The sequence below is a fragment of the Pan paniscus genome, chromosome 2 (genome assembly GCF_029289425.2).
Source record: "Pan paniscus chromosome 2, NHGRI_mPanPan1-v2.0_pri, whole genome shotgun sequence".
Lineage (NCBI taxonomy): Eukaryota > Metazoa > Chordata > Mammalia > Primates > Hominidae > Pan > Pan paniscus.
In genome coordinates, this window is record NC_085926.1 from 84,977,488 (window position 1) to 85,049,576 (window position 72,089).

General features: G+C 36.9%; 1 long non-coding RNA gene across 1 annotated transcript; it reads left to right on the forward strand.

The window, feature by feature from the left end:
• The first annotated feature begins 27,969 nt into the window (after positions 1-27,969).
• On the forward strand, positions 27,970-39,600 carry LOC130541407 (uncharacterized). The gene is made up of 4 exons (XR_008955458.1): positions 27,970-27,984; positions 30,821-31,000; positions 38,805-38,838; positions 39,115-39,600. It is a non-coding gene; the product is annotated as an uncharacterized LOC130541407 (long non-coding RNA).
• The last annotated feature ends 32,489 nt before the right edge of the window (positions 39,601-72,089 follow it).

Genomic DNA, 72,089 nt, shown 5'->3' on the forward strand with positions numbered 1-72,089 from the left:
AAAGGCAACTTTTCTAGCAATAACAGGTTCTTTAAATCAAAGCATTTTCTAGACATATAGTGGAATAATAATTCATAAGGTTGCCAGTTACCATGTTCATTTTATTTGATATAATTTATTAATACCCAAAGCTAGCCAGCACACTGCTATTAAGCAGAGCACAGGGAATGTTAAATAACAGAAAGTAATAGAAATTTTATCACGTAGAAAAATAATCTGATAAATTACTATAAATAAATACAAAATAGAAAAAGATAAGAAAAAACTGCATTTGCAATTTAAAGCTATCGGGCAGGTGTGTAATATCACATGCTTGCAGAATCCTATTTATAAATGCACATTTTAATACCAACTCATTGGCCCTATTCATTAAGAGGAAAAGTGCTGATTAGAAACAATTTTCATTTTTTCCATGCACCCCAAGAGTTCTTTCTAAAAAAGTCTTTCTAATTAGATAGTTTAGACTCATTTTTAATGAATTCATAAATTTTTATGAATTCATAAATATTGTTTCTCTGAGATTGTTGCTTAAGCAGTATATACACATGTGTATACATTTACATAATGTATAAATTATAAAGGTGTGTGTGCATGTGTGTGTGTGAGAGGGAGAGAGAGAGAGGAAGAGAGAGAGACCATCGAATAATTTTATTTAAAGAGAAAATCATTAGTGAACAATAACTATAATTAATTTGTATTGTATCCTTGAGGGTTAAATATAACCAGTGTATAATTCTAAAAGCCATAAAATTCAACACTGCATTAAAAATTAATAAGGATGCTTCTCTTTATGCATTTTCTATGTTTTTCTGTGAAAGGAAACTTTCTCTTATATTTTCTTTTCAAAGAGCATATTACCATTTGGAATTCTGGCTTATCCTAAGGCAGATCCCATATAAGTATGTATTTAATTCTGTAATTGAAGCTTTTAAAGTAAGAGTTGGATATGATTTATTTATGTTTCAGAATTATACATTTGTAGTAATGCCAACGATCAGTGGAAGTTCAGGACATCATGAGCCAACCATAGGAGTTGGGGAAGTTAGTTAGGATGCCATAGTTAGAAGCTGAAAAAGGGATGATGAGCCTATAAACAAGAAAGGTAGCTGTGGGAATGAAAGGTAGAAGACAGATTCCAGAGCTATTCAGGAGACGGAATTAACACGATGTGCTGACTGATTGAATGTGAGAGAGGAGATAAATGAGTAAGTTGAGGATCATAATGAGGTTTCCTAGCTTGGGTGACTCACTGAATGGTGATTTCATTAACTGAAAGGAAAGCTAAAGAGGAAAGAGCAATTTTGGAGAGGAAAATAAGGACTTTGGCCTGGATGCATTGAAACTAAAGTCTATGTAAAATATACCTTGTAACCATTTTACAATACATGTTATATTACAACACAGGTTAAATGATTGGGGGTTATTATAAATACAGATTTTTTAAATTCACTGGAATAAAAGATCACTCTTATGAAGGGATTAACTTAGCCCTCTAAAATCATATAGAATGAGCAGAGAAAAGTTCCAAAAACTGAACCCTGCATTACACAAATATTTAAGAGGTAGTTAGTGAAAGGTATATCAGGAAAGAAGGAAAAAAGAGTGGCCAGATAGGAGAAAGCAGAATTAAGGGACTAGATAATTGTACTATTGAGTTTCATGAGTGAAATGATTTCCCCAAAAATTGCTGCCAGAAATTTGGAGAAGACGTCACAGTTAAAAAAAACCACTGTGGACTTTTTGAGCATTTTTTGAAGGAATATTTAAGGTAGACACCAAATTGCAATGGGTAGGGGAATTAACCTGAATGGTGAAGAGCTCATGAGCTCATGGATTTGTCTCCAGTTGTTATCTTGTGTATTAGATCTGTTTAACTATATCATGGGAGTACTTTATTACAGTTCATCTTGAGTTGGCTCCAAGTTGGCACTGTTGTTAGGCAGTGCTTTTTTCATAACTATGGGCCCCATTTTAAACAAATGCTTAAAAGTGATTAATCTCCTGGCTTAAAGACATTTAAGACTGAAATTAAAACCATTTCTGTCACTGTTCCTGGAAATTTGTAAACTTTAATCTCTAAATCTTCTCCTCTATATGAATGGTTTGGTTTTTGTATACCATTTTGATATTTATGGTGGAAGCTATTATTCACTGAAAAGGAAGAATTTTACTTCACTCAGATTTCAATGTATTTAATAGTATCTGATAGAAACCTTAAAAGTACATAAAAAGACAGTGGTACACCTCTTTCAGAAGATAATATTTCAGAATGTCAGATTTCCTACTTTACTACAAATGAGTACATAATAAATAGAACTTTAAGGCACTCTGGTAAGATTATTAGGCAAATCTGGTGTGCACTCCTTTGAGATCATACAATATGTATGAATTACAATTTTGTTGTTGCTACAAAACAAAGATGAAATCTTAAAAGCAACCAGAATATCTTTAAAGATTTAACCTTAGATGTCAGTGTAATAGAATATCTTTCCATTTGCTAAAACATTGCAAGATACCTTGGCAAACTACATTCACCACTTAAAGTCCTGGTGAGGATTCTGCTTTAAAACACTGTATTTACTACTAAATACCCTTCACTCAATTTTAAAATTTCCATCTCTTTCATATACCGTTTTCCCACACATGTTCAGTACAATTCAGATATAACCATGCATATTATGTAGCTTTCCACCAGGAAAGAGATAGTACATTCAAATTTAAATACATTGAAAGAGCTTAGTAAAAGAACCACACACATAGTTGTAGTGAGGAATAGGAAACCCACAAAACACAGTGAAATCTCAGGGGCTAGAATGGCTCCCATAACAACTCTAGGTATTTGGAGGGAGAGAGATAACAGCGACCCGGAAACTAGAGACAGAGGGCCGTGAGGCAAATCTGCTTGCAGAAGATGAGGTAGGTCAGACTACTGCAGCAGAAGTAGTGGCATTTGTAGTAATGCCAAAGATCAGTGGAAGTTCAGGACATCATGAGCCAACCATAGGAGTAGAGAGAAGAAATGTTGATTTAACTATCTCCTTTCCTTCCTTTTATTCCCTGCCAATGATCCTCAATGATGGAACCCAGAAGACAAGAGAGTCTGTTGGTATAGTCAGTACAACATAGAGCCCACCACTGCATAATCATCACTCAAAACACTGTTACATTACATAACTTAACACATGTTATATTATATAAATTCATGCTATATAGAGCATTCTGGAGGGACCTACATCTGGATAGACAGTAACATAGAATAGATCTCGATAGTGTTAAGTATATATATATATACACACACATATACATACATATATATATATGCATATAAAATGAAAGGGCATTCAACATAGTTTTCAGGGAAATAAAAATTTTAAAGAATATAATATTTTAACATACACCATTAGAATGGCTTAAAAAAAACCCAAAAACAGTGAAGGAAAAATAAAAAACTGATATGACCAGATACTGGTGAAGAAATCAAGCAGTCTAAACTGTCATATATTACTTTTCAGAGTGCCAATTGATATATGACTTTGTTATATTCTACCCAAACTGGTACAACCTAAGAACAAACAATATATAGAGAAATGTATTATTTTGTGTAGAAATGGTTTGTACAGGATACTGATAACAATACTATTTACGAAAGTCAAAAGCAGAAACAACCCAAATATCCACCAACAGTAGGATCAGTGAGTAAACTGTGGCATATATATATGATGAAATTAAAACAAACATCCAATAATATGGCTAAACTCACAATGCTTAGTGAAAAAAGTCAAACATGAAAAAAAGTATTTTTTAATTTATATGACATTCATTTATATAACATAGCATATGTTAAGTTATATAAAATTAAAAGTGGTGATAATCTTCCATATCTTGATTTGAGTGGTGACTATGCAGGTATATTCACTTTGCAAATATTCACCAAGCTGAATGATTATAATGTGTTCACTTTTGTGTATGTATTTTATAATAAATGTTTAAAAGAGGATTTTCTTAAAAGGAAATGGTAAGGAAAGTATGGATGAAAGGTCTAATAAAGATACCTAGCACACTATGGCAGTGAGAGATCTTCTCTAACTTCTGGCTTTGCCTAGCGCTACGTGGAAATAATGCTCACCAGTATGGTAAGCAACTTCTGATTTGGACATCAGAGGTCATTATGCAGAAGATAAAAATGTAAGGATTTCATATCCTCAGAATTGGGAAACCTTCCATTTGGCTGTAATTACATCACAAACCATCTGTATTATTAATATCTTTGTGCCTCATTTTCCTCATTTGTAAACTGATGAAATTGAGAGAAATAATTTCTAAGATTTTCTGCCAATTCAATGTCTTTCTTGCCAATTATAATTTAGAAAGATGATAGGTAGATAGATACAGACATAGATAGGTACATACATGCATGCACAGCTAGCAAGCCAGATAGTAGACAGAGACATAGATATACAGATGCATTTATACACACATACATAGAAACCTATATACATATCTACATGTCTAGATACATAGATGACAGATACATAGACACTTATACACATAACAATATACATAGCTAGACGGATGGATAGATAGATAAATAGATAGAGAGACCGATCAAACAGTAATGTGAAACAAGATATTTATGCTCTTTCATGTGTTTATGTATTTGTACATGTACTCAAGACACATCAATATGAAATTATAATCAATAAAAATCCAGCAGCTTCAGTTCTAAAAAAGCAAGCTAACAAGATTAGGAATAAGTAAAAAACCAAAGCAAATAGAATAAAGACAAAAATCAGGTTCTAAATCAACAAATATTTTAAATTAAGTGTCAGAAGAAGCTGGACACATGAATGTATATGACAAAGAGGAGTATATCTGAATGTTACATTTTTGTAGTTTGATGGTCTAATTTTATCCCATCTACAAGACGGATCTTATATCTAAAGGAAAGTAATCAATAATTAAACAGAGAAGTACCTGCTTGCCAGGCAGGTCTCATATTTTAAAATACAAATAAGATTTTCCTCCCAGAAGAAATATATTTTCATGACAGGTAGATAGATAAATTCTGTTGTTTTGTTTTTTTTTTAATACTGCATCTGACAATAATTAAGCCTCTGTTAAGCCTGTTGTTTATTTTTAAGTTCAAATTTACTTAACAGCCATTAAAATCTCAGCATTTGCATTTCCCTGTAGTGAGATTCTTCTGTGGGCTTCACAGTGGTTCACAGTAGGCAGTCAAGCCTAATAATAATGGTATGTTAATACTAGAAGAATCTCTAAGTAGTTGGAAAAATTGAGACATGAAATCATGTTTTAAAAGTAACCTTTATTTTAAATGTATTGCTTTTTATCATTTTAGATTCATAAACAAGTTGATTTTTATTAGTTTTATGTTCTTTTGGGATGCTCCATTTTTCTTTTGAACTAGTTGGAATCAAACTCATCCAGAGCTTAAAAGCAAGTGAAGAGAGTCAACTTTGAGGCAAAATAGAATGTAGAGTGTAAGGATCTGGGCGGTGGAATCCAATAGACATGTTTTTGATCTTATGTAAATGATAAAATAACATTTTTATTAAAAAAAAAGTTTACTAGGCCAGGCGCAATGGCTCACGCCTGTAATCCAGAACTTTGGGCGGCTGAGGCAAGCGGATCACTTGAGGCCAGCAGTTGGAGACCAGTCTGGCCAACATGGTGAAACCCCATCTCTACTAAAAATGCAGAAATTAGCAGAGTGTGGTGGCACGCACCTGTAATCTCAGCTACTTGGAGGCCGAATTGCTTGCACCCAAGAGGGGGAGGCAGAGACTGCAGTGAGCCAAGATCGTGCCACTCCAGCCTGAGCGACAGAGTGAGGCCCTGTCTTAAAAAAAAAAACAAAACCAAAACTAAAAATATGTTGACTTATTATCAAATTATTTACACAGTAATCTAAACAGAATGGGTCCCCCATAAATGAAATTAAGAGGAGTTAAACAAATTTTGGACTGTAAAATATTAGAGTGTAAATTACTTGTATTAAGTAACTGGCAATAAGCACTTTTCGAGCATGTTGTATTAAATGGGAATGCAGCAAATGTATTGAGCCAGTACCTTTAGGGTGTACTCATGATATTGCCTCTGACAATAATTAAACCCAAACACTGAACTAGTTGAGATATAAAGCAAAGTCATTGTCATATGGAGACCAAATAGAATTGCTATTAAATAATATATATTGGGCTGAATCAAGTTCCTAATACCAAGGCACAGAATCAGAAAGCAGCATTAGATATGAAGAGGCTTCCTGAACTCCAGCTCTCCCCTCCTCCTGAGGAGCAACGTCAAACTCTGACTTCCTGCCTGCGGTTTGCTCACCATGACGAGAGAGGAAGCAGTATGTAAATATGTCTTTCTGGCAGTGCACAGTGGCTCACGCCTATAATCTCAGCACTTTGGGATCCTGAGAGAGGCGGATCACAAGGTCAAGAGATCGAGACCATCCTGGCCAACATGGTGAAACCCCGTCTCTACTAAAAATACAAAAATTAGCTCAGCCTGGTGGCGCACGCCTGTAGTCCCAGCTACTCGGGAGGCTGAGGCGGGAGAATCACTTGAACCCAGGATGTAGAGGCTGCAGTGAGCCGAGACTGCACCACTTCATTCCAGCCTGGGTGACAGAGCGAGACAGAGTCTCAAAAAAAAAAAAAAAAAAAAAGGAAAGATTAAAATGTCTTTCCAACTGAAAAAAAAGTCAAGTAAGAAGTGCTCGTAATATTTTTAAAAATATAAAGTTTGAGCATCATAAACTGTGAAAAAGATTTGACAAACAAGAAGTGTGAAATATGATCTGTGATACAAAAAAGCCTCATCACAAGGGATCCTGTTTCTCCAGATGAGGAATGCTTCAGCTCTTGTATGAAAAGCATAGAATCTAAACCAAGACAGAGAGGAGACCTGTCACTTACCAGTAAGTGTCATGTTTTCAACATTCTCTTTGGGAAGAAGGAATTGGAATACAATTGGAATTAAGTGGTTCATTTTATAGGATCCTCCTAAATCGACAGATGCATATATAGCTTTTTTTTTCTGATGTGCAGATTTCTATATTAGACAGATATTCATCATTATTGTGTTGTTGTTTTCAAATTAAGGCTTTCCTTTACAAAGTGTCTTTACAGACAGATACTTATGCTAATAGGAATCAAGTGACCACTTCAGTCAACATCAAGAGCCATAATTGGTCAAACTACGCATCCAGCATCCTTACAGCATAAAACTTTTAGAAATGCATTTCTTTAGAAATCAAAGAAACCTTTACACATATAATAGTTAAAATGTTTCAATAGTCTCGGTTAATACAAATGATTAACACCACACCCCCATTTTTAACAGTAAATGAGATTTTAGTGTCTTAGAAGTTTGTATATACATGCTTATCATTTGAATTTTTCCTACTCAATGGAAAACAAAGTAATTTTCCTTTGTGTAGAATGGGAAAAGATTAAAAATTTCAAAAGTATTGACTGTTATCTCCTAGAAAAGTAGAATATTGATGTGTTGCTATAAATACTACCACAGTTTGCAGAAAGGGTGTATTTAAAATAAAGGGGTGAGAAGTTAAAATTGTGCTATTTATCCATTGCATTTACTATAGATTGAAAGGGATTTGTAAGTCAAAAGAAGCAAAATGAAAGCAAGAAAAGGTCAAAAAAAGTAACCAAGATAGAATGCAGAACAGGTAAATGTGCCCCTAGGGAAACACACAACAGGAAAGGCATAAAGATAATGGCACATATCTCAGTCTAGATATATAGAATGCAGTGCCAGGTTTGGTCTTTAAGGTGTGCGTTAATTCGAATGGAGAATTTTCCATTGTGAATATGCATTTTAGTGCCTCTACTCTAGGTAAATGTTTGTTTGATTGCTGAGCCTAATAGTGGTAGTAACTAAATGAGCCTTATAATAATGGTAGGATCTAAATGGTGTTTGCTCGGCGCAATGCTCATATTACATACAAGTGAACAAGCTTCTGCTAGAGCTCCTATGTCACATCATAGGAAATAGTTTTCATTAAAGCTGGTTTAAGCGTAGCAAAGTGAAGAAAGTAAATTCAACAAGAAGAAAAATGTTTTATGTGAAAACTGGGACTTGGCAAATGGGCGAAGTAAAAGGTTTTAGAGTTATAAAATTCATAATTTTCTACTTGCCCTATTTAAAGTGAATGCAATGCTTCAACTAAGATCTGTTACATGATACTTTATATTAATAGTCTGTTTCCCCAACTCATGTCTATTTGCTCTTCCCAGATATATTTGTGTCATACAAAGGTAGAGAGCAATGCTATAATTACCATCACCAGATAGCTTATTTATTAATTCAGGCAAAGCCCTTTTGCTGCTCAGAATCACTAATATTTTTCCTGGTATTTCTCTGCTACTAGGGACTCAATGCTTCCCCCGATCTATTCATGCAAATTCCATTCATGTTAAATTGAAGTGCTAACAAGTGTGCTTTTTTTGGGTATGTTGTAAACATAGTGTGCTAAACTTATCATATATAAATCTCTCCAGTATATTTCATGCTATTCTAAGCATTGATAATAATAAATCTTATAATGTTTCTGAAGTGATACCCTCAATTGAATGTTGATGAAAACAAAATTTAATAAACTTACATCCACGCGGTGCTTTGTATTTTCAAAGCTGTTTGATTTTCAAAGCCTCTCCACAGCACAAAATGTTGTAGGTCAGCATTCAAGTATAATTATGCCCATCTAATGGAAGGAAAACTGAGCACTTAGAAAAGTTAAGTGAAAAGTTTGACAAGGCGCTTTCATGATTCTGTAGGTAAATTGACACCAATACCCGCCTGTTGTATCTATTGAGGAAATATAATTGAAAGTAAAATCTCTCAACCCAGAAATCTATTCCACAAAGGTAGTAGACAAAGAAAACGCTTTTGCTATTGAGAATGCATTAAAACAGAATGTGATGTGCATCACAGGCAGTCCACTAAGTGATTGCAAAGACAGAAACAAATTTCACCCTCTTAAAGATCCAAGAAGATACAACCAATTACAGACATGTTTTCCAGATAAACAATAACTAGTCTTCAAGTAAGAGGACTTGACAACACCATTTGTCACACATTATTCATACTAACTTTACCTGGTAATTGGGGTGACCATCTCTGTTAGCTACTTGGCTTTATCGAGAAGACAAACTTCTCTTCATGACAGGATGTAGTTCTATCATTTGGAGCAAGATCACCACCAAAGTCAGCCTCCAACCCTCACACAGAAACTGGAAGAAAGGATTAGTATCTTCCTTGATGTTTGCATTTCTGAGATGTTTCATGCACTTAAGAAAGATATTACTAGGTCACAAAGCTGAAAAAAGTCAATATAGTCTTTGAAAATATTTGTATACATTTCAAATAAATTGGAAAATATTTATAATTAAAAGCAATCTAAGAAGATAATGTTGTAAAAGAAAAAGTAGAGGAGGGAAACCTCTTCTCCCATTTTCAACAGGAAGAATTAGGCCTTTGATTTTATATTTGCCTTTGTCTTACACACAGAGCAAACTTCCAACTAGGAAGAACCCAGCCGCATTATATTGCTGCTGCTCTTTGAGTTCCCCTGGCTGCTTCCTACCAATAAGACCAAGCAAGATAGTCAAGCAGATCCATTCTTTGGAGAAAGGTGGGATTTCCGTTGGCTGACTTTGGCTTAAGGATATTCTGATGGTTTTGCCAAATCTTCCTTAGACAGCATGGCTGAGTAGGAGCTTCCACTTAAACTTTTCCTCTCTCTCTTTAAGTGTGGCAAAATTTATATCACTGAAGACTTTTTCAGCCTTAGCTGGCACCCTCTTTATTTACTTTCAGGCATGTAAACAATTAAAATCATTTCATGTTTAATACCATCTTGGCATTTGTTTCTTGGAAGACCTGGATTAATAGCACACTGTGGAAACACAAAATAGTAAAATTGCTGTGGAGTGGTATCATTCAAATTACTAATGCATATACCCTTTGGCCCAGCAATTCCACCTCTGGGGGCTTATCATCTAGACATTCCTGCACACATCAAAAATGATGTGTGGACAAGGTTGCACATCACCAGAGCATTGTTTAGAGTATAACACTGGAAAAAACACAAGGGGATGAATTCAATTAGATACTGTAAATTCACACAATGGAATGATATGTATTTATAAAAATGATTAAGGTAGCTTTCACTGTGCCAATATGGAGCAATCTCCAGAGCATATTGTCCAGGCTGAGGTATAGTGACCATTCACAGGCACACTATAGCCTTGAACTCCTGGGCTCAAGCTATCCTCCTGCCCCAGTCCCCCAGCAGTTGGAACTATAGGTGCACACCATGTCCAGGGTATATTTTTAAGAGATGAAAGCAAGGAGTGGAAGAGTATAAATAGAATATCTAATTTTATGTATCTAAAGGGAGGTAATAAGTATATTTTCATATTGGTTTCATGAAACACTGGAAGACTCTCTTATGCATTAGGAAAGAAATCATTTTAGGGAATAGAAGGGGAGAAATTTGGTAGAGAAGGAAATGGGCACAATCAAGTTTTCTAAATATATATATTTTTACTGAGATTTGACTCATGTAAATATACTATCAAATAAAAAATAAAATTCAATTTAATCAAAATAAATGAGTCTTATTGAAAGCATGTGGGCACCTAAGCATTAAATAGTAGAAATAATTAGTGCTTTATGTGACTTTTGAAATGTTGTCCTTTATCTTTGCCTTTTTCTGTACACTAACTTGTGATCAATGATCTATTTCTGCATTTAATAAACAGTTCTCAAATATCTACTACCTATCAGACACTGTGCTAGACCCTGGGTGAATAGAACAACAAATAGCCTATCCTCATGGAGTTATAACCAGAGAGAAAGACAGAAATTTCAAACTGAGACTAATTCATTTGTAGAGAAATACTAGAGAAAATGAAGTCTACAAGTGGGATTTCACCCAGCTCTGGGGTTCAGTCAGAAGGCGAATCAGTTGCTATAGCAGTAGTAATTTAAATTATTGCTCTGGCCTTGGATATTTCAGAATTCTGAGAGTGGGCGTTATATTAAATTGTATACAAATTATGAGAATTTCTGTATTAGAAATGTTGACATGGAATGAGGCAGAACGTCTTTGAAAACCATGTTAATCAGATTCAAGCTAGGCATTATTTAAAATGTTTATTTCTTAAGCTAAAATCTAAAGAGGGTAGCAGTTCCTTTTTGCACACAGATGTAATAAAAAATGCATTATCAGAACTTGCATAAATTAACTTTCAAATAAATATATACATTCTCATAGATATGTAGCATTTTGGCAATCAATGTAGTAGAACTGACAATCTGTATAAATTAAATATATAAATTTAATTATATTATATAATGTTTTACATTAAAATATATTAAATCTTGAAATATAAAGATTTTCTTTTTCATTTAGGGCATTTTTATATTCTTTTTTTAGCCACATGAAAACAGTCATTTTTAAAGTGAATTTGTATTATTTAAGCCATATTCATTAAAAAATGAGGTACAAAGTACAAAGAATACTAATAAACTTCTACATGTAAACTACTTGGTTTACGAGAAAGATCGGTCTCATGGCTTTTACCATCTTTCTTCTCATCCTCCACCTCTTATGTCTTCACTTTCCCCTTCATGGGTAACATCTATTTTAAATTTTGGATGTATTTTTTATTTGCTTTAGAAAAATGTTATTATTCATTTTAAGTTTTTAAACAACTAATCATTTATTTCCCATGCTTTAATATTTATTAAAACAAAATAAATTGTATATATTTACCTGAAATTTGCTTTTTTAGCTCCACTTAAGGTTCTTAAACTTTAGGTTCTCTCCTCAATGTTATTACAATTAGCTGAGGTCTTCATCTATATTGCTATAGAGTATTATATTGTATGGTTGTAACACAATTTATTTGTTTATTCTACTGCTGATGGACATTTAAGATTTTTCTTGGATATTTTTTCTATTGCAAAAAGTACTCTGATATGGTTTGGATTTGTGCCTCTGCCCAAATCTTATGTCAAATTGGAATCCCCAGGGTTGGAGGTGGGACCTGGTGGGAGATGATTGGATAATGGGAGAGGATTTCCCCCTTTGTGCTGTTCTCATGATAGTGAATGAGTTCTCATGAGATCTGGTTGTTTAAAAATGTGTAGCACCTTCCCCGCTCCTTGTTCCTGCCCCAGCCATATAAAACGTGTTTGCCTCTCGTTTCTTCACCTTCCACCATGATTGTGTTTCCTGAGATCCCCCAAAAAGCTGAGCAGATGCCAGCATCATGCTTTCTGTACAGCGTGTGGAACTGTGAGCCAATGAAACCTCTTTTCTTTATAAATTACCCATACTGAGATATTTCTTTTTATAACAGTGTAAGAATGGGCTGATACATACTTCTGTGAAAATACGTATATCTTGGAATACATATACATGAGGTTCTTCCAGATAAAGATTGAAGATTAGAATTTTTAGTCCTTGTGCTTATATGTTATTAACTTTTAAAGGTAATATCAGTAATTTTCCAAAGTGTTTGTACTTATTTGCAGTCCCGCCTGTGAGCAATACATGAAAGATCTGTCATTTCACATCACCACTATTTGATATTTGAAGGCTATGAATTTTTATAACAATGTGGTTACATGTAAAATGGTGCCACATTATGATTTTAATTTGTATTTTCATATTGCTATTACATTTGAGTGTAATTTTTAGTTTTTTGATAAAAATTCAAATTTCCCCTTCTGTTAACTGCAGTTTGAGTCTTTGTGTTTTATAATTTTTTCTTTCCTTTAGTAGTTGTGAAGCTTTTGTTATACATGCTGAATAATATTCACTTGTCATTTTTATGCACTGAAAATAATTTCTCGCAATTTGAGATTCTTGTTTTTGTTTTATATGGTCCTTGATAAACAATAACTTTTAATTTATATACTCATATAGTAGAGGTTTTCTTTTTTGTTTGTTTTGTGTCAATGTTATTTTTTTTTTTTTGCTGTCTTTAAATTATAAATATATCCCCATGAAATGACTTCTGAAAGTTGTATACTTTCATTTTTTAGATTTTTCTTTATCCCAAACTGGAATTGACTTAGTGTATAATGTTGGGTGTACAATTCCTTTTAGTTGTGTTTTCTTCCTCATCCTTTCAATTCCAAATCGACCAAATAATTTCGTAATAATTAGGTTGGTTTTGGTATAATCTCATCTGGGAGAGGCAGGCTAAAGTTTAAGGAGTCTGACTACTGGATTTAACAGATTTATTTCCTTTAGACCCAGACTTCTGATAGCTGAATGCTATTTTTTTCTCTTTTGTTTTTCATGCTCTCTAGCCTTTATGAATTAATTTATTAATTTTTTTTTTTTTTTTTGAGATAGAGTTTCACTCTTGTCTCCCAGGCTGGAGTGCAGAGGCGCCATCTTGGCTCACTGCAACCTCTGCCTCCTGGGTTCAAGTGATTCTCCTGCCTCAGTTGCCTGAGTAGATGGGATTACAGGCACCAACCACCACGCCTGGCTAATTTTTGTATTTTTAGTAGAGATGGTGTTTCACCATGTTGGCCAGGCTGGGTCCCAAACTCCTGACCTCAGGTGATCCACCCACCTCAGCCTCCCAAATTGTTGGGATTGCAGTTGTAAGCCACCATGCCCAGCCTTAATTTGGTAATTTTTCACTTGATTTGTTTGCTATTATTTGATAAATTATATCCACCATTTTGGTTTCAGTGATTACCCTACAGATTTTAATATACATATTTATCAAAATCTCTGCTAACATTATCTCTACCTTATTCCTGACATTAGCAGGATTAAGAACCTGTAAATCCCAATCACTCCCTCTTAATGTATATGCTATTGTTAACTATTTAGTTCAATATTTTAGACACCAGAATTCATTATCATTATTTTTACTAGTAATAGTGCTTTTTCTAGTCATAGTGGTTTTTTGTTTTTGTTTTTGTTTTTGTTTTTGCACAGATTTTAACTAATTCCTTAGCTTTTTATTTCTTCTGGCATGTCAGACCATATAATCTGGGATTATTTTTATTCTGCTTAATGTTCAATTTTAGGAATGTATGTGTCTATAATCTTGATGGGTCTTATGCTCATTTTATTTTTGATTCTTCGGTGTCATTCTTCTTTGCTTTGTTTCCCCTGTCAATTCCAAAGAAATACATTGTATCGGTAAAGGTGAAATAAGAATTATAAGTGTCCCTCTCCCCCTATTTAAATCAATATGTCTGGATTCTTATCATTGACTGGAAGGCAGAAAATAATTTTAAAACGGGTAGCATTCTTTACTATATGTATAACCAAATATTACAATTGTGTGTATGTACATACATGTACATATATATGTACATTTTTGTATACAGACATTAGTCATCTTCCAAAATTCCATAAAAGGGCCATACGCTATGGTTGCATATTTGTTTAAAAGGTTGTAAGCTTCCTGAAAGCAGTGATAGTAGCACTGAATTTCTCTTATTATCTTACCTGATGCTAAACCGAAAGCAGATGTTCCATAAATGACTTAGGCGAAGAACATGGTTCATTTGTGCGGGAGCCTAAAAGAGAAATAGTGTTTTGTGAAAAGATGATAGCTGAATGCTGTCAATAATTTTGCTTCTCCTGGGAAAAGAATACTGGAATAATTGTTCAAAGTGAAGAAACTGCTTATCACACTGAAAAATATGAGAGGTTTTGCACACACAGGAAGGTGTCCTCATGCCTGAATTATTACTGGGGGAAAAGAATTGAACATGGTTGAGGACAACCATTTCCTGAATTGTGCTCCTCACCTGAAAGTTTCTAGACAGGAAGTGAGCACTGACAGACAGACTGAAGTATTTCATATTTTCTTAGGTGGCATTTTTGTTAAAGGATTTAAATATTCTTTGGAAGTCTATATACACTTGTAGAGCTGTAGAAAAGAAAAAAATAATGACTCTGGAACAAAACTGCCTGGAGTCACATCCCAGCAAAACTCTAGCTAGCCATGTAACTATGAGCAACCGTTTATCCTACGAAGCCACTATTTCCTCATTTGTACAACAGGAATACTCATGAAACCTACCTAACATAATCATTGACAGTATAAATGAGTTAATATAGATAAAATGTTTAGACCAGATCAGATTGGTACAATGTTAACATAATCTTATCTGCTTTCCCACCTGGACACCAAGGAATTGAGAAGTGAGCAAGTGTCTTATTCATATCAGAATGTTCCATATTTGTTTGTTTGTTGTTTATTTTGAGACGGAGTCTTGCTCTGTCGCCCAGGCTGGAGTGCAGTGGCACGATCTCGTCTCTCTGCAAGATCTGCCTCCCGGGTTCGCACCATTCTCCTGCCTCAGCCTCCCAAGTTGCGGGGACTACAGGCGCCCGCCACCATGCCCGGCTAATTTTTTTGTATTTTTAGTAGAGACGGGGTTTCACCGTGTTAGCCAGGATGGTCTCAATCTCCTGACCTCGTGATCCGCCCACCTCGGCCTCCCAGAATGTTCCATATTTCTAAAGGATATGACATAATAATAACAATAGTAATAATGATAATAGAGAAAATGTATTAACGTCTTATTATAGATATCAGTCAGTGTGATTTTATGTTACTTATGTCATTTGCCCCATCATGTTGGGGCTAGTAATATCATTATATTCACCTTACAGATGAAGAAAGCACTGATTAAAGAGGTTTATTAGTTTGTTCAAAACCAAGTAACTTGTAATATTTCAGTCAAATTACAGTACTCTTTAGTAACCAGTTTGTTATGTTACCTTAAAACTGTCAGGAATTTGATTTAAAAAATGCATTAAATAAATAAGGAAACAATGCATTTTCAATAAAACATCATTTATCTTCATAATAAACTTACTTTATAGATATGTTCAGTGATGGTAATGACTTCACATTCATTTTAGCATTGGGAAATGTGTTTTTTCAGTATCTTTACAGGTGCTACAGAGCGATGGTCTCCATAAGGCAAAATAAAATGTGGTACCCTGGTATCTGTTTCTTTAATTGAGCTTTTAAAATATATATCATTTGAATGAAATTATAATGATTTCATTAACCTCTTTTGCCCTTTCTCAAACATGATGACTATAAATGTGATAGGAAATTAAAACTGCCCATTGCTGGAGGAAAGCAATCAAGCCAGATTGACCAATATGCTTACACGCTTGTCTGGAAACTTTTCCCCCTTAAATAGGGAAGCTGAAAGAGGAGGATCATTATAAATATCTATTTGTGTATCTATAAAGAAATTAAATCATGCAAACTCAGCCTCAGAATTTCAATGAATCAATTTTACAGACAGAAATCTTAAAATTTTTATTTCTTAGGGATTTCCACTTTAACAGAAATGGTAAAACATCCTGGCTTATTTTATTCAGAAGGTGATGCATATAGATTCCATAATTTTCAGTGGTAACCTTAAAATGAGTTTCCAATACCAAATATTTTAGTATGGAATGATTTTTAAATCTAGGGGGAAAGGAGTCTATTAAGTACTCACATGTGTGTTGGTCCATTTGCTGGATGCAGTACAAGCCAGCTGCTATCTAAGCTATGAGGCCTTGCATATTTAGTAACTTTGCCACTTTTAAAAATGAGTAAGTGTTAATAGATATGCTGGCATGTATTATAGGTATCACAGACAAAAAAGAAGCAATTAAATAATGTGATATGGCAAAGAAAAAAAATAAAATAACTAAAAAATTAGGGCCCAGAAACACACTGCTTCCAAGTTTATAAACAAAACAATCTCATTCTTTCCATCTCCATCTCCCTGTCTCTTTCTGTCACTTTCTCTTTCTCTCTCTCTAGCACACAGACAGATGCACATGCACATACACATAGAGAGGATCATAACCAATGGTTCTGAAATGATTACAAAGAACCCAAACTTAGTTTGATGCTGGTGCAGAAACCACCATCCTGTGAATCTATTTATAGGTTTAGCCTTTAGGGAAGGATAAGGATCACAGTGAAGGAAACATCATAAAATGAAAAATTTTCTTTCCAAAAGAACATTGAAAATTTTACTTTCCCTGCATTGTATGTGTCTACTTACAATGCCAAAATCCCCCCCTCTCAAATAATTATTCATCTTTGTCATTCCCCTCCAGCGTCATTCCTTCATTTTTAACCCGTTTTAGAAAGATACTCACTTTAAGAAATTATTTCTCAAAACAACTACAGCTACTGGCAAAGAAAGTGGTTAGAAAATGGAAGTATGTTTGTGTGTGTGTGCGTGTTTTCCTTCCCCTATGTCCAATATATTTCCTCAGGTCTCTACTTTGGGACCAAGAAAGAGGAACTCTGATATTCCAATGTAATCCACATTCCAAAGAATTGTAAACCCAGACCAAATTACAATTTCTCTTTTTTAAGACTAAATTATTTTATGTCTCTTAGGGGGAAAAAAGCAACAGGCACACATTTATTTGCATTAATATGTGATTGATTAATACCCCCACACCATTTCTGTTCATTTATACTGGAAAATAAGGTACATGTTGGCCATAGTAGATTTTCTCTTGGTAAAATTCCGAGCACTGCTCCATGTTATAAATAACAATACACAAGCAGATGCAGAACTTGTTTTCTTGCCCTAGTTACCTCCAAGTTCAAGGAGTTCTGCTAGGAAACCTGTTTTCAGTATTGCTGCCTTCAGGACCACTTCTCTGCAAGTGCTTATTCCTCATCTAATTCATTTTTCTACAGAAGGCTTTCTAGCAACTACAAACTCAGTTTCTGACCTCTGCCAGTGATCTTCCAAACTTGTCACCTCCTCAGACTTTTCCACCAGCCTTTCTCCTAGGTCATCTCTACCTGCAGGATCTTGCACTCTCATCCTCAACCCCAGCGTTTTCTTCCCAGAAATACCTTCTGTTCAATCCCCAAGACAACTGCAGAAAAGTCTAGTGGCCAGGAGTCACCAAAAGACCAGAGCCCAGTACCCGGAACATAGCAGCTAATATGCCGAGAGAGAGAGAAAAGTGCCAGTGAGAATATGATTGAAAAGTATGCACACGCATTCTCCTTGAATTTTGGTCTTTGTTTTGTTCTTGTATAAATCAATGTAATAGTGCCCATTGTTCACAGTGTATGAAGAAATGGGCACTCATTTATAACAGCTGAGCAGGAAAAAAATGTTTCAAACTTTTTTCTCAAGCACAATTTAGCATTAGAAATAGAAATACATACTAGAAACCCCCTAACTGTGCAAAATACTAATCTAGACTTCCAGAAATTAATTTGAAGAAATATTTGCAGATATGTTCATATTCACCTCAAGTATACTTAGCGCAGCATTTTCAAAATAATGATATATTGTCAGTGATGTAAATACCCAACAAAGAAAAAATGATCAGATTACTTATGCATATGCCAGACAACACACACATATCCTTTGAAAAAAATATGCAGCCACTAAAATGGCATTATAGAGGATGATTGAATGACCAGGAAATTGTTCATGATCTATAAATTGGCAAAAGGCTCTTAAATTATAATATACCAATATTTGTGTGTGTGTGTGTTTGTGTGTAGAAAACTGCAATAAGGTTCACAAAAACATTAGCACAATTTATCTCTGAGATATTGGAAATTTGATTCTTTTTTGGGTTTTTCTTTATTTCATCTAAACCTATAAATGTGATGGATAATTTTTATAAGTAGATATAATATTACTAAATATATAAATTATTTGTTGAATGAATTAATGAATTAATAAAAGAGTGATAAAATAACTAAATGAAAAATAAATGCATAGGTTTTAAACCCTCTGATCTGTGTATGATATCCCCTTCCTTTTATTCACTTCTAAAAACACAGATGATCTCATTGTTCCACATTTCTCGTGATGTTTGCCATAACGTCAGCAATGGTGTGATATAGAAAATAGATGCCTACTATAAGTTGGGCCTGCTATAAAATATCTCATTGTCATCTCATAAAAATATTTTGAACATTATATGTATATTATACTTCTATAAACATGTTAAAAATTATCTACTGCTGTAAATTTCATACCCTCCAGTTTCATCATTTTTCTTATTACTGACCTATCTATCTATCTATCATCTGTTTGTTTGTTCATTTATTAGAGACAGGGTCTCACTAAGTTGCCCAGGCTTGCCTAGAACTCCTGTGCTCAAATGATCCTCCTGTCCCAGCCTTCCAAGTAGCTGGCATTACAGACTCACACCACTGTGTCCAGCTGACTTATTTTCTTTTTACAATGTAAGTTACTTCTCTTATTAATCCTCCTCCTACAAGATCTGTATTCTAATTCAGTGCCTCCCAATACAATGGTAAAGAACAAGTTTGTTTTATTTATAGATTTATATTCAATTACAGATCAATAATTCCATAAAATATAATAAGAATTAATCATTAGAAAAAGGAGTATTAGGCTGGGCGCACTGGCTTACGCCTGTAATCCCAGCACTTTGGGAAGCCAAGGCAGGCAGATCACTTGAGGTCGGGAGTTCGAGACCAACTTGACCAACCTGGAGAAACCTCGTCTCTACTAAAAATACAAAATTAGCCAGGCGTGGTGGCACATGCCTGTAATCCGAGCTACTTGGGAGGCTGAGGCAGGAGAATTGCTTGAACCCAGGAGCTGGAGGGTGTGGTGAGCAGAGATCGTGCCAATGCACTCCAGCCTGGGCGACAAGAGCGAAACTCCGTCTCAAAAAAAAAAAGAAAAAGAAAAAGAAAAAGGAATATTAAAAAAGACATACCAAATACAAACCCAAACTTTTTCTATTGCATTTAAAACCACAAAATTCATCCCCGTAAATATCATATGAAACATTAGGAAAAAGAAAACAATTATAAAGTTTATAAACTTTGTTCATTGAAAGAATCATTATTATACTCATAATGCGATTCCTATTTTTACTAAACCAAGAGTTATAAGTCTGCATATTGTTCACATTTTGAACAAGCACCTATAGATTCATATATAATATCTTTTTTTCTTCAACTTCTAAGTTCAGGGGTACAATTGCAGAATGTGCAGGTTTTGTTACATAGGTAAATGTGTGCCTTGGTGGTTTGCTGCACAGATCATCCCATCACCTACGTATTAAGCCCAGCATCCATTAGCTATTCTTCTTGATGCTCTCCCATCACCCACATGCCCAACAGTCCCGTGTGTGTTGTTCACCCCCATATGTCCATAATGTTCTCATGTTTCAGTTTCCACTTATAAGTGAGAACATGTGGTGTTTGGTTTTCCATTCCTGTGTTATTTTGCTGAGGATAATGGCTTCCAGCTCCAACCATGTCCCTGCAAAGGACATGATCTAGTTCCTTTTTATCACTGCATAGTATTCCATGGTGTATATGTACCACATTTTCTTTATCTAGTCTATCATTGATGGGCATTTGGGTTGATTCCATGTCTTTGCTATTGTGAATAGAGCTGCATGTGCATTTATGTGTATAATAGAACAATTTCCATTCCTTTGGGTATATACCCAGTTATGGGATTGCTGGGTCAAATGGTATTTCTGCTTCTACATCTTTAAGGAATTGCCACACTGTCTTCCACAATGGTTGAACGAACTTACACTCCTACCAACAGTGTAAACGCATTCCTTTTTCTCCGCAACCTTGCCAGCATCTGTTGTTTCTGGACTTTTTAGTAATCGCCTTTCTGACTGTCATGAGACAGTATCACATTGTGGTTTTGATTTGCATTTCTCTAATGATCAGTGATGTTGACCTTTTTTCATGTGTTCGTTGGTCACATGCATATCTTCTTTTGAGAAGTGTCTCTTCATGTCCTTTGCCCACTTTTTAATGGGGTTGTTTGGTTTTTTTTTCTTGCAAATTTGTTTAAGTTCCTTGTAGACTCTGGATATTAGACCTTTGTCAGATGGATAGATTTCAAAAATTTCCTCCCATTCCATAGGCCCTCTGTTCACTCTGATGATAGCTTTTTTTGCTGTGCAGAAGCTCTTTAGTTTAATTAGATCCCATTTGTCAATTTCTACTTTTGTTGCAATTGCTTTTGGCATTTTCCTCATGAAATCTTTGCCCATGTCTATGTCCTGAATGGTATTGCCTAGATTTTCAAGTTTTAAATGTAACAAATGAGTTTACTTTTTCTCATTTACTTAATCGATCTAAGTTTGGTTGACTGATTTCTAAATACTTACTCTCAATTTCTTATCTAGTTGATGAACCTGTAACAAACAGCAGACAAGCATGGTCCCACTAACCTCACTTTGAGTAGCCTTGTTTTAGCATTTCTGCTTTTTTGTGGATTCTTTGCTCCCACCATGTCACTTTCTTTCTATACCTTTCTCTCTCAATAAAGTGCCCAAGTCATGTTCTTCTACCATGGTTGCTTGTCCATTTCTTCCCTCCACTGCCGCTACAATTGTCTCTATCTCATATTTGTAGTATAAATGACATTTATTTACCAAGGCACAGAATAAACTGTACTCATGGGCTATTTATGGGGAAGGGAATTAACTGTCTTTCTCTCAAGGACAACAACCCGAAATGTATGTGCTATGTTCAAGAGGGCATGGCAAATGTAGGCCCTCTGAAAATATGCAGAGTACTGGGTGAGCAGCAGTATTCCTTGTCTGTTGTGTTCCACTGTTTTTGTTCTAAGCACTCTGTCTGCATTAAAGAGAACCTCAAACAAGAGTTTGTAGACAGGCACAAGATCCAGCCCTCAAAAAATAAGAAGCCATCCATGCCTGGATAAATGAGCAGACACCCAGCTAAGCAGGATCTAGGCTCATCACAGAACTGGAGAGAAAATTACAGCTGGGATTGAGGCCTAAATAAAGACTCATCAATCTAGGAAAGGTTAGAGGAAAGAGCTGCAGCTTTGTGGGCACACACAACCCCAGAGTATCACTCAGGTGTGATTACTGGGTTAATACACTCCCAGAGTTGCTTTTCCCCGGGGAATAGGTAGGCTAAGTCTGCAAGTAGGCAAAGCTGGTGAGGTGGAGGATTATAGCTATTTTGTTTCTTAGAAATGTTGATACATTTCTTGGAAACTCAGTGTTTTCATCTGCAAAATGAAAATTAAACTATCTTTCCAGTCTGAAGGATTAGTGTAAACACCAAGCAACACATGTGATATGGTTTGGCCTGTGTCCCCACCCAAATCTCGTCTTGTAGCTCCCATAATTCCCATGCATTCTGGGAGGGACCTGGTGGGAGATGATTGAATTATAGGGGTGGGTCTTTCCTGTGCTGTTCTCATGATAGTGATTGGGTCTCACGAGATCTGATAGTTTTAAAAACGGTTGTTTCTTTGCACCAGCCCTCTCTTTTTGCCTGCCACCATCCACGTAAGACGTGACTTGCACCTCCTTGCCTTCTGCTGTGATTGTAAGGCCTACCCAGCCATGTGGAACTGGAAGTCCAATTAAACCTCTTTCCTTTTTAAATTGTCCAGGCTTGGGTGTGTCTTTATCAGCAGCATGAAAATGGGCTAATTCAATATGTGAAAGAAGATGTATGCAGTTCACTAACATATATATGTATATTTACATGCATGCGTATGCATACATGTAAGCATATGCCATTATTATGACTATAATTTGTATAACCTGAGCCATCTGACTCCCAAGCCTTTTATATTCAGTGAATATGTGTTTATTGGTCTCTTCAGTACCTATTTCTCTTGGGTAGAACTTTATATGTGTTTTAGCCAGAAGTTTGCTTCATTCCAAAAAGACATCTTTACCTTGACCCAGTTCCACTACTTCCTTTAGATGTTTAAAAACCTTTTTTAACATCTTCATCCTCAAGATCATCAATTTCTATTTTATACATATAGATCGCCTTTGATATTTCTAAGTGTGATACCTTTCCTAGTTTTCCTTTTTAAGTCTTAGGCTTTATACTCTGCACTGTCATGTACTTCACTATATCCTTTTCATAATTTGCCCTTTTCTTACTTCAAAAATATTTTATCTTCAGTAAAGCACCCCCACTCCCTCATTCCTTCACATGAGCTGGTAAAATTTGAAGTTTATTTCCCAAAGCAGTGTATTGTTACAGTTCACTTTGAAACATGGAAACACAATAGTAAATTGTGTAGTTCTTCCTCAGTCAGGTATATGAGCCCTCTTTTAACTCCTTCCTACTTTTCCAATGGAATCTGAAAAATCCAGTGCCAGAAGTGCCACATACCTGTGAGGTGAGCGTATAGAAATAAGGTACAAAAGCTGTCTCTGGAAGCCGTACAGTCAGCCTAGTGTTATTTTCCAATACCAGCTTTCCCCTTAGTTTCTTCACTTATTTTTCTTTTCCTTTTCCATATTTTATTTTATTTTGCATAATTGTCTCCTTTATAAAGTGCACTCCAATAATTCTCCTTGAGCTCGTTTCTGAATTCCACATGTCATAGTGCCACTTTTGCATCTGGTGCCCATGTTTATGATTTTGCTGCTTTGATCTGTTTAATTGTTCTTCTTCAGGTCTCTGGAGAACATTAGTTATATTTATGTACATCCTTGTGCTCTTCCTGTAATTCAAAGAGTGGTGTCATCTGCATGAAATAAAATTGATTTCACACTCAGTGTTAGCATCCTGTTTTCATTTTTGTATTTTACTTCCCTGAAAGTTTCTAAGAATCTCCTTATAAAATGTATTTAGCCAGGCATGGTGGCATGTGCGTGTGGTCCCAGGTACTGAGGCTGAGGCAGGAGGATGGCTTGAGCCCAGGAGTTTGAAGGAAGCCTGGGCAACATAGAACTTGTCTCTAAAAAAGAAAATAAATAAAATAAAATAAATAAGTAAATAAATTATTTCTGTTTATGATGGCTCACACCAGTAATCTCAACAGTTTGGGAGGCCAAGGTGGGAGGATCACTTAAGGACAGGAGTTGAGAATAGTCAGGGCAACATATTAAGACCCTGTCTCTAAAAATTAATTAATTAAAAAAATTTTAAATTAAAAAGTAAAAAATAAAATAAAATAAAAAATAAGTCAGGGCACAGTGGCTCACACCTGTAATCCCAGCATTTTGGGAGGTTGAGATAGGCGGATTATTTGAGGTTACAAGTTTGAGACCAGCCTGGCCAATATGGTGAAACCCCGTTTCTTCTAAAAATACAAAAATTAGCCAGGCATGATGGCTCATGCCTGTAGTCCCAGCTACTCAGGAGCCTGAGGCAGCAGAATCACTGAACCCAGGAGGCAGAGGTTGCAGTGAGCCAAGATCGCGCCACTGCACTCCAGCCTGGGTGACAGAGAGAGACTCCATCTCAAAACTAAATAAATAAATAAATAAATAAAGCCAGGTATTGTGGCATGCATCTGTAGTCCCAGCTTCTCGACAGGCTGAGGCATGAGGATTGCTTGAGTCTGGGGGTTCGCACCACTGCCTTCCAGCCTGAGTGACAAAGAAAGACCCTATCTCAAAATAATAATAATAAAAAAATAACTTCTTAGAAAGAGTTTTCAGATCATACACACACAGAGAAGCTGGAAAAGCAGTTTTGTCTTACTTCTCCGGCACCTCGAAGTATACAGTCTTCACACACTCTCTCCCACCACTGAGTATGGGCTGCGGATGGTGGTGTTGGGAAATGTCTTCACATATTTCAACAATGTTCAGACAGATGGTCTTGAAGAGAAACTGTTTGTGTTGTTGTTTTTCTGATCAAACATTTGCTTCATTGAAATAAAATTAATGTTCTTCCCACTTTCCTACTTCAGCATGCTGTCTCTTTAGCCTCCCTAAGCCAACAGATTTTTTCCCTCCTGCCACAACACCTATCACATGTCTTCTATGCTACGCTTCAACAAATCTTGAAATCAATGTCTACTTTCATAGATTTCCAACTTTTAAAACACATCTTTCAATTCTTAAAAAATAACCAACTAGAGATTCCATTGTAATGAGTATTTTCAAATATTGTCATAATTAATATCTAAGAATGTGCTTAATTTGACTGCAATATGTCATTAAACACTTTCTTCTTTGAGTTCCTAACTACTAGAGCTGTGATCGTTTCCAATAAATCACTTCCTTATTCTTTTGTTGGCACCCTGCATCAGTTCAGATTCCTTCTCCTTTCTTGTTTCTCAAGTTATTTTATAAATATCACTTTCATTATTCAGACAACACAAGCGTTGCCATTGTTTTTCTTCAGTGCCAACTTAACCTGCGCCTTTTTTGCTCTTTATTCTAATTTCCTTGTGGAACCTCAGGTGTCTGTGGGAAGTGCTTTTACTTTTGTCTGGCGTCCTCTCTTCTCTCATCACCCTGACTATCTTTACAGACCTGTTATTTCTGTATAGATTTCTACATCCAAGTCTTCACCATGGTTTTCTGTCTGTGTACTCCTTTAAACATTTCTGCAGCTATTTTGCTCTTTAAATCTGTTGGCTTGCTTCCTTCCCTGGGGAATTTTCTTTATATCATTTTTTAAACATGAACCACCACTTTGTGACATCTGGAAAGGTGAGAAGGGATTCTCTACCCTTGATCATCTTTCTTATATTTTTTAATTTCCTCTTGTTCTCATAGGGACATTCTTAACCTCCAAAAAGCTCTACCAAATTTTGCAGTTTTGAGAAATTAATTTCAGCTATTACCATAGCAGGTTCAGGAAAGCCAACATTATACAACCTTTATTTTTCCTTGTATGAAAGTACTATCAGTGCCTCTGACACACTTTTCCTAGGATTTTTTCATAAATATTTACAACTATGAGCCTGTATATTTAAATTAGTATCTTTCAATCTGGTAACACAGAAAGGGTTACACATTTGACTATATTGGCAAGTATTTGCAAATTAGGCAGACCTCATATCCTAGCCACTTATAAACTGCATGATTCTGTATCTCATTTTTCTCGTGGAGAAATAGAGATAATATTAACTTGGTTTTTGCTAATTGTTGTTAGCTCTGTAGTTCCTATCACATTTCAGACCTATTTATTGCATGTGATATTTTTCACAAGATGCTTAAATCTCTGACTTTTAATTTCCTTATCTGTAAAATAAAAATAATAATACTTCCCCTTACAGAGGATGTTGTATATTTTAGCAACAATGATTATAAAGCATCTGATATTCAATAAATAATGGTATTGTCAATGTTGATGACTATAATTATCATGATTCATCTTTCAATGTTTATTCTGAGAGCTAAAATGATCTCTTAATTTTTTTTTTAAAACATGCTGAGAAGCTATTATATGCTTAAATATATTTGTATTTGTTTTAAATGAGAGCTGAGGTTACTTTAATTTCCCATGTTTATTTCTCTCTCTATTTCTCCTTTCCAGTTACACATTGTACAGTTTGAATGCCATATCCGGAATCTCCATAGTATCCACGCCAACAAGCCAGTGCTCAGAGCCCTGAATACAGACATTTACACACGGTAGATCTTCCCCTATAGATTCAGTATTGAGGTTTTGAACTAATATGTACAGTTTTTAAAATTCCAATTTCCACCAACATTATTTTTCCTTTATGTAACATTTACTGAGTGTCCAAATTATGCCAGGCAATATGCTGGCTTCTAGGAGTACAAAGGTGAAGATAATGTCCTTGCCCAAAATGATTTTACAAAGTGGTGGGAGGTACCACCACATAAAACAGAGATTTACAGTACAAAGTGATTTTATCATATCTGTCAAGGTTCTTTGATCTCCTAGTTTTCAGTCTACCTTTTATTCTTCCCAAATCTATCTTTTAACTTTTTTTCAAATCCTATGTTAATTCTTGCTTTCTTCTAGGATTTGGATTAAAATTACAAGAAGCCATAGTCTTCCCCTACTCACTTTAATTTTCTAACAGAAATCTTTACTCATGTCCCTGTGAGTCCTTCAAACAACAAAAAAGAAACTCTTCACACAAAAAAAGAGTAGAGTATAATACAATAAATTATTCTATACACATTACATAGATCCAACAATTATAATTATTTAATCATATATGCTTCATACAAATCCCAGGCATTATTTTACTCCTAAATACATTATTTGTATTTCTCACAAATAAATACATTCTCCTAACTCTAATACCATTACCCACCTACAAAAAATTTTACAATTAATTTTTCCAGTCATCTATTATCCATTAAAACATCCATTCCATACTTATGAAACAAATGCCATGTTATGTTCATGAATCTCTGGGTCAGAAATTTGGGCAGTGCTCCACTAAGTGATTCTTTTGCTCTCTATGGTTACTCAATGGTACTCACCTGGTGATGAGCCAGTCTAGATTATTCAAGACTGACTTATATGCACCCTGCTTTAGGTGGGATAATCTGGGCTGTTGAATGGAGTGTCTACGTTTATACTCACCAGCATGACAGTCTCGAGTAGTTGAACTTCCTAGATAGAGCTTGGCCTCTCATGAGTGAGTAACCCAAGATTACTAGGCAAAGAATGTATGACTTTTAATGACCTAACTTCAGAAGTCATTGAAAGCAGCCACAAGTCTGTCTACATGCAAGGAGAAGAGTTAGTATGGAAGGAATGTGAAATAAATTTGAGGACATGTCTTGAAAAAGCAGCAGTCTTCAATATCATATAATACTAATTTCATGTTTTAAAATTTCTCAATTTTCTCAAAAATATCTCTTTATACTTGATGTTCGAATCAGGCTCCATATAAGTTCTACATATTGCATTTCGTTGTTACTTTTCTTTAGTCTTTTTTAAGCCTTTAAATTATAAAGGCTGATTAGATTTACATTAGCATTCTGGCAGAATCATTTTTGAAGTGGTCTTCTAGGTAGCATGTTGCATCACAATGAGACACATAGTGTCTGGCTGTCACATTATTAGTGATTGACCAGTTATTTCAGGAAGTGGCAGCTTGTTCCCTCCATTGTGAACTCATTGTTGGTTGGTTGGTGTTGGTTTACATCTTGAAATCAGTAAATAATCCTTGGGCTGAAACTTATGATCTTTGAGAGTAAGCACCCCCTATCAACTTTTTAAAAAAATATTTTTCTTAAGTAGTTTATTATTCTTGCTTAATATAATCATTAAGTAGTGGTGGCAAAATGGTGACTTTCTGTGTTTCCAATATATGTATTAATATTAACTTGAATTCACATATAAAAAAGAATTTTTTATCAAACAAGATTATTCTGTCAGTTAAAATACACTTCTTAGAGAAAAAAAGAGGAAAACATTTAATGTTTTTTCTTCATTACTGATCTTCTGAGTAAAGTAACTAATGTACTCACTATCCTCAATAATGATAAAAAGATTTACCGTTTTCAGTTTTTTATATTTTTGAAAATTATTTTTAGCTACGTGGATATAAAATATGTAATTAATAGTTACCACTTATGATTATTAAAATTAATTACAATTATTATTTTTGATTCTTAAATGATTACATCTTTGGCATCAAGATCCCCTTAGAGTTGTCACTGTGATTTTTTGGCATAACAACATTAGCTTGTGATAGCTTTCTTGACTTCTAGCACAGCAAACTATTCCACAATCTTTTTGTACATATCCTGCCCTAGACCCAGAACAAGTTATTTTTCCAAGCAGCCCTAATTACTTTTAGTAAGAAATAATATTTAGAGAACATGATGTGTACAGGTGAGTGCTCAGAGATACTGAGTTGTCATTGCTTCTAGGCATTTTCAGTGGACAGAGATGGGGAAAAGTTTTTAACAACAACAGCAACAAACTATGAGTTTATACTTAACATTAAATTCAATATTATAGTTTTTCCTTAACTTTTTTAAATTTTATAATTTTAACTCCTTTCTCCTACAAGAAAAATTTTAAAAATACAAACTTTTATTTGCTTTATTCTACAACACATAAAATAACATTTAAATAACCATAGTGGTGTCCTAACCAGAGCAATAAAGCTGAATAAAGGTTTGCCTTAGGTTTCCTTTGTACCTATCCCCTTTAAGGATGTACTGCCACAATACTATGTTCTGAATCATGTTGAAATTATTAATTTTTGCCTGTGTGGTTAATCACCAACTTGATATGTTCATTTGTTTTAGTTTGATCTGAATTTTTAAGACTTGCACTTTTATGTAATTTATTTTTAATATATACAAATCTTGCGTGTCTTAAGTCAGAATTAATAACAACATATGCTCAGAAACATCTCACTTTCATTCTTATCCTCTCCCTCTGTTCCCTGCCACCTGTATAAACAAACGTTTTTATTAGTTTTCATTTTGGCCTTCCAGTTTTGTTTTGTTTTGTTTTGTCTTTCACAAATATAAGCACAAATGTTACTATACTATATTCAATACTTTGCTTCTTATTTTTGTTTCCCCTGTGGGCACCAGACAAAGCTGTATATTTATTTATTCGTGAAATTTCTTTACTGTCCTCTTTCAGAAGAAGGAATAATTAATGGTTAAAATTCTAAAATAAAAGTAAATGATAAGTTGAACAGAGAAGTTACTTTGTTGTTACTGAGAATAACGAGTGATGGAGATACCTGGGTAGGATGTTCTGGAAAGATACCTATGGGATTATGATATGAATCAGGTGAGAGGAGGGATGAGATAAATCCAGCTGTGTAGAAAGCAGACAGGGGCATATGTTTGACACATTCTAGAAACTGAGGGCAGGCCAGTGAATTTGAAATTTGTAGCATGGAAGCAAAGAGTTATAGTAGGACGTTGGAGAAATAGACAACTTGCAGACCAACAAAATTAATTTTTAAAAATTTAAATATGATGGAAAGCCACAGAATGGGTTAGGATGGAGAAGTAACAGAATTTCATCCTTAGCTAGTTTGCTTTGTCAGCACAGTGCTACAAAATCACTTTTGTCCTCCTCTGAATGCTTTAACTTCTTTGAAGCTTTCTGTAATACAAAGGCATTTGATCTCCCCTTTTATGTGTTACTACTTATGATTTTTACCATTTTCTCTTGTAATTTTTTGTTCATTTGACTGTTATTACTTGCACCTATGAGTACTTTGAGGGGATAGTGTAGTATTTATCTTTGAATCTACAATGGATAACAGATGCATAACACATGTGGTACTCCAAGGAATTTTTAAAAATAAATAAATCAAAAGATGATACTAAAATAAATTTTCCTCACAGACACTTTTTTTTTTTTTTTTTGAGATGGAGTTTTGCTCTTGTTGCCCAGGCTGGAATGCAATGGCCCGATCTCGGCTCACTGCAACCTCCGCCTCCTGGGATCAAGTGATTCTCCTGCCTCAGCATCCTGAGTAGCTGGGATTACAGGCATGTGCCATCACATCTGGCTAATTTTGTATTTTTGGTAGAGACAGGGTTTCTCTATGTTGGTCAGGCTGGTCTCAAACTCCCGAACAGAGTTGATCCACCCGCCTTGGCCTCCCAGAGTGCTGAGATTACAGGCATGAGCCACCTTGCCTGGCATAGACACTTAATTTTTAAAATTGCATTCAAAATTTTTCTTTTAAAAATTTTATTCTCAAAAATATTTGTAGAAGGTAATTTAGTTCTTTTGGAAACTCTAACCTACATTTTTACCACCAAATTCAAATCAGTTTTATACAAAATCTACCCACCCTCATGAAGTCATCTTGAAAACCATTATTCCTTTTGCTTCTATATCATTTTGTGGGAGAATTCTTATTCAGTTTTACCTGGTTTTAAAGTTATAAGGGAGTATGGGGTGTGTGTGTGTTTACATGTGTCACATTTTTTACTAAGTAAAGTCCCAGAAGACGAGAACCACTTCTCCTTTAACAAATTGTATTTTATAATGCATGACACATGCATATAGCAAATTAAGCTTTGAGTAATTTTATTTCACAGAATGAATTTCAAAAACCAGATGAGTTTTGCTGGGTGTTTCAAGATGGCCAAACAGGAACAGCTCCAGTCTACAGCTCCCAGCGTGATCAATGCAGAAGAAAGGTGATTTCTGCATTTCCAACTGGGATACTTGGTTCATCTCATTGGGACTGGTTGGACAGTGGGTGCAGCCCACAGAGGGTGAGCCGAAGCAGGGCAGGGAAGCACAAGGGGTCAGGGGATTTCCCTTTCCTAGCAAAGGGAAGCTGTGACAGACTACCTGGAAAAACGGGGCACTCTCGCCCAAATACGGTGCTTTTCCCAAAGTCTTAGCAACCAACAGACGAGGTGATTCTCTCCAGTTCCTGGCTTAGCAGTTTCCGCACTCACGGAGTCTTGCTCACTGCTAGTACAGCAGTCTGAGTTCAATCTGCGAGGTGGCAGCCTGGCAGGGGGAGGAGCATATGCCATTGCCAAGGCTTGAGTAGGTAAACAAAGCAGCTGGAAGGTGGAACTGGGCAGAGCCCACTGCAGCTCAACAAGGCCAACTACCTCTACACTCCACCTCTGCGGGCAGGGCATAGCAGAACAGAAAAGCAGGCAACTTCTGCAGACTTAAACGTCCCTGTCTGACAGCTCTGAAGAGAGTAGTCATTCTCCCAGCAGGGCGTTTGAGCTCTGAGGACAGACAGACTGCTGCCTCAAGTGGGTCCCTGAGCCCCGTGCAGCCAAACTGGGAGACACCTGCCAGGTGGAGCAGACAGACACCTCATATAGGCAGCTGCCTCTCTGGGACAAAGCTTCCAGAGGAAGGATCAGGCAGCAATATTTGCTGTTCTGCAATATTTGCTGTTGGGCAGCCTCCACTGGTGATACCCTGGCAAACAGGGTCTGGAGTGGAACTCCAGTAAACTCCAACAGACCTGCAGCTGAGGGACCTGCAGCTGAGGGACCTGACTGTTAGAAGGAAAACTAACAAACAGAAAGGAATAGCATCAACATCAACAAAAAGGACATCTACAACAAAACACCTTTGTGACAGTGTAGGTCATCAACATCAAAGACCAAAGGTAGACAAAAACCACAAAGATGGGGAGAAACCAGAGCAGAAAAGCTGAAAATTCTAAAAATCAGAGCACTTATTCTCCTCCAAAGGATTGCAGCTCCTCACCAGCAACGGAACAAAGCTGGACAGAGAATGACTTTGAAGAGTTGACAGAAGTAGGCTTCAGAAGGTCAGTAATAACAAACTTCTCTGAGCCAAAGGAGGATGTTTGAACCCATTGCAAGGAAGCTAAAAACCTTGAAAAAAGATTAGATGAACGGCTAAGTACTATAAACAGTGTAGAGAAGACCTTAAATTACCTGATGGATCTGAAAACAATGACACGAGAACTTCGTGACACATGCACAAGCTGCAATAGCCAATTCGATCAAGTGAAAGAAAGGGTATCAGTGATTGAAGATCAAATTTATGAAATAAAGTGAGAAAACAAGGTTAGAGGAGAAAAGTGAAAAGAAACAAACAAAGCCTCCAAGAAGTATGGGACTATGGGAAAAGACCAAATCTACGTTTGAGTGGTGTACATGAAAACAATGGGGAGAATGGAAACAAGTTGGAAAACACTCTTCAGGATATTGTCCAGAAGAACTTCCCTAACCTAGCTACATTCCCTAACCTAGGCCAACATTCAAATTCAGGAAATACACGGAACACCACAAAGATACTCCTCGAGAAGGTCAATGCCAAGACACATGATTGTCAGATTCACCAAGGTGGAAATGAAGGAAAAAGTGTTAAGAGCAACCAGAGAGAAAGGTTGAGTTACCCACAAAGGGAAGCCCATCAGACTAACAGGGGCTCTATCAGGAGAAACCCTACAAGCCAGAAGAGAGGGGGGGCCAATATTCAACATCCTTAAAGAAAAGAATTTTCAACCCATAATTTCATATCCAGCCAGACTAAGCTTCATAAGTGAAGGAAAATAAAATCCTTTAAAGGTAAGCAAATACTGAGAGATTCTGTCACCAACAGGCCTGCCTTAAAAGGGCTCCAGAAGGAAGCACTAAACATGGAAAGAAACAACCAGTACCAGCCACTGCAAAAACATGCCAAATTGTAAAGACCACCAATGCTAGGAAGAAACTGCATCAATTAACAGGCAAAATAACCAGCAAACATCATAATGATAGTATAAAATTCACACATAATATTATTAACCTTAAATGTAAATGGGCTAAATGCCCCAATTAAAAGACACAGACTGGGAAATTGGATAAGGAGTCAAGACCCATCAGTGTGCTATATTCAGGAGAACAATCTCACGTGCAAAGATGCACATAGCCTCAAAATAAAGAGATGGAGGAAGATTTACCAAGCAAATGGAAAGCAAAAAAAGCAGAGGTTGCAATCCTAGTCTCTGATAAAACAGACTTTAGACCAACAAAGATCAAAAGAGACAAAGAAGGCCATTACATAATGGTAAAGTGATTAATTCAACAAGAAGAGCTAACTATCCTAAATATATATGAACCCAATACAGGAGCACCCAGATTCATAAAGCAAGTCCTTAGAGACCTACAAAGAGACTGAGACTCCCACACAATAATAATGGGAGACTTTAACACCCCACTGTCCATATTAGACAGATAAACAAGACAAAAGGTTAACAAGGATATCCAGGACCTGAACTCAGCTCTGCAACAGGCAGACCTAACAGACATCTACAGAACTCTCCACCACAAATCAACAGAATATTCATTCTTCTCAGCACCACATCACACTTATTCTAAAACTGACCACACAATTGGAAGTAAAGCACTCCTCAGCAAATATAAAAGAACAGAAATCACAACAAACTGTCTCTCAGACCACAGTGCAATCAAATTAGAACTCAGGATTAATAAAATCTCTCAAAACCACACAACTACACGGAAACTGAACAAGTTGCTCCTAAAAGAATACTGAGTAAATAATGAAATGAAGGCAGAAATAAGGATGTTCTTTGAAACCAATGAGAACAAAGACACAACGTACCAAAATATCTGGGACACATTTAAAGCAGAGTGTCAAGGGAAATTTATAGCACTAAATGCCCACAAGAGAAAGCAGGAAGGATCTAAAATTGACAACTTAACATCACAATTAAAAGAAGTATAGAAGCAAGAGCAAACAAATTCAAAAGCTAGCAGAAGGCAAGAAATAACTAAGATCAGAGCAGAACTAAAAGAGATAGAGATATAAAAATCCTTCAAAAAATCAAGGAAACCAGGAGCTGGTTTTTTGAAAAGATCAACAAAATAGATAGAGTGCTAGCAAGACTAATAAAGAAGAAAAGAGGGAAGAATCAACAGACACAATAAAAAATGATAAAGAGGATATCACCACTAATCCCACAGAAATACAAACTACCATGAGAGAATACTATAAACACTTCCATGCAAATAAACTAGAAAATCTAGAAGAAATGGAGAAATTCCTGGACACATACACCCTCCCAAGACTAAACCAGGAAGAAGTTGAGTCTCTGAATAGACCAATAACAGGCTCTGAAATAGAGGCAATAATTAATAGCCTAACAACCAAAAAAAGTCCAGGAACAGACAGATTAACAGCCGAATTCTACCAGAGGTATAAAGAGGAGCTGGTACCATGCCTTCTGAAACAATTCCAATTAATAGAAAAAGAGGGAATCCTCCCTAACTTATGTTACGAGGCCAACATCATCCTGATACCAAAGCCTGGCAGAGACACAACAAAAAAGAGAATTTTGGACCAATATCCCTGATGAACATCAGTGCGAAAACCCTTAATAAAATACTGGCAAACCAAATCCAGCAGTGCATCAAAAAGCTTATCCAATACGATCAAGTTGGCTTCATCCCTCGGATGCAAGGCTGGTTCAACATACACAAATCAATAAATGTAATCCATCACATAAACAGAACCAATGACAGAAATCACATGATAATCTCAATAGATGCAGAAAGGTCTTTGACAAAATTCAACAGCCCTTCATGTTAAAAACTCTCAATAAACTAGGTATTGATAGAATGTATCTCAAAATAAGAAGAGCTATTTATGACAAACCCACAGCCAATATCATATTGAATGGGCAACAAGTGGAAGCATTCCCTTTGAAAACCGGCACAAGACAAGGATGCCCTCTCTCACCACTCCTATTCAACATAGTGTTGGAAGTTCTAGCCAGGGCAATCAGGCAAGAGAAAGAAACAAAGGTATTCAATTAGGAAAACAGGAAGTCAAATTGTCCCTGTTTGCAGATGACATGATTGTATCTTTAGAAAACCCCATCATCTCAGCCCAAAATCTCCTTAAGCTGATAAGCAACTTCAGCAAAGTCTCAGGATACAAAATCAAGTGCAAAAATCACAAGCATTCCTATACATGAATAACAGACAAACAGAGAGCCAAATCATGAGTAAACTCCCATTCACAATTGCTTCAAAGAGAATAAAATACCTAGGAATCCAACTTACAAGGAATGTGAAAGACCTCTTCAAGGAGAACTACAAAACACTGCTCTATGAAATAAAAGAGGACACAAACAAATGGAAGAATATTCCATGCTCATGGCTAGGAAGAATCAATATCGTGAAAATGGCCATACTGCCCAATGTAATTTATATATCCAATGCCATCCCCATCAAGCCACCAATGACTTTCTTCGCAGAATTGGAAAAAACTACTTTAAAGTTCATATGGAACCAAAAAGTAGCCTGCATTGCCAAGACAATCCTAAGCCAAAAGAACAAAGCTGGAGGCATCACACTACCTGACTTTAAACTATACTACAATGCTACAGTAACCAAAACTGTATGGTACTGGTACCAAAACAGATATATAGAACAATAGAACAGAACAGCGGCCTCAGAAATAACACCACACATCTACAACCATCTGATCTTTGACAAACCTGACAAAAACAAGAAATGGGGAAAGGATTCCCTATTTAATAAGTGGTGCTGGGAAAACTGGCTAGCTATATGTAGAAAGCTGAAACTGGATCCCTTCCTTACACCTTATACAAAAATTAAGTCAAGATGGATTAAAGACTAAAATGTTAGACCTAAAACCATAAAAACCCTAGAAGAACACCTAGGCAATACCATTCAGGACATAGGCATGGGGAAGGACTTCATGTCTAGAACACAAAAAGCCATGGCAACAAAAGCCAAAATAGACAAATGGGATCTAATTAAACTAAAGAGCTTCTGCACAGTAGAAGAAACTATCATCACAGTGAATAGGCAACCAACAGAATGGGAGAAAAATTTTGCAATCTACCCATCTGACAAATGGCTAATATCCAGAATCCACAAAGAACTCAAAGAAATTTTTACAAGAAAAAAACAACCCCATCAAATAGTGGGCAAATGATATGAACAGACACTTCTCAAAAGAAGACATCTATGATGCCAACAGACACATGAAAAAATGCTCATCACAACTGGTCATCAGAGAAATGCAAATCAAATCCACAATGAGATACCATCTCATGCCAGTTAGAATGACAATCATTAAAAAGTCAGGAAACAGCAGATGCTAGAGAGGATGTGGAGAAATAGGAATGCTTTTACACTGTCGGTGGGATTGTAAATTAGTTCAACCATTGTGGAAGACAGTGTGGCCATTCCTCAAAGAACTAGAACTATAATTACCATTTGACTGAGTAATCCCATTATTGGGTATACCCCAGGGATTATAAATGATGCTACTAGAAAGACACATGCACATGTATGTTTATTGCAGCACTATTCACAACAGCAAAGACTTGGAACCAACCCAAATGTCCGTGAATGATAGACTGGATTAAGAAAATGTGGCACATATACACCATGGAATACTATGCAGCCATAAAAAAGGATAAGTGCATGTCCTATGTAGGGACATGGATGAAGCTGGAAACCATCATTCTCAGTAAACTATCACAAGGACAGAAAACCAAACACCGCATGTTCTCACTCATAGGTGGGAATTGAACAATGAGATCACTTGCACACAGGGCGGGGAACATCACTCACCAGGGCCTGTTGGGGGATGGGGCCCTGGGGGAGGGATAGCATTAGGAGAAATCCCTAATGTAAATGATGAGTTGATGGGTGCAGCAAACCAACATGGCACATGTATACCTATGTATCAAACTTGCACATTGTGCACATGTACCCTAGATCTTAAGGTATAACAAATAAAATAAATAAATAAATAATCAAATGAGTTAATTCCGTTCTTTACCCTCAGTCTTCCTTGATTTCTTCCATCCTGTTTTATTAATCAAACTAACCCTATCATCTGACCAAAGCAGCCTTAATATTCTCTTTAGCTTGTCTGAACTTTGTAGAGGGGTTTTTTTTTTGTTCCTGATTATAGGTCCCTGATCTGCTTTTTAAGAGCATCTACTTCACAAAACTTGTAATTATTAATTCTACCTCTGCTTCTTTGAAATGTAAATCTTCTCCCAGACTCTTGACAATTTTACAATGCAGGAATGTCTTTCTGAAGGACTTTCTTCAAGCCATTCCTTTGAAATGCAATGATCAAGAAAGATAATACCCATCTCCTAGTCTCAGTAGGAGGGTAAGAACCTAATTTCAATAAAGTATAATTAGCAAACACAGCCTAAACACATTGATCAACCTCCCATTAAAATTTTCCAGTATTTTTCTACCAGATCACCTATTGCTTAAAACCCTCCTGTCTTTTGTTTCCACAGAGTTGAGTTCAATCTCTCCCCTCTATTGCAATAGTCTTGAATAAAATCTTCCTTGCCTCTGAACTCTCTCTGATAAAATTTGTATTTGATACATCCCTCTTGTAAATTTCCATTGCGGGTGACTATTTTCCTCTTGTTGGCTGATATGGGAATAGGCAGATATATTGAGGGACTACAGATTGGATCTAGTGTATTGAATCTAGTGTATTTTTTAAATTGGATCTAGTGTATTCAAACTCCAAAAGATAGTCCATTTATTATTTAGTCCTTTCTGCGTATGTGGTCAAACAGGTTTTGAATGATTTGTGCCCGTATCACGGGCATAGTGGCTCTTTCTTATCTTCTACTTAGACTTTTGACAGCTTTACAGAAGTCCATATGGCCACCAGATTTTGCCAACAAATTTGTGCTGCACCATGGGTAGCATGGTTTACCTTTTCTCTTCTACTTATCTATTTAATGCTTTAAATCTGGGTCATCTACTGTGGTAAAGTGGTTGCCATATGGACTCCCTTCTGGAGGTACCACATTTAAAAAATAATTTTATATAAAATTAAGGAAGGGACAGAAATTTTCTTATCTTCATTTAGCAGACGAGGCTGCAGTAAAGATAACCTAAGCGACTTGGTCAAGGTAGAGCAAAGATTAGCCTCCTGTGTCCTATTCTGGATCTTTAAACAAAGTAATTTTCTGTCCCCTCTGATAGAGTTGCTACAGAGGAGAGAGCTCCTTCAGCATAACATGCTTTCAGGAGAAAATTTGTTCAAACTCCCTTCAGGAAAAACAAATTTCCCAGACTGATGGTAAATACTATAACGGCATTGATGTAATTGACTGATTTTTTAATTCTAATATATAAACTTTAAAATACTGAAAATCAGGGTACTTTTGAAATGAATCCATCATTTGTTTAATCTTTAATAAAGACTAATAAATACACAGTGGAAGAAAAATAACACAAAATTGTCTGAAAACTACAGAGGTCTCTATTGCTCTTACTTTGTTTTTAATTGCAAACAGAACAGGAATAAACAAATGCAAATTTGGACATTAGAACATGTCCAACTATAGAAACATGAAATAAATAAATGAACTCCGTACAAAAAACAGGCTGAAAATGGTTTACATAATAAATGATATGCTAAAGAAATAAGGACAAAAATCATTCTGTAGCTCTGTATTAGTGAGAGTTAATTTTCTCTGTAAGATCAGAGGAAGAAAACAGTGGATCTTCAAAGTTAACATCCCTTCTTTTTTAATTTTCTCTTTAGATTATCCTCAGTACTTGGATAATGTCCATATATGGTGAGTTTGTTAAATAATATGCTTTCCTCATCTCTGGAAAAACTACATAATGAATCTTTATTCTGATACTGCTGCCATTAGGTGTATTATCTTTCTTGTGCTTAACCTATAGATGCACACTTTTCCACCCCTTTTGTTTTGTTTTCTTGTGGATTCTCCTTTACATATATTTTGAATAGGTAATACAGTCATAAATATGGTGGATGATTGCTTCGGATACTAATCATTTCCTCCTCCACATGATTGAGAGTAGAACTACATTTCTCCTCCCAAGAGGTGCTGATTTTGGCCATGTAACTTTATTTTATGTTATGGTGAGTAGATTAAATCTCTGAAATTTTAGGCTTTGTCATGTCACTTGCTTTAATCAAATAAATATTTACTGGTTTGACACAAGCAAACACCTGAAGCATACTGGCACGATGAGGTATTGATTCATGTTTCTGGCATCACCATAGGCAGATAATGTACTGGCTAGCCTGGCTGTCTACGAAAAATAAAAAAAAACACGGGGAATATACTTAAACCCAACCTGAATCTTGGACTCAAGCCTAACTCTGCCCAGCTTAGATCAATTGAACTGCAGCCAAACCAGAGGTACCTGAAATAGAATAAATGATCATTGATTTAAGCCATTAAATTTAGGAGTGGTTTGTTAATCAGCATTATGTGTAGCTAACCACTAGATAACAGTGTACACGTTCAAAATATATAGTAAAAGAAATTATTATTCTTCCTCCTTTTCTAACCAACCACATTTTTGCCCAGAATGAAATATATTTTATATATATATATATAAAATCAATTGCTTAAATATTCTTCAAAACATGCATACACAAGTAAATATATATTTACAAACAGACATAAATCCATCTCAAAAAAGATCATATATCACACATACAATTCTGTTTCATTTTTTTCACTTAATTTGCCTTCACAATACTTCTATATTGGTATGAAAATATCTGCCTCATTCTTTGTAATGCCTCAATTACATTCCCTTTATAAAACTGTCATAACATGTTAAAGTAGCCTTCATTTTTAGACATTATAGATTATTCCTGAACTTTTCATTCTCCTCCATTTTGAAGAATCTTCATGCTATTATGAGTACTTGATTTGAAAGTTTTATCTCCTATTATTACTTTTTCAATAGCAGTTAAAGTTAGAACATGTTTATCATTTAGCAAGGGCTGCTTAACTACACTATCTCATTTAATCTTCACACTAATCTTGTCAGACAAATATAACCATAACATCACAATTTCACTGAAGTTGAAAAAGTTAAGAGTTCACCCCACTCACAGATGATATGACTGAGCTTTCAAATTCAGGCTCTCCATTTTACAATATTGATTGACCCATTATAGATGTGTTGAAAATGCACGGGTTTCAATGCTTGCTAACCCAAATTGTATTATTTCATGTCAAATAAAGGAACACTCTCTTTCTACAGATGGGGCAGAAGTAGAGATTAAATAGAGAAATAATAAAATATTATGCATTCATTTACTCAATACCTACTTATTGCACATTTAGTACCTACAAGGCACTGTACTATGCAATGTAGCTAGCCTAGAATACATATTTGAAAATAAACACAAATTTTATGTTTATTCGTGTGTAAAATGTAACAGAATATGGCACCCCAAAATACACTACTTTGGTGTAAGATTTATTTTGAGCTACAGGCAATTAAGATGAAGCTGATACAGAAAAAAAAATTTCTGCCTTCCCCTTTGTGCCAAAAGCAATACATAAATTTGTAAAGGTATCTTCTCATCACTCTCTACCAGGGAAGATGAAGTTAATCCCTAGAGGCAACTCTAGATGCTTATCAGCCAAAAGATGGCATACAGAGGATTATATAGAGGAATCTATTTAACAAACCTTACTAACCAGCCCTTGTCTAACATTGGCTCTCCAAAATATTTACCTTCCCACAATTTGCCACATCTAGAAGTTCCAAGTCATCTTCTTTTTCTTGTCATTTTTGTACAAATTATTGTTCTCTGCTAAAATGCTATATAAGCTCAAGTTCTAACCATGCCATGAAGTTACTCATCACTGAATGTCCTCATGTATATGCACAATGTATGTGTTAATAAACTTTTGTCTGTTTTTCTCCTGTTATTATCTTTTTGGCCAATCTAATTTAAAAAAATTTTAATTGATACATGATTGTACATACTTATGGAGTACAATGACATTTTGATACATGTATACAATGTGTAATGAGCAAACTAGGGTATGTAGGATATCCATCACCTCAAGCATTTACCATATATTTGGGTTGAGAAAAATTCAAAATTTCTCTTCTAGCCATATTGAAATATAAAATAAATTGTTGTTAACTATAGTCACAGTACTGTACTTTTGAACACTAGAACATATTCCCTCTGTCTGGTTGTATGTCTGTGCACATTATGTACCCGCTCTTCATTCTCCCTGGCCCTACTCAGCCACTGGAAGCTCTTCTACTCCACTTCCATGGGATCAAATATTTAGCTCCTATATACATGAGTGAGAATATATGATATTTGTTTTTCTGTACCTGGGTTAACTCACTTAATAATATGACTTCCAGTTCCATTCATATTGTGGCAAATGATTGGATTTTATTCTTTTTAATGGCTGAATAGTATGTAATTGTGCACATATGCCACATTTTATTTATCCATTTAACTGATAATGGACATAAGTTGATTCTATACCTTGGCTATTGTGAATAATGCTGCAATAAATATGGAGGTACAGGTAACCTTTTGATTTACTAATTCTGTTCCTTTGGAGAAATACCCAGTACTGAGATTGCTGGATGATATAATTGTTTACTTTTAGTTTTTTGAGAAACCTCCAAACTTTTCTTCATAATATCTGTACTAATTCTCATTCTCACCAATAATGTATGAGTTCCCTTTACTTGATATTCTTGGCAACATTTGCTATTGTCTGTCTTTTTGGTAATAGTCATTTTAACTGGAGAGAGGTGATATCTCATTAGGGTTTTGATTTGCATTTCCATGATGGTTAGTGATACTGAGCATTTTTTTATATATATTTTGGCCATTTGTACATCTGAAAAATGTGTATTCACATGGGCTTTGTCCAATTTTTGGAATTTTTTTCTATTCAGTTGTCTCTATTCTTTGTATATTTTGGATATTAGTCCCTTATTGAATGGATAGCTTGCAAATACTTTCACCCATTCAACAAGTTGTCTCTTTCCTCTGCTGACTGTCACTTTTGATATGAAGAACCTTTTTAATTTGCTTATTTTTTTTAGTTGACTCTGTTTTTGAGATCTTACTAAAAAACATCTTCACCCAGATCAATGTTCTGAAGTGTTTTTCCACAGTTTTCTTCCAGTAGTTTCATGGTTTGAGGTCTGATATTTTGAGTTGATTTTTGCATATAGTGAGAGATAAGGGACTATTGTGGGATCTGGCCAGCAGCCCACAATGCAACGGGGCTCTTTCTTTGTTCCCAGGTGGATCAGCAGGTCGAGAAATAAAAGACACACACAAAATAGTGAAAGCTGGGTCCAGGGGTGTCATCGTCTTCTGGTCCCATGATGCCGCCAATGCACTGGATATGCCAGCATTTATTATTAAGTTTAGTGAGGGCGGGGGTAAGTTAGTGAGGGATTTAGGGTTGTTTGATTATGAGGTGAGATGGTCACATGGGGATGAAGTAATTCTTTAACATAACATCTGTATGCAGAAGTACAGTATACAGAGATAAGAATTTACAATATAGCGTGTGCATCAGTAATTTATAACAGAGCCTTAAAACAGAATTAAACTAAAGAGCTTCTGCACAGCAAAAGAAACTACCATCAGAGCGAATAGGCAACCTACAACATGGGAGAAAATTTTCGCAACCTACTCATCTGACAAAGGGCTAATATCCAGAATCTACAGTGAACTCAAACAAATTTACAAGAAAAAAACAAACAACCCCATCAAAAAGTGGGCGAAGGACATGAACAGGCACTTCTCAAAAGAAGACATTTATGCAGCCAAAAAACACATGAAAAAATGCTCATCATCACTGGCCATCAGAGAAATGCAAATCAAAACCACTATGAGATATCATCTCACCCCAGTTAGAATGGCAATCATTAAAAAGTCAGGAAACAACAGGTGCTGGAGAGGATGTGGAGAAATAGGAACACTTTTACACTGTTGGTGGGACTGTAAACTAGTTCAACCATTGTGGAAGTCAGTGTGGCGATTCCTCAGGGATCTAGAACTAGAAATACCATTTGACCCAGCCATCCCATTACTGGGTATATACCCAAATGACTATAAATCGTGCTGCTATAAAGACACATGCACACGTATGTTTATTGCGGCATTATTCACAATAGCAAAGACTTGGAACCAACCCAAATGTCCAACAATGATAGACTGGATTAAGAAAATGTGGCACATATACACCATGGAATACTATGCAGCCATAAAAAATGATGAGTTCATATCCTTTGTAGGGACATGGATGAAATTGGAAACCATCATTCTCAGTAAACTATCGCAAGAACAAAAAACCAAACACCGCATATTCTCACTCATAGGTGGGAATTGAACAATGAGATCACATGGACACAGGAAGGGGAATATCATACTCTGGGGACTGTGGTGGGGAGGGGGGAGGGGGGAGGGATAGCATTGGGAGATATACCTAATGCTAGATGACGAGTTAGTGGGTGCAGCGCACCAGCATGGCACATGTATACATATGTAACTAACCTGCACAATGTGCACATGTACCCTAAAACTTAAAGTATAATAAAAAATAAATAAAATAAAAAAATAAAAAAAATAAAAAAATAAAACAAGTTTCCAAATGATAAAAAAGTAAAATTAAAAAAAAATAATAAATAAATAAATAAATATAGGAAAAAAAAAAAAAAAAAAAAAAAAAAAACAGAAACACAGTCTTTCCATAACCTATGATTAGCAAGATATTAATCAGCAGTAACAGTGCAGCAAAAGCTGGTTACAAACAATCCGTAGAAACAGGACATAAAGCTAGACAACTGGTTAGACCAGAAATTCTCAGAAGGGTGTCTGCCTTAACCCTAAAGAGGCCTAGAAGAGCTGTGGCAAGATGATGGCATTTATAGCCCTATCTTATCCATATGAACAGGCACCCCTCATGCATCCATTTATAGGCTCTCCACAAGGGTCTCATTCCATTCCCAGAGCTATGAATATCTGCTTTTCTGGGATAGGAATCTTGGTGATGTGAAACCTCCCTGACTGCACCTTCGTTCATAGGCTCTTTTCAGGGGAAAGCACATCATACGCTGTTGGCTCATTCTGGCAGTCCAACCTGGCATTGTCTTTACACAATCTTGCATACAATTTTGTACTTACAATAATCAGGAGCATTTCATCTTCCACTCTGTAGCAATAGTTTCAGGGGGGTCTCCCTACAAGGGACTTGTTTTATTCTTCTGCATATGGATATCCAATTTTCCCTGTACGATTTATTGAAGACACAGTCCTTTTCCCAATGTATATTCTTGGCTCCTTTGCTGAAATGCATTGTCTGTAAATGTGTGGATTTATTTCTGGGTGCTCTTTCTAATCCATTGGTCTATGTATCTGTTTTTTTGTTTTGTTTTGTTTAGTTTTTTTGTTTGTTTGTTTGTTTTTTGGCCAGCACTATACTATTTTGGTTACCATGGCTTTGTAATATGAAGTTACATAGTGTTATGCCTCCAATGTTGTTCATTTTCAGCAGAATTACTTTGGCTACTAAGGGTATTTTATGGTATCATATGTATTGCAGGATTGTTTTTTCTAATTCTGTGAAAATAACTGCAGTTTGGTGGTTTTCTGTAGTGGTAACTTTTGACACCTTTCTCTTTCTCATTTGTGTGTCTGCTCTACCAATGAGTTTTATATTTTCTCCTTTTTTCATGATGGTAGATTTGTGGTTTGGCTTCCAGATGTAGGAAATCCTTATGAATTTCTTGTATGGTTGTTTTAGAGGTGAAGAATTCCCTCTTTTTTATTATTGTCTGGTAAAGATTTTATTTCTCCTTTATTTTTGAAGGATAGCTTTTCTGTGTATGGTATTCTTGATTGACAATTTTTTTTTTCTTTCAGCACTTTGAAATACAGCATTCCACTTTCTCCTGCACTGTAAGTTTTCTGCTGATAAATCTGTTGGTACTTTAATAGCAATTTTCTTATAGGTGACTTGACATTTTGCTGTTTTTAATTCTATAGCTGGATGTCTATAATCTCTTAAAAGATTTGGGAAGTTTTCAGCTATTATTTTATGAAATAGGTTTGCTATGCTTTTGCCAATCTCTTCTCCTTCTGGAATTCCCTAAATTCAAATATTTGGTCATTTTATGGTATCTCACAAGTCACATAGGCTTTTGTTATTATTTTTTTCCTGAATGCTTTTGTTTGTTTCTTTGTTTTTCTGCTGAGTTATTTCAAATTCAGAAGTTCTTTCTCCTGCTTGATCTGGTTCATTGTTGAAGCTCTGGATTATATTTTTATTTCATTCATTGAATTCTTCAGTTCCAGGATTTCTGTGTGGTTATTATTTTATCACATCTATCTCTTTCTTGAATTACTTATTCAGATAATCAAGTGTTTCCCTGACGTCTTTGTATTATGTATTTGTTTTTTTCTTATATCTGACTGTCTTTGTTTTTTTATTTTTTAAATTGTTTATTATACTTTAAGTTCTAGGGTACATGTGCACAATGTGGATGTTTGTTACATAGGTATACATGTGCCACTTTGGTTTGCTGCACCCATCAACTTGTCATTTACATTAGGTATTTCTCCTAATGTTATCCTTCCCCCAGGCCTCCACCCCTGACTGGCCCTGGTGTGTGATATTCCCCACCCTGTGTCCATGTGTTCTCATTGTTCAACACCCACTTATGAGTGAGAACGTATGAGGTTTGGTTTTCTGTCCTTGTGATAGTTTGCTTAGAATGATAGTTTCCAGCTTCATCCATGTCCCTGCAAAGGACATGAACTCATCCTTTTTTATGGCTGCATGGTATTCCATGGTGTATTTGTACCACATTTTCTTAATCCAGTCTATCATCGATGGACATTTGGGTTGGTTCCAAGTCTTTGCTATTGTGAATAGTGCTGCAATAAACTTATGTGTGCATGTGTCTTTATTGTAGAATGATTTATAATCCTTTGGGTATATGCACAGTAATGGGATTGGTGGGTCAAATGGTATTTCTAGTTCTAGATCCTGAGGAACCACCGCACCATCTTCCACAATGGTTGAACTAGTTTACACTCACATGAACAGTGTAAAACCGCTCCTGTTTCTCCACATCCTCTCCAACATCTGTTGTTTCCTGACTTTTTAATGATTGCCATTCTAACTGGAATGAGATGGTATCTCATTGTGGTTTTGATTTGCATTTCTCTGATGACCAGTAATGATGAACATTTTTGCATATGTCTGTTGTCTGCATAAATATCTTCTTTTGAGAAATGTCTGTTCATATCCTTTGCCACTTTTTGATGGAATTGTTTTTTGTTTGTTTGTTTGTTTGTTTTTTGTAAATTTGTTTGAGTTCTTTGTAGATTCTGGATATTAGCCGTTTGTCAGATGGGTAGATTGCAAAAATTTTCCCCCATTCTGTAGGTTGCCTGTTCACTCTGATGATAGTTTATTTTGCTGTGCAGAAGCTCTTTAGTTTACTTAGATCCCATTTGTCTATTTTGGCTTTTGTTGCTATTGCTTTTGGTGTTTTAGACATGAAGTTCTTCCCCATGCCTATGTCCTGAATGGTATTGCCTAGGTTTTCTTCTAGAGTTTTTATGGTTTTAGGTCTAACATTTAAGTCTTTAATCCATCTTGACTTACTTTTTGTATACCGTGTAAGGAAGGGATCCAGTGTCAGCTTTCTACATATAGTTGGCCAGTTCTCCCAGAACCATTTATTTAATACGGAATCCTTTCCCCATTTCTTGCTTTTGTCAGGTTTGTCAAAGATCAGATGGTTGTAGATGCGTGGTGTTATTTCTGAGGCCTCTGTTCTGTTCTATTGTTCTATATATCTGTTTTGGTACCAGTACTGTGCTGTTTGGGTTACTGTAGGCTTGCAGTATAGTTTGAAGTCAGGTAGTGTGATGCCTCCAGCTTTGTTCTTTTGGCTTAGGATTGTCTTGGCAATGTGGGTTCTTTTTTGGTTCCATATGAACTTTAAAGTGTTTTTTTCCAATTCTGTGAAGAAAGTCATTGGTAGCTTGATGGGGATAGCATTGAATCTAAAAATTACTTTGGGCAGTATGGCCATTTTCAGGATATTGATTCTTCCTATCCATAAGCATGAAATTTTATTTAATTTGGTTGTGTCCTCTTTTATTTCATTGAGCAGTAGTTTGTAGTTCTCCTTTAAGAGGTCCTTCAAATCCCTTGTAAGTTGGATTCCTGGGTATTTTATTCTCTTTGTAGTAATTGTGAATGGGAGTTCCCTCATGATTTTGCTCTTTGTTTGTCTGTTATTGGTGTATAGGAATGCTTCTGAATTTTGAACATTGATTTTGTATCCCGAGACTTTGCTGAAATTGCTTATCAGCTTAAGGAGATTTTGGGCTGAAACGTTAGGGTTTCTAAATATATAATCATGTCATCTGCCAACAGAGACATTTTGACTTCCTCTTTTCCTAATTGAATGCACTTTATTTCTGTCTCTTGTCTGATTGCCCTAGCCAGAAGTTCCAATACTATGGTGAATAAGAGTGGTGAGAGAGGGCATCCTTGTCTTGTGCCAGTTTTCAAAGGGAATGCTTCCAGTTTTTGCCCATTCCGTATGATATTGGCTGTGGGTTTGTCATAAATAGCTCTTATTATTTTGAGATACATTCCATCAATACCTAGTTTATTGAGAGTTTTTAGTATGAAGGGGTGTTGAATTTTATCAAAGGCCTTTCTGCATCTATTGAGATTATCATGTGGTTTTTGTCATTGGGCCTGTTTATGTGATGGATTACATTTATTGATTTGTGTATGTTGAACCAGCCTTGCATCCCAGGGATGAAGTCGACTTGATCGTGGTGGATAAGCTTTTTCATGTGCTGCTGGATTCGGTTTGCCAGTATTTTATTGAGGATTTTCACATCAATGTTCATCACTGATATTGGCCTCAAATTATCTTTTATTGTTTTGTCTGTGCCAGGCTTTGGTATCAGGATAACGTTGGCCTCATAACATGAGTTAGGGAGGATTCCCTCTGTTTCTGTTCATTGAAATCGTTTCAGAAGGAATGATACCAGCTCCTCTTTGTAGCTCTGGTAGAATTCAGCTGTGAATCTGTCTGGTCCTGGACTTTTTTTTATTGGTAGGCTATTAATTATTGCCTGAATTTAAGAGCCTCTTATTGGTCTATTCAGAGATTCAACTTCTTCCTGGTTTAGCCTTGGTAGGTGTACATGTCCAGGGATTTATCCATTTCTTCTAGATTTTCTAGTTTATCTGCATAGAGGTGTTTATAGTATTCTCTCATGGGAGTTTCTATTTCTGTGGGATCAGTGGTGGTATCCCTTTATAATTTTTTATTGTGTCTATTTGATTCTTCTCTTTTTTCTTCTCTATTAGTCTTGCTAGCACTCTATCTATTTTGTTGATCTTTTCAAAAAACCAGCTCCTGGATTCATTGATTTTTTGAAGGGTTTTTTTTTTTCTCTATATCCTTCAGTTCTGCTCTGATCTTAGTTATTTCTTGCCTTCTGTTAGCTTTTGAATTTGTTTGCTCTTGCTTCTCTAGTTCTTTTATTGTGATGTTAGGTTGTCAATTTTAGATCTTTCCTGCTTTCTCTTGTGGGCATTTAGTGCTATAAATTTCCCTTGTCACACTGCTTTAAATGTGTCCCAGAGATTTTGGTACCTTTTGTCTTTGTTCTCATTGGTTTCAAAGAACATCTTTATTTCTGCCTTCATTTTGTTATGTAACCAGTAGTCATTCAGGAGCAGGTTGGTCAGTTTCCATGTAGTTGTGTGGTTTTGAGTGAGTTTATTATTCCTGAGTTCTAATTTGATTGCACTGTGGTCTGAGAGACAATTTGTTGTGATTTCTGTTCTTTTACATTTGCTGAGGAGTGTTTTACTACCAATTATGTGGTCAATTTTAGAATAAGTGTGATGTGGTGCTGAGAAGAATGCATATTCTGTTGATTTGGGGTGTAGATTTCTGTAGATGTCTATTAGGTCTTCTTCGTCGAGAAGCTGAGTTCAAGTCCTGGATATCATTGTTAACCTTCTCTCTTGTTGATCTGTCTAATATTGACAGTGGGGTGTTAAAGTCTCCCATTATTGTGTTGGAGCCTAAATCTCTTTGTAGGTCTCTAGGGACTTGCTTTATGAATCTGGGTGCTTCTGTATTCTTGGGTGTAAATATATTTAAGATAGTTAGCTCTTCTTGTTGAATTGATGCTTTTATCATCATGTAGCAGCCTTCTGTGTCTCTTTTCATCTTTGTTGGTTTAAAGTCTGTTTTATCAGAGACTAGGATTGCAGCCCCTGAGTTTCTTTTTTTTTTCTTTCCATTTGCTCGGTAGATCTTCCTCCATCTCTTTATTTTGAGTTTATATGCGTCTTTGCCCATAAGATGCATCTCCTGCCTATAGCACATTGATGGGTCTTAACTCTTTATCCAATTTGCCAGTCTGTGTTTTTTAATCGGGGCATTTAGCCCATTTACATTAAGGTTAACATTGTTATGTTTGAATTTGATCCTCATTATGATGTTAGCCGGTTATTTTGCCCATTAATTGATGCAGTTTCTTCATAGTGTTGATGCTCTATACAATTTGGCATTTTTTTGCAGTGGCCGGTACCAGTTTTTTCTTTTTCAGGTTTAGTGCTTCCTTCAGGAGCTCTTGTAAGGCAGGCCTGGTGGTGACAAAATTTCTCGGCGTTTGCTTGTCTGTAAAAGATTTTATTTCTCCTTCACTTATGAAGCTTAGTTTGGCTGGATATGAGATTCTGGGTTGAAAATTCTTTTCTTTAAGAATGTTGAATATTGGCCCCCACTCTCTTCTGGCTTGTAGGGTTTCCACTGTTAGTCTGATGGGCTTCCCTTTGTGGGTAACCCGACCTTTCTCTCTGGCCGCCCTTAACATTTTTTCCTTCATTTCAACCTTGGTGAATCTGATAATTATGTGTCTTGGGGTTGCCCTTCTTCAGGAGTACCTTTGTGGTGTTCTCTGTATTTCCTGAATTTGAATGTTGGCCTGCCTTGCTAGGTTAGGGGAGTTCTCCTGGATAGTATCCTGAAGAGTGTTTTCTAACTTGGTTCCATTCTCCCCATCACTTTCTGTTATACCGATCAAACATATATTTGGTCTTTTCACGTAGTCCCATATTTCTTGGAGGCTTTGTTTGTTTCTTTTCACTCTTTTTTCTCTAATCTTGTCTTCTCATTTTATTTCATTAATTTGATCTTCAATCATTGTCATCCTTTCTTCTACTTGATCAAATTGGCTATTGAAGCTTGTGCACGCATCACGAAGTTCTCATGCCATGGTTTTCAGCTCCATTAGGTCATTTAAGGTCTTCTCTACCCTGTTTATTCTATTTAGCCATTCTTCTAACCTTTTCTTCAAGGTTTTTGGCTTCCTTGCCATGGGTTTGAACATGCTCCTTTAGCTCGGAGAAATGCGTTATTATCGACCTTCTGAAGCCTACTTCCGTCAACTCGTCAAACTCATTCGCCATCCAGTCTTGTTCCCTTGCTGACCGGGAGCTGCAATCCTTTGGAGAAGAGGTGCTCTGTTTTTTGGAATTTTCAGCTTTTCTGCTCTGGTTTCTCACCATCTTTGTGGTTTTATCTACCTTTGGTCTTTGATGTTGGTGACCTACAGATGGGGTTTTGGTGTGGATGTCCTTTTTGTTGATGTTGATGCTATTCCTTTCTGTTTGTTAGTTTTCCTTCTAACAGTCAGACCCCTCAGCTGCAGGTTTATTGGAGTTTGCTGGAGGTATATGCCGGACCCTATTTGCCTGGGTATCACCAGCAGAGGCTGCAGATGAGCAAATATTGCTGCCTGATCCTTCCTCTGGAAGCTTCGTCCCAGAGGTGCATCTGTCTGTTTGAGGTGTCTGTCGACCCCTACTGGGAGGTGTTTCCCAGTCAGTCTATATGGGGGTCATGGACCTACTTGAGGAGGTAGTCTGTCCACTCTCGGAGCTCGAACGCAGTGCTGAGAGAACCACTGCTCTCTTCAGAGCTGTCAGACAGGGACGTTTAAGTCTGCAGAAGCTGTCGGCTGCCTTTTGTTTTACTATGCCCTGCCCCCAGAGGTGGAATCTGTAGAGGCAGTAGGCCTTGCTGAGCTGCAATTGGCTCTGCCCAGTTCATGCTTCCAGGCCTCTTTGTTTACACCTTGAGCTACTCAAGCCTCAGCAATGGCAGACACCCCTTCCTCCATCCAGCTGCAACACGGGGCAGGTGGATCTCAGACTTCTGCACTAGCAGTGAGCAAGGCTCCGTGGGCATGGGACCCACTGAGCCAGGCATGGGAGGGTATCTCCTGGTCTGCTGGTTGCTAAGACTGTGGGAATGGCACAGTATTTGGTCAGGCATGAACTGCTTCTCCAGATACAGTCAGTTACGGCTTCCCTTGGCTAGGAAAGGGAAATCTCCTGACCCCTTGCACTTCCCAGCTGAGGCAATGCCCCGCCCTGCTTCAACTCACCCTCCTCACCCTCCGTGGGTTGCACCCACTGTCCAACCAGTCCCAGTGAGATGAACCAGGTACCTCAGTTGGAAATGCAGAAATCACCCATCTTCTGCGTCGATCTCACTGGGAGCTGCAAACTGGAGCTGTTCATATTCGGCCATCTTGGAAGTGACTTCCTCACTGACTATCTTTAATAGCATTGTTTTGAATTCTTTTACAACTGTTTCATAGATTTCCTTTGCATGAGAAACTTGCTAGAGAATGATTGTTTTCCTTTTGAGGCATCATATTTTCTTTCTTTTTCATTTTTTTTGTGTTTTTATATTCATATCTACACATCTGTTGTACCAATCACTTCTTCCAATTTTATGGATTGGCTTTCCTTGAGAAAGACTTTTTCCTGTTGATGTGTTTTGATTGGGTAGGATGCTTTGGCTTTGATTCTGGGTGGAAATAGTAGTGTAGTCTCCTTATGATTTCTTTGGCTGTAATCAGTGTCAGTGTGTTTGTGAGCTCTTCAGTGGCTTAGGTTTCAGTTATTAGAAGGCTCTGGTGAAGATTTGCTGGGGATGGGTACACTAAGTAGGCTGGTCCTTGGGCATCTGTGGTGGAGGTGGAAGCCTCTCTTGCTGGTCCTTGGGCTCTTGTGCTGCATACATAAGCACCAGTGATGGTGGTTTGGGCAGGCTGATCTTTGGGCCCCCCAGGTCACTTGCTTAAGTGTGGGCAGTGGCAGTGGTGGGATAAGTGGTCAGGTGGGTTCTCAAGTCACTGGATGGCATGGGTTGCATGGGCAAAGGGAGTTATGGTTTGCAGGCCAACCCTTGGGCCCTTGAGTGGTATATGCATGCAGAGTGGTGGCAGTGGCAAGCTAAGCAAAACCAATTCCCAGGCTACCAGATGACACCTTCACATGGATGCCAGTGAAGGTGACAGAAGCAATCTGGATAGGCCCCTCCTCACTCAGAGGGCACCTGTGGGTGCCAGCAGTCACCAGTAAGGAAGACCTGTGTTCAGGGTCCTACAGTGGTATACACAGCACCAGAGGCAGTGATATAGGGTAGTTTGATCCCCAGGCTCCTGGACAACACACACAGGCACTGGCAGGGGTTGCACTAGGCAAAATTGAGCCTGTCCTCAGTTACTCTGGTCTTGTGCATGGGTACAGGCTGAATCTGGTAGGATGGGTCAATCCCCAGACCCCCAGACAGTGCATTTTTGCCTGGGGATAGTGGCGGGTGAGGCAGACCTCTCCTTAGACCCCCAGACAATAAGCACGGGTAACTTTGGGGGCAGGTATGGTGGGTCATTCCCCAGGCCCCCAGATGGTGCAAGTAGGTGCGCTGATGGCAGTGGGCAGGGCCACCCTGTCCTCAGGTCCCCAGGCCATGCACATGGGCACAGCACAAAAGTGGTGGTGGGCAGCAGTGGTGCTGGGGAGAACAGTCCTCTAGCCAGCCCCCTTGATGACATTGGCAGTGGTGGTGGGCTGGTTGGGTCAATACTAGGCTGCAGGAAGATGTCCAGATGGACCAGCATCCAGACCCCCCAAAGTTACATGCAGGTAGATGGCCCCACTGCTGGGGGTTGGCTGCTATCAGTGGCAATGGCTCATGGAAGGCAGTTCTCAGGCTCTGAGTAGCATGTTCTCCAGCTCCCTTTGTCTTAGGGCAACCTCTTTGGTGTGGTGTGCCACCTGTTCCTCACTGCATGGGCTACAGTGCTAGGGATCTGGTCAATGGGTCAAATCACTGGATCCAATCAACATTATGATAGATCAGCCCTTTGCATGGATGTGAGGAAATGCCAGTGAAGCTCCAGAGATATGGAGATGCAGAGGCTTCTCGGAGCCAGTGCAGGATGTAATCTGCTGGGGTCAGGGCTTTCAAATTGGCACCATGCTACAACTGCTTGGATCTTGGGGTGGTGGGGAGTGGAACCCAGTATGAACTGCCTCTCTGAAACAACGCCTTTGAGTGGATTCCAGGCAATTCCCAAGGTTAGTCTCAGGGCTCGCAAAGGACAAGAAGCTCTCTTGTGGCTAGGATTGCAAGAGTCAGCAGTGGCAATGTTGACAACTGGGGATCTTTTGCTTATTTTTTTCCTTACACCAGGGAGTTTTTCCTAGTTCCATGCTGGTTCCAAATGGGTTGGCTGCTTTGCTTCTCTTTATTTCCATCCCTGAGAGGTTCTTCATCATTCCTTTGCTGAATTCCAGAGTTCTCTTTTAGAGACTACATTTATGTATGATTATCCAGCCAGGCAATACTTTTGGTCTTCCTTCTGGAGGAGGCGAGTGCTGTGCACATATTCAGCCATATTGCTGCTCCCTCAACCTGTCAATCAAATGTGCAAGACCCAGACATTGAACCAAAGATAGGTAGAGGAAAAATTTTGTTTCCTCCCTTAAATGTATCCATTCCATCTCTTTGCTGTTAGTTCCAAAAGTGATGTTCAATGTAAGTTTAAATTGAAAAGAAAAGCCATTAGATCATTTGGCTAATGGACTTGGAAACTTCAGTAAAGCAAAAGAACATAGTTTCCCACAGTGATGAAAGATTCATAAAACGGTTGTAACTTTCAGAGAGAGGGAGAAGACACTTTTTTAAAAATAAATCACATGGGATGTCATAAATAATAATAACGAGTTATCATTTGTTGAGTGCCGACTCTGTCCCAAGTGATGTATATGAATTTATTAAATATTAATAATGTTATGATACTGTTTTTATAATTGTGATTTTACAGTTAATAAAAATGAAGTTCAGAAACCTTGTTTGTATTTTCCAAGGTTACTCAATAAAGGAAAGAACCCAGATTTGATCCTTTATCTGGCAGACTCAAAGTCCTTGCTTTTAATTATTTATAAAACACTTGCTCTGGAACAAGGCAGAAAATGGAAAGTTGAAGATGTTAAAATGAAACATAATGATCCCTTCACTTTTTTCAAAAAAAAATGAGGGTAGATTATTTAGATTTTCTGCTTTTTGGTGTATAAGGATGCTGTGGAATGTGAAAAAACAACCAGGCTCTAGGTGTGTCAATATGGTGGAGTAGAAATATATACAGTGAATCATCTATTTCCCTGAATATGTAAAACTGGTTTCTAGGGGCTGAGCAAAAATTCTACCTTTTTTTTTCTTTCCGCTGCACTTACATGGATTCAACAAAAACCATGTAAAATATTTATTTAGTGATGTATGTATTTGTAGTCAAACACACAAACACACACAAAAGTGCAATATTGTGGAGGTCCAGATACTAAAAATTCAGCTGAGTTAAATATGATAAGTTAAAATACAGTATTTTTGCCCAAAACGTTAACAGCAGAGAATGCCAAAAATTTCAGTTACTAATCAAGGAAAATAGGAGTCCTGCAATTTTGTAAAATAATGAAACTTTCAAAAAAAATTCCAAAACCTTGTTTATTTTCCAAATAAACAACTTTTGTTTGCTTTCAAGTTTTAAATATTGCCAAGTCACATCAACTGGAAGAAAGATTTAGATCCAAGCACGTTTACATGATCTTTGCATAAATAATTAACAAAACAGAAGATAAGCTAACAAAACACGAAGGCTAGATATAGTGTATGGGATAAATTGATATTTAATCTCAATACAGTTTGAAGGTATTCTAAAATATATGCAAACACATTAAGCTAAGTAAGCTTAGAACACAATTAAAAATTTGTCTAAATCTATTTCCCCCAGAGTGGAGATTTTATAGCAATTGTTTAATTATATAAGTGTTCATAATTCACTAATATTTCCAAAGTATAAAAGAATAGTATATTGTTTTTAACACCTAAAAAGTTTGAAAAATCTATAAAACAAGGTATGGAAAAATTTTCATTAAAAAACTAAATATTTGACAATTATACATTAAATTTCCTAGAATTTAATATACTTGCAGGCTTTATTTATTTGTTTAAAGTAATATCAAACTTTCATTCTTGGATTTCCTCTCCAAGACTTGGGGATAAATATAATTTTTTCAAGCCAATAAACCTGAATTGAATACATATACACTAACTGAGAGGTTCAGGAAAATTTAAACGTTAAAAAATAAATATAAAGGAAGGAAAAACATTTTAAAAATTGACTCTAGCATATGTAATCCAAGTGTAAACTAAATAAATCCTGCTCATTAAGATCTATAAAATGTTTTCTGAAATATCTATGCCACTATTTATGGAAAGTCTAATGTTTTTCCTATACTTTAAATATATACTTTCCTATACTTATAAATTCATAGTTAACATAGCCTCTCATTTTCATCATTGTTTCAGAGAAATTCCTTCTTCCAAATCTGTTCACTTTATGGGTTGGCTCACATGCATGAATATGCAATGCTTTTTCCATACCATATCAATCCAGATATGGTACTCAGTCCTGATTTGCATACCTCAATAAATTACCTATGTACTTGCATACATGAACTTTGTGTGTATGGACAGCTTCACTGAGTTTTGGTGGAGAGAAATGGGGCTAATATCATACCAATCCAAACTTAAATGGAAGGTCAGACATAAAATTCAATCAGTCCCTCTCTCTTACTGCTGCCTTTGACACATGGCATCTTAGCAATTTCACCACACCCCCAACAGAGCATTTCTGTTACAGAACTTTTAGCACTTAATGTTCTCCAACTCTTGCTAACAACCTTTTCCAATAGCACTAATATCATTTCTGGTAGTAAAGAACAAAATGTTTGGCAATACCATGTTAAAACATTAATTAGCATTAAATCCAATCACTGGAAATTTCTTCCTTTCAATATTTCTTTTAAACTCAGAAGGAAATTATCAATTTGTGGTTATTATGTCTTACACATTTTCTAACATTAGCTAATAACTTTTTAACAACAAAAATACAAGCCTCAGATAAGGGCTCTAGAAGGCAAATGTATCCAATATAATGACGCTTTTTGTTGTTTCTGTTTGAATATCTTTTTATTTGTGGTAATTAAAATTTTATTTTAAAATAAAAGTACTTTAATGAAAATGAGTCCATTTACAAAATACTAGGTAAAAATAATAAAGGAATGATGAATTCATGGCAAAACATTGTAAAAATTTATAAAATGTTAACATTTAAGGAACACTTTCCTAGAAAAGAGACAGTTAGCTATTTTAGAGAAATTCTGCTGCCAACTGTTAAGTCAATTTTTTAATCCAGGTCCACTTATATGTGATTTAAAATTAAGGTTTCTTTTGGATTTTTAAAAGTCAAATACCTGAGAAAACACAATGGAGTACATGACACTCATGGTTTGATAAAGTGAAATGTGTGATTTCATTGGGAATGGTGAAACCTCAACTCTTGCTAATTCTACAAACCCTTCATCCCAAGATTCCATTTGAAATAGCATTACACTATAATGTATTTGATACCTTCAACAACAAATTGTAAAATCAATGGAACTATGTGCAGTCAAAATTTGAGAGAGGTAAACCAAAGGTATTAAGAACAGTAATTATTTCAATCTTAGCATATGATATAGCCCACAAAACCTAGAAATGAGTCATTAGTGAATAAATGACTTAAAATAAAAATTGTCTTAATGGGATCTTCCCCAGAAATTGGAATTTAAAACAAAGTCCTTGATTTTCCACTAAAAATATGTTGTAGTGTTCACTGAGAGAATATACAGATTCACAGTCAGTGAAAGTGAGATGGTTTTGATAATAAAGGAAAAAACTATTTATTTATTTATTTATTTATTCATTCATTTATACTAAATGAGATCGTGGCAGCAAGACATACAGTAAGTTTGAGCATCTTGCAAAGAAGATAAACCATTTTAAGTAGAGAAATTATTTGTTCTAGACCTCAAATTACTTGGCTATAAATCATGGGAGAGATGGTTTGGGCCTAGAGAACTGTAAGGGCTGCTAATACTACTGGCCTCTTAACCCCCAAAAAAAAAGAAAAGAAATAAATGCAATTGTTTATATGGACTCTTTGGCTTGCCAGATTTAATGGAACTTGACCATATGATGGGTCCATCATAAGGAGGCAGATGCAAAATGTCCTTCAAAAATGAATTGACTTTCTAAATAGAACCATCTAATATGGCACATTTTAAAACTGGCAAAAACAATGATTTGAGTATTGATATAAATGGTGTTAACTAGAGATCAAGGATGTAAAAAACAATTTTACTTTGCGAGTAGACAGTCTTGTTCCTCAGAGTACCTAGTATTTCCAAGTAACTAAATCTAGATATCTTCATATCAATTTGATTAAATCAAATTATGTATTTCTGCAAATTCAAGATTCACAGCACAGTTCCAGTGCAGTCTGCAAACACCTTTAAATTTTGGTTGTTGTTGTTCAACCGCTGCATGAGGTCCTGCATATGTGGAAACAGTAGAAGGTAGCTAGGGATAGTGGAGGGGCCATTAACATAATTTGATCCTGCTAAAGATGAAGAATCAGAGAGTAAAGCTCAATTTTGTGTTCCTATTGTCTTTCGCTGCTGATGTTCTCCTAACCTGTCTCTTGGCACAAGTAATTCTCAGTGGTAGGTCTGATGGTGGTACATTTGCCTCTTTTATCACATAGAATGAATGGTAACATGGAAATATTGTTGTACTTCTCTTGTCATAGTTGGACATTTTTGCCCTTCCAGTTAGACTCTTGATGCTTGCCTGACTTTCATTCTTCAAGTTATTCATGAGTGTACTTCTAAGGACATTAGAAACTTGTACATACTTTTCATGATTCACTAGGCCATGGGACTCTTGGTGAGCTCAAGGGCTCCTCTTGTTTCCGAGTGCCTTATGCCACCAGCAATCTACTCTAATGTTTACACTCACAAGAGACCTGAAGTAGCAGTTAAAGCAAAAAAAAAAAAAAAAAAAAAAAGGCTTAGGATGTGTTTGCAAATTGGACTAGAAATGATTTGTGAATGTTGAATTTAGCTGACATAAATAATTAAATTAATATGAATTGATAATAAATTTACTTGAAAATATCTAGATTAAGTTATCTGTGACAAGATTAGTAGGGGTTTAAAAACATGAAAATAAGCTCAGTTGCAAGAAATATTCTTTTTAAATTCTTAATTTCTTGTTAATAGCATCTATGTTGAAATCTCAGCACTTATTTCTGGCATAATTTTTGAGGCTGCTGCAATCAAACTTCAGTCTGGAAATGACATGTTATTGTTGCCTTTCCTAATTGTCCCCAAACTTCTTTAGTTATGGGGCACTAAAATTTTTTTAATTTTTTCTTTCTGTCCCCAATTCAATTCTTATCAGTAAGGTGAAGTTAATCTTTTGTCAAAAATTTGCCATCTTATATCTTATACTTGTTTCCTTGTCTCTAATTTTGTGCTTCCCCATTTTTAGTTCTTTTCATATTTGAGGCCAATACAAACATAAATTTTACTAGAATCTATTAAAACATTCAAATTTCCTCCAATTTACATCCAAATCTTTGGCTTTTTCTCTCATAAACTGAATTTAGCATTCTTCTCTAGTCCCTGGCAAATGATTCTGGCCTTCCAGTTGTAATGAATAGTGATGGAAGAAATGTGTTGAACAATACAGTAAAAACTGCACTACTGTAAATTAATAACTATGTCCATCATCCTGTCACAGGTTGACACAATGATAATTTCCATATTTGGGTGAGTAAATATTTGTGTTGAGCAGGAAAGTCCTAGCTAATTTCTCCATTTTTTAAAGATGGAGTTGTTTCTAGCACTATCAAAAGCAGAGATATTGTAAAAAACAGGAAGATGTAAATGTCAGTTGCTGGCAATACATATGTATATGGAGTCCCAAGACATGAACTTTGGTGATCCTCAATACTATCTATCTGTGGTTCAACACAGGTAAAAATTCAATTCACCCAGACCCATCATATTGGTCATACCATTGAATTGGTCATACTATTCATCTCTTTCTTTAAACTCTGAAAGGATAGCCTGAGTGAAGATTTGCAGACTAAGGGGGGCTTATGAACAAAATTTCACTCTTGCTTTCTTTCCTGCTGTCTGATGAATAAGTTTTGTTTAGTGAATGAGATTAGGTTTCAAATTTGGTTAATAAATGTGCCAAATGAAGGATAAAATGTATGGGCTATAAACTGCTTGAGCAATGGTAATGGGCCTCAGGGAAGCCAAGTAAAAGAGACCTGCTCCTAACTACCTATCTTTGCATCCATCAACCAAGCAACAGTATAGGATAGAATATAGCTTAAACTATGAGGCTAGTGAGGTTCCCCACTTTCCCCCAGCTCAAATTCTTTGATACCTTTAGAAATCTGAGTCTATATCTTTTTTTTCTTTTTCTTTCTGAGATGTAGTTTCGTTTTTGTTGCCCAGGCCGGAGTGCAATGACACGATCTTGGCTCACTGCAACCTCCACCTCCCAGGTTCAAGCAATTCTCCTGCCTCAGCCTCCCAAGTAGCTGGGATTACAGGCACCCACCAGCATGCTTAGCTAATTTCTTGTATTATTAGTTGAGATAGGGTTTCACCATTTTTGCCAGGCTGGTCTTGAATTCCTGACCTCAGGTGATCCACCTGCCTTGGCCTCCCAAAGTGCTGGGATTACAGGCGTTAAGCCACAGTGCCCGACCCAGAAATCTGAGTTTAAATCTTTTCAGAACAAATATATTTGAGGTTTCTTCCAGTTCTAACACCTACAATTGTATGTGTTGAATTGAGAAATTTTATTCTCAGTAAAAGATTCAAGATTATAAAAATGTACTATTGTACATCTTATTATTATTAACAGTGAAAATATCTGACAAATCATCTAAATAATCTATTTATTACTCACGATTTTTCTCTAAAAATTTCAATACTTTAAGTAAACTTTAACATTCTTTGTAATGGAAATAAACAATATTAAGTGAAAAATATAAAACATTATGTTTTATATTGTTAGAATTGATATGGTTTGGCTGTATCACACCCAAATCTCAACTTGAATTGTATCTCCCAGAATTTCCACGTGTTGTGGGAGGTACCAAGTGGGACATAACTGAATCATGGGGGCCGGCCTTTCCCATGCTATTCTTGTGATAGTGAAAAAGTCTCACTAGATCTGATGCTTTATCAGGGGTTTCTGCTTTTGCTTTCTTCTCATTCTCTCTTGCTGCGTCCATGTAAGAAGTGCCTTTAGCCTTCCATCATGATTGTGAGACCTTCTCCAGCAACGTGGAACTGTAAGTGCAATTAAATCTCTTTCTTTTTTAAATTGTCCAGTCCTGGGTATGTCTTTTTTTGTTATTATTATACTTTAAGTTCTAGGTTACGTGTGCACAACATGCAGGTTTGTTACATATGTATACATGTGCCATGTTGGTGTGCTGCACCCATTAACTCATCATTTACATTAGGTATATCTCCTAATGCTTTCCCTCCCACCTTCCCCCACCCCACAATAGGCTCCGGTGTGTGATGTTCCCCTTCCTGTGTCCATGTGTTCTCATTGTTCAATTCCCACCTATGAGTGAGAACATGCAGTGTTTGGTTTTCTGTCCTTGCGATAGTTTGCTGTGAATGATGGTTTCCAGCATCATGCATGTCCCTACAAAGCATGGCTTCAGAGGGTGCAAGACCCAAGCCTCGGCAGCTTCCCTGTGGTGCTGAGCCTGTGAGTGTGCAGAAGTCAAGAATTGAGGTTTGGGAACTTCCTCCTAGATTTCAGAAGATGTATGGAAGCACCTAGATGCCCAAATAAAAGTTTGCTGCAGGGGCAGGGCCCTCATGTGGAACCCCTGCTAGGGCAGCAGAAGGGAAATGTGTCAGAGCCCCCACACAGAGTCCCTAATGGGGCACTGCCTAGTGGATCTGTGAGAAGAGGGCAACCATCCTCCAGAACCCAGATTGGTAGAGCCACCCACAGCTTGCACTGTGCACCTGGAAAAGCCACAGACACTCAATGCCCAGCCATGAAAGCAGCTGAGAGAGAGGCTGAACTCTGCAAAGCCACAGGGGTGGAGTTGCCCAAGACCATGGGAATCCACCTCTTGCATCAGCAGCGTGACCTGGATGCGAGACATGGAGTCAAAGGACATCATTCTGGAACTCTAAAATTTGACTGCCCTGCTGTATTTCATACTTGCATGAGGCCTGTAGCCCCTTTGTTTTGGCCAATTTTCCCATTTGGAATGGCTGTATTTGTGAAATGCCTGTACCCATATTGTATCTAGGAAGTAACTAACTTGCTTTTGATTTTACAGACTCATAGGCAGAAGGGACTTGCATTGTCTCAGATGAGACTTTGGGGAACTGTCAGGAAGGCATGATTGGCATTGAAATGTGAGGACATGAGATTTGGGAGGGGCCGTGGTGGAATGATATGGTTTGGTTCTGTCCCTGCCCAAATCTCAACATGTATCGTATCTCCCAGAATTCCCATGTGTTGTGGGAGGGTCGCAGTGGGAGGTTATTGAGTCATGGGGGCCGGTCTTTCCCATGCTATTCTTGTGATAGTGAATAAGTCTCACAAGATCTGATGGGTTTATTATCAGTTTCCACTTTGCCTCTTTCTCATTCTTTCTTGCCACTGCCATGTAAGAAGTGCTTTTCATCCTCCACCATGATTGTGAGACCTTCCCCAGCCATGTGGAACTATAAGTCCAATTAAACCTCTTTCTTTTGTAAATTGCCCAGTCTCAGGTATGTCTTTATAAGCAGAATGAAAATGGACAAATACGAGACTATTATCCCATGTTTATTAAAACTACTATTTCAAATATTCAACCCTTGATTAATAAAACTAATATTATGTTTCAGTCACTATGCTAAGCACCTTAGATCAGTTAACACATTTAATCATAGAAACAAAACCATGAAATAAGCATTATTATTGTCATTCTTATCTTGTAGGTGAATAAATCTCTAGAGGAAATAAATTAATTAAAATGTCCAAAATCACAGTTAATCTCTACTAAAGAATTTTATGATCATGCACTATAGTTTTAAAAGGACATTGGTTAAGATGTTAAATCATACATGAAAATATAAGTTGTTCCAGATAATACTTACATAAAAAGATTGAATGCCCTCTTCTGTATACATGACATGAAATATTTGTAGTAAAATAACACATATGTGATATCTTTGGAATTTTTTATGTATGTGTGGAGTGTGTATGTATGTGCATGTAGATCCTTTGACCTAAAATGTATCCTTTATTAACAGATTCCAAATAAAAATATTTAGAGATTCAGGATTTCATGCAGGGATAAAAATATTAACCACAGTACTATTATAATGAAACCAAATTAGAAACCAAATAATGTTTCTTGCCAACAGACTGTAAGGGAAATTATGATATATTCATAGGAAGCCCCTGGGAAAAATTTTGCAAGGATTTTTAATGATATTGTTAACTGTTTCTAGAGCAAAGTTAAGTAAAATATGCTGGATTTAAATATTTATAATCAATATATTCATTCATTTAGTGACTATTTCACTCATCAAAATGTATCAGGCAGTATTCCAGTAGAAGAGGAAGATGTAGTGCTGACTAAGACAAATGAAAGCCCTGTCCTCATGGGCATCTATTTTTCTATCTACCTATCTATTGACCTAACTGCTTACCTATCCACTTGTATCAGTCAGCTCTTACTGAATAACAAACCATTCCAAAACTCAGTGCTGTAAATCAATTATGTGCCATCAGATTCTTGCTTTTATATCAGAGGGTCATCCAGAGAAATATGCAGTAGAAATAAATTAATAAAAATGTCAAAAGTCACAAAGTTAATCTGTTTTTAAAAAGACAGAATTTTATAACCATGTGCTATACTTTTGAAAGGTCATAGGCTAAGATATTAAATGATAAATGAAAACATTTGTTTCTCTTGATAGTATCTATGTGGATAGATTTGATGCCATCTCAAATATGCTGGGCATAGGGAGGAGCAGGGGTAAAAAGAAAAAAAAAATCTGCTGGGCAGCTGGAGATACAGCAATAGAAGGCTCTAGAAATCAGGATAAATCTGGAAGTCTGAAGAAGGAAGAAAATGACTGAAAATCTGAAGTAACCAGAAGAAACTTATTCCTTCCTCATGTGTATAACCCCAGCTAAACTTCCTTACCCTGAAAGTGACAGATGAGGCCAGGTGTGGTGGCTCATGTCTGTAATCCCAGCACTTTTTGGGAGGCCAAGGCAGGAGGATCACGAGGTCAGGAGTTCAAGACCAGCCTGGCCAACAGGGTGAAACCCCATCTCTACTGAAAAAAAAAAAAAAAAATTAGCCCAGTGTGGTGGCATGTGCCTGTAATCCCAGCTATTTGGGAGGCTGAGGAAAGAGAATTGCTTGAACCCGGGAGGCAGAGGTTGCAGTGAGCTGAGATCGTGCCACTGCCCAACAGTCTGGGCGACAGAGCAAGACTCTGTCTCAAATAAATAAATAAACAGAGTGGCTTGTAGTTTTTCTGAAATTCCCCAAACCAGTCTCATTGTGTCTACTCAGAATATACCAGCACTAGCTGGTCAAAGCCTCTTTCTCAGAATTTTATTTCCTCCTCTTAATAAGCTCCCTCTTTTAGACCTAAGGCATCATTATGAAATTAATTGTGCCCTTTCCTCAAGGCCTGCAACCAAGTTCTACAGAATCTTTCTTCACAGCCTTCAGGTACGAGTACCAACCTTATCAGGAGTCCACGTTCCATTTTAATGAGGTCTCTCCTCCAAACTTCTGTTATTAACAGTTTCAGCCTCTTCCCTTTTTAACCTCCAGCCTTAGGGATGGTAAGTGCTTTCCACAGCAACTCCATGAAAATGTAGTGTTTCCTTTTGCTTTTTAATTAAGTTGTCACCAATATCTAATTATTAAGATTAGTTCATATGAAAATATCTCTGTTCAAATAGCTGGTGTGGTTCATATTTCTTGAATAGCTTCTGACTAACTTACATTAGATTGGTCAAAGCAAATCACATGACCAAGCCAATATCTGTGGATGGAAATACCTACTCTTCCTCTGCTAGGAAATTCAAACATGATATATTTTCATCCTTGTGTGTCATAAGAAGGCAGTAATTGGAAATATGTTTGTGAATTATTGAAGGAAATAATTCAATAAATCCACTATTTTATACCAGATATTTATATATTCTCTATTTTCCATTTGTGGAAATGTATGATAACGACAATAGCTTACATTTATTAAATGCTTCCCAGTGCAGGCACTGATGCCTAATCTTCACAACAACCTTATGAAGTAGTTACTCTTATTACCCCTATTTAAAAAATAAGAAAACTGAGTTTGAATCATATTAATTAGTCCAAGGTCCCACATTTTTTATGTGACATATCCAGGATTCAAAAGCAACGGGCTGTTGGAGAGCTCACATGGTTAAACAACACAAAACATTTTGTCAAAATGAAATGTTGATGGCAGCAGCAGCCTGTCTGGAGTGTCCGCTGCCTTGACGCTAGCTCAGTGAGGGAGGCGCAGCTGGGACTGCCGCTCCATGGAGCTGGCAGGAGCTGGGAACAGGTGGTAGCCCCACCCTCTTCCAAGTTGGAGGGGTGGGAGCCCCGCCCTCACAGGCACAGCTGCATCCGCTTAGTCGTGGCTGTGGATCTGTGTATCCCTGCACTTTGCGGGGGTGGGAGGTGCAGGAAGCCGCCCTGCCCCCGCAGCCTCAGAAGTGCCTGCTCCTGCTGCCTGGTCTCTCCCCACTCCCAGTGCCCACTCCCGTTTCACAGCAAAGTTGTGGCTGAGCTCAGGCACCGTCACGACCTGGAGGGGTGTGCACGTGCCTGGGGCAGCAGTGAAATGCTAGTCCCCTGCCACTTTGGTGCCTTCTGGACTTTGGTCACCAACAAGCAAGGGAGGGAGCCCGAGGGGGGCAGCTTGGCGTGGGCCTGTAGGCTCCCTGCAGCAACAGCCTGGTCGCCATGGGCACCATGGCTGGCAGGTTAATGGTGGCAGAAAGCAAACAGGATCCTGGTTGGAAAGGGTCAAGTCCCTGGTGAAACCCCACCTTCAAGCCAGGGAGGGCCTGAGGCCTGGGCTCCAGGTTGCCTTTTCCGTGGACCAGAGTGAAAACTCGCGCTTTTTCCGGGCCTGCCCATGGCCACTTATGGACCAATCAGGCATTCACTTCCTCCCCTATGAAGCCCATAAAAACCCTGGACTCATTTAGACTTGGGCAGATGACGGAGTAGCCTCCCTGTGGACAGGTGCTACCCACTGTGGGTGTCCTCTCTGCTGAGAGCTGGACACTCATTGGGACGACCTGACTGTGGAGAGGAGCTACCCAGTATAGGTCTCCTCTGAGACCTATACTGTTCTGTCACTAAATAAAGCAATTGTTTGCCTTACTCACCCTCCACCTGTCCACATACTTTATTCTTCCTGGACACAGGACAAGAACTCAGGACCCATCAAACGGTGGGACTGAAAGAACTGTAACACAAACAGGGCTGAAACATGCCCCTTGCTTGCCACATTGCAGGCGACAAGGAGGAGGTAAGAGGGAAAGAGAGAAGAGCTGCGGCCATTCAGGGTGCCCAGACCTGGGAGCTCCCTGAGCCAGGGCTGTGACACCCTCTTTGGGGCTCTGTGGTTCCCGGTGTCTCTAAGGTTCTGGGCGCAACCATGTCCCCTGGTGGCAGCCACAGAAGCTGCTTGTGCCTGGTCCAGCTGCAGCCTTGCAGGGAGCCAGCCCCCATGCTGGCACCTGGAGCTGCCCACCCCACCACAGCTGGCATGCCTAGCTGTACACAGTGACCAGACCCCATGCTCACTCGCTCACACCCCCTCACTGCTCCACACTTGACTCGCCCTTGACAGGCATGGGAAACAGGCCAGTAGCATAAGCCAAGGTCAGCCTGCCAGGCTGAGTGAGTAGAAAGAGCCTAGTGGCTCGTGAGTTTTGCTCAGGCAAAGGTGCCATCCTCTGTGGCCCCAAGGATCCTGTCACAATGTTACTAGAAATAGCAGTCCTTTGGTTTTAAATGTCCATCTCATCCATTGGGTAGTTACATGTTTATGCATGTTTAGAAATGATAATGTTTTTAAATTTTACCTTAAGTTCTGGGATACATGTGGAGAATGTGCAGGTTTGTTACATAGGTATATACATGTGCCATGGCAGTTTGCTGCACCTATCAGCCTGTCATCTAGGTCTTAAGCCCTGCATGCATTAGGTATTTGTTCTAATACTCTCCCTACCCTTGCCCCCCACCACCCAAATATAATTTTTTAACAAAAATTGTCTGTTTTGAAAGCTTTTTATTGTATGTACCAGAGAATATAGAAGAACATGCCATTAATTTATTTCCTGAATCCTCGTGGTGAGTGATACGTGTGTGTGCATATGAAGTAATCTTATTATCTATTTTTTTAGCATGTATTATTAAAAGAGACACTTGAAAAACTCACAAGATGTTTCTCTTTATTTTGATTCTAGACAGATTTTGGAAAGTTTCAACTTAGACGATATGTTCAAAATAAAAATACATTGCAAATTTCCATGTTCTAAACTAATTACAACAAAAGCACAATTTAGAAGAATTGAGGGTAGGGGAAATTAAATGAATTATAAGCTTCATTAAGCATAATTTGATCATTGAGTATACTGAATTAGATTTTTACATTTTTATTCTTTCTGATCTAGATCAATATGTCTTGATCATCAGTGTGTGTGTGTGTGTGTGTGTGTGTGTGTGCGTATGATCACCAATGGTTTTTGTCATTTTGGAATGTCATGTAAAAGGGAAATGACAGTACCAGACAAACTATTATATGTGTACCAGAGAGTACACAAAAATTGGCATTGACTTATTCACTGAATCCTCACAGTGAGCGACATAAATCAAAACTCCCTGTGACAGTAGGGAAAGGCTGGTAACTTTTAGTAGGAAATTGATACAGGTATGGCTTTCAGAGAATGAGAGGAGATTCTTTCCACGGTGCTATCTACAGTAACTACTTGCAGGGATGTTGTTCCTTAATGAAAGGTTTCTTTTAAGATATATGTACCTTTTGTAATGCTAACAGAATTGATGATGGGAACTGAAAACCTAAGATGGACTGATGAACAGATTGGTTTGCAAACACCTCTTATGGGTAGAAAAATGTAGGTATAACAATTTTTTACTGTAATGAATTATTATTATTTGCAAGAATACATGACTTTTTTTTTTCTTTCTTTCTTTTTTTTTTTTTTTTTTTTTTTTTTTGAGACAGGGTCTCCCTTTGTCGCCCAGGCTGGAGTGCAGTGGCGCTATCTCCGCTCACTGCAAGCTCCACCTCCGGGGTTCCCGCCATTCTCCTGCCTCAGCCTCCCGAGTAGCTGGAACTACAGGCGCCCAACACCACGGCCGGCTAATTTTTTGTATTTTTTTTAGTAGAGACGGGATTTCACCATGTTGGCCAGGGTGGTCTCGATCTCCTGACGTCGTAATCCGCCCGTCTCGGCCTCCCAAAGTGCTGGGATTACACGTGTGAGCCACTGAGCCCGGCCGACTTTTTTCTTAAAGGGGAAAGACAATGAATTCTGTATTTTGTCAGAAATTTAAAATTTCTACCTCAATTAGTGTAAATGGAACTATCTTGTCGACATAATATATACAAAGCATTATATAAAAAGTACTATAAAAGATACAATTGTGAATAAGGCATAATATTCCCCTCATGATAAAAAAAAGTTCAAAAATTGTTATAAATCTGTATAGGGTAGATTTGAGTTTTAAGAAAACAAAAAATGCTATAAGATTCAAAACCTGAGGAAATCACATTTATCTGGCTGTAATTCTGGGTAAAAAATTTTTGCATCTTTTGGGCATGTTAAACCAAATAAAAATAGCATATGTGGGTATCATATGCTACCAAGTATCACAACGCCACTGGCCTATAATCAGCCTTAGCCACCTTGTACACAGGTCCCTCCAGTATCACGAGCCTCAGTGTGTATTTCAGAAACACACACTTATAGCATATCAGGTAAACCACACTTGTTCCAAGTCATTCCTGTGTAGTCTTTAATAATAAATAATACGATGTAATAAATTTAGAGGTCAATCAAATGGGTGAGTTAGTTCTAGAAATTTTTGGAAGGCTTTAATGGGCTATAATTCATTCTGTTTTGTCTTATCCTGAAATTCCCATGAAACCACCAGGATATCCTGTAGGAGTTTTAGAATCACTCTGTTTCTCAAAAAGAACTCTAGTCTTCTCAACTAACTTCAGCTCCATATTCACTTGGTATTATAGTTTTGGCTGGGGCCATGTGCCCAAAACCACATTGCTGGATTAGTCTGTTCTATGGAATTTTCTGCCACAGCAATTTGTATCATGTTCATTTTTTACTATAGTAACCTATGGAATGTTAAACAAAGTATCTCGAAAAAGGAAGAAGAAAGAAGATGAAGAAGAGGAAGAAGAAGAAGAAGAAGAAGAAGAAGAAGAAGAAGAAGAAGAAGAAGAAGAAGAAGAAGAAGAAGATTTCTATGAAATACGTTTTGTTTTGCTGTTTCAGTCCGTAATCTATTCTTCTAGAATTGAAACCTACATGCACCACCTGATTTAAAAAGTGGGTCTGAGATCAGTGTCATACCTTATGACCCTCTTTTTCCACAATCATAGCTTATTGTTTCAAATGTGACCCTCTGGCCCATGGAAAATTATTTAAATGTATCTCATTTGGGAAGTCGAACTAAATAGTACTAACATACTGATTTAGTAAATTGTAGCTAATATCTCACTGGTGGCAAAGTACCACAGTGAACGTCTAAGAATTTCTTGGGCTGAAACCTTCATAATTGCCCTGGATTCCACTTTTCCTGAGGCTTGCTGTGTGTGGTTCTTTACAATAATTTTCCTTTATTTTTTGAGCTGTTGACACTACTGCCTTAAGAGCAAATGCAACCTAATAAAAACAGTCAACTCTTGGCATAGTTTTGCCTGTAAAATTAAACAGTCTTAATTTATTATTTCTGTAAACCTTAGTGGCATTTATCAGATTAGGATTGAAATATCAAAAGCAGTTATAAGCACTGGTATTCCTTGGAATGAAGAATAAGAAAATATATAATTTTATATAATTTTACGTGTACATGTGTGTTTGTGTGTGTGTTTAATGTTTTTATGCTACCTGATATTTGTGGATCTTAATGTAATAAGAATCTGTGATCATCTCTTGTGCAATATGGGATGCTGGTGGTCTCTGGAGTGTCACGACAAAAGTTACATCAACTGGCAGTGACCAGAAATGAAGTACCTATGAAAGACAATGCCTCAAGACACCAAATAACTGCTGCCCTAGATTGCTGGGGAGGAATGATGACTATAGATACACTAGATTTTTCTGACTATACTGGAACATTAACAACAACAATAAAATGACAAGTTTAGTCCTTTAAATACTTAGTTAAAGGCACAGTCAGAGACCATGTTTCTGTGGTTTATCAGAAAGCATGTTTTATCTCTTATTTTAAAAATTCTGTTTCTGAAACCAGATCTAAAGTTTGATTCTGCATAACAGATTTACAACCAAGTTAAATTCAGGTCTGCTCCAGATGTTTCAGTAATAGGGAAATAGCAATAACCTGAATATCATACTGAGGACATTTGAGAGGATTTGTATGAACATGAGTATGCTGAATGCCTAAATTCAATGATCCTACCTTACTCATTTTTTTCTTCTGCATGAGGAGGCTACAGTCCTTTCATGTGAAGATCCTGTACTTTCCTCACTTGAAGCAGTCACTATTCTTCATGATATTCATTTCATCCCTTCTTGTTACTTCCAAAACTCTAATTAGAGTTAGATTTCGGCATGGCTGAAGGAAATGGGCCCAAAGTCTACTTGGAAGAGACAGCATTTGCACCAAAAGTGCAAGGTTTTGACACTTCATATCAAGCAGAATATGGGGGAATATGTGTGTAAAGAAATACTTAAAGTGGAGAAGCTATTAGGAAAGAAAAATGCATAGTATTCCATGGTGCATATGTGCCACATTTTCTTAATCCAGTCTATCATTGTTGGACATTTGGGTTGGTTCCAAGTCTTTGCTATTGTGAATAGTGCTGCAATAAACATACCTGTGCATGTGTCTTTATAGCAGCATGATTTATAATCCTTTGGGTATATACCCAGTAATGGGATGGCTGGGTCAAATGGTATTTTTAGTTCTAGATCCTTGAGGAATCGCCACACTGACTTCCACAATGGTTGAACTAGTTTACAGTCCCACCAACAGTGTAAAAGTGTTCCTATTTCTCCACATCCTCTCCAGCACCTGTTGTTTCCTGACTTTTTAATGATCACCATTCTAACTGGTGTGAGATGGTATCTCTTTGTGGTTTTGATTTGCATTTCTCTGATGGCCAGTGATGATGAGCATTTTTTCATCTGTTTTCTGGCTGCATAAATGTCTTCTTTTGAGAAGTGTGTGTTCATATCCTTCACCCACTTTTTGATGGGGTTGTTTGTTTTTTTCTTGCAGGGACATGGATGAAGCTGGAAACCATCATTCACAGCAAACTATCGCAAGGACAGAAAACCAAACACTGCATGTTCTCACTCATAGGTGGGAATTGAACAATGAGAACACATGGACACAGGAAGAGGAACATCACACACCGGGGACTGTTGTGGGGTGGGAGGAGGGGGGAGGGATAGCATTAGGAGATATACCTAATGCTAAATGAGGAGTTAATGGGTACAGCACACCAACATGGCATATGTATACATATGTAACAAACCTGCAGGTTGTGCACATGTACCCTAAAACTTAAAGTATAATAATAAAATAATAATAAAATAAAATTAAATTAAAAAAAAGAAGTTAAGAGCTGGGATTCTCACAATATGGCTTGCAGACTGCAAGTGTGAACTGAGGAGGTCCCCAAAGTCACTTCTTACTAAGGTAATATTTTCTTTGTTTTTTTTTTTTTAGAGAGAGGGTCTTGCTCTGTCACCCAGGCTGGAGTGCAGTGTTGCAATCATAGCTCACTGCAGCCTCTAACTCTTTGGTACTAGCCATCCTCCCACCTCAGCCTCCCCAGTAGCTAAGAGTATAGGTGTACACAAAGTAATGCTTGATTAAATGTTTTATTGCCTTTTTATTCTACAAGCTATACTTGATCAATATAGAAAATATAAAATAATAAAAACTACAGAAGAAACAAAATTTATCAACAATTACCAACTAAAAAATGACTTAGATATTTCATCACTCTTGCAATATTTCCATTAATAGCTATTTATCTAGTGGATGGAATATTTTCCATGTTATTTCCTAATTAGTCATGTCTAATATAAAAGGAAGTTCTTGAAATCCATCTAATATATCGATCCTTTGATTATTTTTTCAATAATTTTAATTAATTCATTTGCACTTTTGAAGCATATTATCTTTTTCTGAAAATTATTTTCTGTCTATTGTATACAACATTTCTGTTTCATATCTTATGCATTGGTTGTAACTTCTAGGACAATGTCAAATAAAAATTATAATATATGACTTTTTAACTGATTTTAATGGAACTACAGGTAGATATTTTGCTCTTTGGTTTGAGATATTCTATGTTATCTGAAAAAAATCTCATTCTTAGTTTCTAAGGAACTTATTACA